Source organism: Elaeis guineensis, chromosome 9 (assembly GCF_000442705.2).
Source record: "Elaeis guineensis isolate ETL-2024a chromosome 9, EG11, whole genome shotgun sequence".
NCBI lineage: Eukaryota > Viridiplantae > Streptophyta > Magnoliopsida > Arecales > Arecaceae > Elaeis > Elaeis guineensis.
In genome coordinates, this window is record NC_026001.2 from 14,362,757 (window position 1) to 14,423,274 (window position 60,518).

The following is a 60,518-nucleotide window of genomic DNA, read 5'->3' on the forward strand; positions in this document are numbered from 1 at the left end:
GACTCGATCGGCATATATATTGAGACTGACAGACTAGTAAGAAATTTCTGAGATTTCTGAGCCAGTGATCTCAGAGCCTCCTGGATGCCATCCATGATACGATCGTGGAGCTTTTTTGAGATCCGTAGCTGTACGATCGATTGGGCTCGTCATCCCAGCCATCACGTCAGGTAATTATATTACTAAATTTTTTTACTTATTTTAAGTTTTCATATTTTGAAACTTCATATATTTAGGTTTGAGTTTGAGAAGGAGATTTAGGGATTGAAAATTCAATCTAACCATCCAATTGATGGACCGGGAGTGTTTATAGCTCCATATCATCGAATGAAATGTATAGAAATAATTTGTTCCAGAATCGAAGGAGTGTATCGAAAGATACGCCTTTGTATCAAAATTTATTAATATTATTTTATTTTTTTGTTACAAGATATTGGAACATCCGGCTCTCATCCGTCAGTTACTAGAAAGGAGCAAGAGGAGGAGGAGGTGGATGACGACGAGGATCGGATCTGATTTATTTTTTTGATATATTATATTTTTTTTGATACTGCTTGTAAAAAAAATTATATAATTTATATTTTTAATATAATATAATTAGTTTTTAATTTTTGATTATCATATTATCTTTGAATTTTAATTATAACACGTATTAGGAATCATAATTCATTATGATTAATTAAAATAAATTTTAAAAAATATTATTATTAATTTTTTTAAAAAAATAAAATTAATTATTAGCAACGGTATTAGCGATGGATAGTACAGTCGCTAATACATATTAGCAATGATAATTCTATCATTAATATTTTTTAAAAAAATTATTTAATTTAAAAATAAAAAAAAATTAGAGATGGTATTATTGGTCGTTAATAATTATTAATGATAGCATTAGCTACAAAAATACCATCGCTAATAATTTTTTAAATTTTTTTTTAAAATTTTAATTTAAAAATTAAAAAATAAATAACGATGGAATTTTTTCGTCACTAAAGCTGTCGTTAATAGTCTTATTAGCGATGGCTAGGATATTTAGCGATCAGAATTTTTCAGATTAGCTGTTACGGTGGAATTAATGATGATGAGATTATTAGCAATAGTAAGTGGACTATTAGGAACGGCAATTAACCGTCGCTAATAGTTTGGATTCTTGTAGTGGGAGAAAGATTTTGAAAGGATTCTCGGTTCAAACGAAATGAAAAGAAAGAATAAATAGTACCATGGGTCCCCTTGTTTAAAAATCCTATCCAGACACAGGTGTCGACTCAATTTAAAAAATAAGTCAACTTCTGAGGGGTCGACTCTAGTAAAATTGGGGTCGACTCCTCATAGAACAGTTCCAAATCAAAGAAATTTGATCAAAATAAATTTACAATCAAGTTAAGGGTCAAGATTGACATCAAAAACAAATTGGGAGATCTAGAATTTATCAATTTGGGATTTTATAATTAAACAACTCAGATCAAGGGTAAAGAAATGGAATCTAGATAATAAGCTCTATGAGTTTAGTTCAACTAGGAAATCTTAAATCCTTAGGGATAAACTCAGGATGCAATGCAAAATATTAAGCACACGATCTTTTATGAATTGATAACTCATTTTCAAAGTTCTTAGTTCATGCAATTTTAGGAAATTTCAATGATTATTTGTGTTATAGAATTGTCAAAAGTTTGATTTGTGATTTATTACACACAAGTAATACATCATCCAATCAAGCTTATTTTAATTTTAGCCTTTTAGGATAATATAATATGGAGGACTAAGAAAACTTACTGAATTAAAAGAAATTATGCTCACAAGGCATTATGCTATGCATAGGATAAAAGGTACAGTGATCAACATATAATCATTGTAAATCAAATCATTGCAAATATTAGAATAAAGTTATTGCAAATCAAATCATTCAAATCATAGAGTGTGATCATTGCAATCATAGATGACTGTGATCATTGCAATCATAGATAAATCATCAAAATCAAGTATTTAAACTAAGTAATTTCAATAATCAAGATGGTATGATGTGAGAATAAATTTAGTCTCTACCAAACATCATCATCCATCCTTTTTCATTCTAAAGCATCCATCCTCAAATATTTTTCTTTCTTCATTTCATTGGATGCTTGATACACCTATAAAATTATTTACTAAACTTTGATGCCCAAGCTATTTTGAATCTATGAGAGTTAGAGCACATGATTCCTCTTGAAACCCAAATTTGTTTGATTAAAATTTAGCCAATTCTTTTAATATCATATTCAAAAATTTTATAGCCAATTTTGTTACATTTGAAGCATTTAATAGAGTGACTTTTAATTGAAGCTTTAGTGAACATATTCTTCACTAATTTTTGTTTTATTAATAGATTATACCTAATTCCAGCTTTATTAAAAATAGCTTTTTGATTATTCAAAATTGATTAAAGCTTTTCAGAACTAAATGTAAACTTTTGAATAATGGGCTTCCATATTTTTATCTCTTTTCTTAATTTTGCATTTTATTCTATAATAAATTGTTCCAATTTTAGAAGCTTCTTTTTTTAATTAAATATTTTTTAAATTTAAGAATATCTTCTTTTTCTAATAAGAGTTTACTCTTTTCATTTGCTAAAAGAAAATTAGATTTTTTAAGCTCTTTATTTTTTAGTCTTAACTTTTTAAATTCATCCATTAAGTCATTAAAGGCCTCAAGCAACTCATCAAAAGTAAATTAAAAAGAATTTTTAGAATTTATCTTATCCTCAATGGTCATGAGGTAAAGATTTGACGCTTTTTCTTCCTCATCAGAGCTTGAAGTGTCACTATCTCCCCAAATCCCTAGCATGGCTCTTTTTTTTTTTTTTGCTCTTTTAGGGTACTTTTTGAGTAAGAGGTAGTCTAGCTTGTAATATCCATGTTTGTTGTACTTATAGCATGTGACATTTCTTCCTCCTTTTTTTTTTATTCAAACATTTCTTTATGAGAAACTTCTTGAATTTTCTTATTAGCAACTCTATGTCATCATCATCTTCACTCTCCTCTTCATCTTCTCCTTCATCTGACTCATCACTTTCTTCAAAGTGTGCAATGGATTTGAAGGCGATAGTTTTCATCTTTGGCTCTTCTTCTTCTTCTTCTTTTTGATACATATTCAACTCATGAGTCATGAGTGAACCAATTAGCTTTTCCAAAGATATCTTGGTAAGGTCTTTAGCTTCTTATATGGCTGCCTTAGCTTTCCATGCCTTTGGCAACCTTCTCAAGACCTTGCAAATAAGTTCATAGTTAGTATATATTTTGCCAAGACCATTTAAATTATCAGTAATTTTAGTAAATCTAAAAAATATATCAAAAATAGACTTATGTTGCTCCATTTTGAACATTTCATATTTATGCACAGGTATATTTATTTTAGACTCCTTAACTTGATTAGTACCCTCATGGATAACTTCTAATCTATCCTAAATTTTCTTAGCAAATGCATATGTAGAAATTCTATTGAATTCATTAGGATCCAATGTATAATATAAAACATTCATAGCTTTAGTATTTAATTTAATCATTTTTATATTATGTTCATCCTAATCCTCTTCGGATTTGAAAATATCATTATCATTTATTTTAATTATGAGTGTGTGTGGACTTTTGATTATAACTCTCTAAAATTGATAATCAAGTACTTGAATGTAAATGTGCATGCATGTTTTTCAAGTATAATTTATTCCATTGAACAAAGGTGGACGATTGGTTAATTGCCCTTCCCTAAGAGATGTACTCATTTGTATTGCCATTTGATCTTAACTCCTTGATTGTTAGATCAAATATAAGTGAGTACCGGGCTCTGATACCAATTTTTGTTCAGAGTAGTAACCCAAGAGGGAGGTGAATTAGATTCTTTAAAACTTTTAACCAAATTAAACTCTAAGCAAGTATGTGCTTCAATTTAAATCTAACTAAAGTGATTGTGAAGTATATGTTATATATAGCAGTGGAATTAAAACAATAAAAGCAAAGTAAGAATCTAAAGCAAGAATTAAAAGCACACACACAAAGCAAACATAAGAAGGTACAACATAAATACAATCAAATTTATAGTGGTTCGGTGCAATCCTGCACCTACATCTACTTTTCAAATTTTTTTTAGAAATTTTACTATAATCAGTCTGATTATAGTGCGTTTATTTTTTCTGTTGGGAATAGTGTCTCAAAGCCAATCGTCAGCCTGTTGACGGTTGTGCTCCTTTTTGTATTAGTACATGAATTATAAATAAATAAAAGTTATTTTGATATTTTTTCATCATAAATGTTTCATCTTCTAATGAACTCCTGTGTTATGGTGAAGTCTTTAGGACTATTTAGACTCGACAAAGGAGGATTTGTCGCTTAGTCCTTAAACATGTTCGCGACCAAATGATACGTTGTTACCAAGGACGACAATGTTTATCGAGCATAGGTCGTTGTGTGCCATATGGGTTGGTTGTCCTCATAACCAAAGAGTGTAGAGACACTGGTATGGCATACAGGTGAGATGTAATGGTATATCTGCACTGAACGTGACCAACTCCGGAGCTATTTCTGTTGTCAAGATTTGCTCCGATGGGATATGGGTATAAATGTCCCTCCGACCTGAGACCGCCATGGTGACTTGCAAGCAACTCACTGTACTTAGGCACTGGACTACCTGAATTTCTAATTCAGTGACGGAAGGTTGCTGGGTGTAGTCAAGTACTTGACTTGTCGGTGTGTGTGTCAAGATGGGATTGACCACTCCAGTTTAGGAGCTGTGTACAGTCATGTTTCAATTTAGCAAAATCTTGACCAGGGTAGTCCTAGTGAGGAGTCACAGGACTAATTGAGTTGAGCACGATTCGGATGATATCATCAGGGTTGACAGTTTAACCCTGAGTCGTCCTAAACACAGGGGTCAAAAGGGATGAATTATACGGTAACCATATTCACGTAGGTTCTGAATGTTGTGATTGTGATTATTTGATCTATCCGATCATCGGATACCATTGCTAGATGGTCACTTCGATTAGTACAGGAATTGGTTCCTGTGCTACCGGTTTAGGTTCGAACCTGTGGGGTCACACACATTAGAGGTTCCTTTCTGATCTGATGGCTGATTATGAGTCTTATCTATCTGGGACTCTATGATTGAGAATTAGGATTCTCTAATCATGAGTTCCACACATTTTGGGTACCGGGGTCAAAATTTTGAATTTCAAATTTTGAATTTGAAATTTGAACTCTTTGATCAGGGTTTCATATCGATGGTCTCTGATGCCTGATTGCCCATTGGATTTGAACTCAATATTTATGAGAGGTTTAATTAGTGATTTAATCACTAATTAACTCAATTTGATTGAGTAATTATTTTTGGATCAAGTCCAATTGAATTGGATTCAGTTTGGATTGACCCGATTAGGTTAAATGTTAACCTAATCGCTAAGGTGGTTTAGTCCCTGATTTGATCAGGGGTTAGATTTAGTTAATTCATGATTTGATTAAGATTTTATTGAGCCTAATTAAGCCTAATTATGTTAGGTTTAATCTGGTCTAATTGTGCTTAACCTATTTTAAACTAGGTTGGCTCAATTTGAATCAAACCACCTTGTTTTAAATTCCCTGCGACACCCAACTTCCTTGCACCCATTTGAATTCACGAGAAGAAACTTCTCATGAAATTTTTCTCACGCAAAATCCTTCCCCACGCCCTCATTTGTGCGCCATATGGATGGATAAAATAATTAGTTAGCCATTCAAATTCAAAGCATGTTTGAATTTGAATGGATAACTTATCACTTACCCTTTCATCCTTATCCATTTTGTGCGCCACATTACTTACACGAGAAAAGGTTTCTCGTGAAACATTTTCTACGCACAAAGAGCCACGCCCCTTCTCTTCTCACGCCCAAAAGGATAGGGATAAGTTGATTTTCGTTTGAATTCAAATTTGATTTGAATTCAAATGTGTAACCTCTTGTCTTTATCCTCTCACGCGGATAAGACACATTCGATGTTGTTTTAAAAAGAGGAGAAAGGTGGGACGTGCGTAAAAGTTTTAAGAGAGAAATTTTGGGGTGTGAGGAAGGCTTCTGCGCAAGGTGAAGGTCCAAAACCTTCCGAGAGAAAAAGAAAGAAAAGAGAGAAAATTGGGCGCAGGGTTTTTGGTGTGTACCCTAGGGTTTTTACCTAGGGTTCGGGAAGTGAGATTGGTGTGCCACGAGTGTCGTGAGTCCACCAAATTTTAGAGAGAGATCCATCAGCCTCTCAAGCAACTATGCAGACGATTCAGAGCATCCGAGAAGTCAGCACATATCGATCGAAGGAGTTCGATCAACATCTGCCATCAAAAGGGTGAAATCACGAACTAGCATTCGTGAGGAGCTGATCAGACGGAAGCTTCGTGTGGACGATCCTCAGAGGCCAGACATTTGTGTGGCTATGACGTGATAATCAGAGCCCCCCGACGGTGATCAGATTGCGGTGATCGACTATCTGCAAAAAGGTGATGTGTTCTGAACACAGTACTGTAAAACGTTTACTGATTCAAATTTAAATTTCAAATTTAAATGCATGCTATTGTATCATATTTAGATCCTAGTGTAAGGTTAATTAATATTAATTAATGAGATTAATTAATAATTCTACTGTAAAATAGTAATTTTGAAAAAGTTTTAAAATTATCATTTTGCCCCTGCACTAAATTTTTGCTTTAAATGGTAGCAGAGCATGGTTCTAGAATATGATATACATATGCATGCGTAGATTAAGGTGTAATCTATAAGTTTAAATTTGAAATTTAAAATTTAAAATTTAAAATTCAAGATTTGAAATTTAAAATTTAAAATTTGTTAGAAGTTTTAAATTTGAAATTCAAAATTTGAAATTTGAAATTTGGTTGAAATCTCAAATTTGAAATTTGAAATTTAAAATCCAAAATTTGAAATTTGAAATTCAAAATTCAAAATTTAAAATTTGAAATTTGGTTGAAATCTCAAATTTGAAATTTGAAATTTGAAATTTGAAATTCAAAATTCAAAATTTAAAATTCAAAGATTGGAAATTCGAAATTTGAAATTTGGTTGAAATCTCAAATTTGAAATTTAAAATTTAAAATTTGAAATTTGAAATTTGAAATTCAAAATTTAAATTTTGAAATTGGTATATTTAGATATACTTGATCCAAGTAGCAAGTAATCTAATTGGGTTGGTTGCCATGGCCGTCCGGTCATAGGAGAAAAGTAGGGTTTAAAGGCCCTCTCTTCCCATTCGATGGGGTCTCCTATGGCGGTAGGGGTGCCGATGCAATTATATCCCATGTCGATGAAGCAGCGAAAGGATTTAATTAAGAAATTTATCATGAATGTGTTAGATTAGATCTAAAAGAAAATTTATGATTTATTTTGAGTTATTTTCTGTTATGAAATGAGTAATAGAATTGCTGTTTATGAAATGTGCTGACCCGTTTGTGAAATGAGTCAACACATTTGGTGAACAGAAAATAAAATCTTTCAAATTTGAAAATTATTTTCAAAATGCCAAACCCTGACCCATCAGCCCAAGTACTTAATTAAAAGAATTAAGTGTTGTCTAGTAGGTCTAGAATTATGAATTAAGACCTAAGACAATTGTATAAACTTGTGGGTTAATGGGTTAGATGAATTAGGTCTATAATTGGGTTAGACCTAAGGTTAGTTTAAAAATGGACTAAATGGAGTAATTGGTCAAATCTAATCAAAAGTTGAATTAGATTAGGTCAAGCATACTCTAGACTCAACTTCAATAGTTGTAGTTGAATGGGTCCATGTCTTTAACTAGACCAAGATGGACTTGATTCATGGCTACGCGGTGGAGCCCTATTTACTAAGTTGATCAAAATTAAAAGTAATGAACCGGTTGGTGTCTAAGGTAAGTTCGGCAGTTTTGACCAATGGTTCTTAAGCGGGAGCTACTCGCATTGATTCGATCATTGATGAGTTAATGGCAAATCCCCACCACTGATCTCACTTACCTGGCCAATCTGGTAAGTTAGATTTTGATTAGATCACTTGGTGATTAGAGCTCACCCATGTCATTAGGTAAATCAGTGTGACTGATTTAGGTGCTCCTAATGCCAGTTTTAATTAAATTCTTTTTTTAATCTGACTTGGTGAAGTCAGTGGGAGGATTGAAATTGGCTGGATGATTTCTTCTCTACTATTCTTTAATAAAATCCTCAAAATTATTAGGTCCTTAAAATGATTAAGTTATAATGATAACTAAGTCATAGCCTCCCATTAAGTGAGTGATAATGAGTCTATTAGTTCAATGATCATTGGAGGCCCAAAGGCCTGGTGCTCATTGGCTAATAGAATTATTATTCATAATATGATAATTTGATTGAGTCTTTCTGATGGTGGTTAGGTTGGTCAGCCAAAGTCGGACCTGATCATTTATTGGTCCGATTCACTAAATTAAGTCATGTTAATGGTTGGACCTAACCAGATCTTTTCAGTGGAGGCCAAAGCCTACTGATTAGATTTTGGGGCAAAATCAATTACTAGAAGTTGTTTAGAGAAACAACTGGTTAAGAACCTACCCATAGATGCACATGGGTTGACCAACCAAAGTTGGGCTCGTGTGTAGTCTGTGTGGATTCTAGTACCCATTAAGGAATTAAAGTAATTCTTCGAATTGGAGGATGAGGCTACCAGTTCGTAAAAATATTGAGAAAAACTTTAGACTAAAATCCAAGTCTTTAGTATTAATTTATGTACTAATAGAGATCTCATTTTGCTTTAAGCAGCTATGGCCACTACCCTATCGCTCCGGTCATTATTAGATAATGACAAGCTCATGGGACCCAATTTCGATAGCTGGTATCGAAAATTGAAAATCATCCTTGAGCATGAGCGGATCCTTTATGTAGTAACGGATCCAGCACCTGAGGAGCCAGCTCCGAATGCTAGTAAGGCGATCCGAGACACTTACTTGAAGTGGCTCAATGATAGCATCATCGTTCGATGTATTATGCTGGCAGCAATGAATGACGAGTTCAGCCGAAGGTTTGAGAATGCCCAGCCACAGGAGATGCTTCAAATGTTGAACGACTCCTTTGGCACGCCTGACGACGTTGAAAGGCACAAAACTAGTTGTGCCATTTTCAATACTCGGATGAGGGATGGGGCCTCAGTCACTGATCATGTACTGTACATGATCGAGATGATTGAGCGCCTAAGCAAATTGGGCTTTCCTCTGCACGAGCAGCTCGATAAGGATGCGATCCTTAATTCTTTGCCCAAGTCCTTCCTCCCATTCTTTTCTCATTTTCGAATGACAAAGCCTGCAGTAAACTACCACAGATTGTTGGGGTTACTGCAGAACTTTGAGAAGGATCACCAACTCCATAAGGAGTTAGTGAATGTAGTGGGAGGGTCTTCTTCTCGTCGTCAACCCTTTGGAAAGGGGAAGAAGAACAAGAAGAAGAAAAATAAGAAGGTGCAATCTCATACTGGGACAGTAGCACGGGGTCAGACCAAGAAGCGCAAGCACGACCAGAGCCAGGCGGAGTGCTTCTTTTGCAAGAAGCACGGGCATTGGAAGAGGAACTATCCTCAATACATTGCCTCCCTGGACCCGAACAGGCCAAAGAAGAAGCAAGGTAATTATATGATAACTCCTTGCAACTTTTCGATTTGTGATACTACTGCCTGGGTATTGGATATCGGAAGCCCTTATCATATTTGTAATTCGATGCAGGGTCTGCAGGACAGTAGGAGATTTGAGAAGGCGAGAGGTTCCTGAATGTTGGAGATGGAAGCAAAGTTCCAGTTCTAGCTTTAGGAATCATGAGTCTTGTAATCAATTCTCGTAATGTAATTCTGAGTGAATGTCACTATTGTCCAAGTTTTTTATTAAATATTATTTCTGTAGGCCTTTTGGCCATGTACGGTTATGATTTTTTAATAAAAAGAAATATTTGTAATATCATTTTGAATGATGTTACAATATTTGTTGGATAATTAAATAATAGAATTTACTTACTATCACAGCCTGTTAATGTGGTTCAAAAATTCGATAAATGCTCTAGAATGGATAATGTGTCAGAAGTCTACCTTTGGCACTGTAGGCTAGGTCATATCAATAAGAACAGGATAAACAGGTTGGCTCAAGAAGGAATTCTTGAAGTTAGTGATTGTGAATCACTTCCAACCTGTGAGTCCTGTCTTCTTGGAAAGATGACCAAGTCACCTTTTACTGGAAAAGGTGAGCGAGCCAGTGAACTCTTAGGTCTGGTACATTCTGATGTATGTGGACCCATGAGCTCAAGTGCAAGAGGTGGATTTTTCTATTTCATAACCTTCACAGACGATCTATCAAGGTATGGGTATGTCTATTTAATGAAGCATAAGTCGGAATCATTTGAAATGTTCAAACTATTCCGAAATGAGGTAGAAAAACAAACTGGGAAGTGTATTAAAACTCTTCGATCTGATCGAGGAGGTGAATACCTTTCCAATGAGTTTCTGATGTATCTAAGGGAGAATGGGATTCTCTCTCAGTGGACTCCTCCTGGAACACCACAGCATAATGGTATGTCTGAAAGGAGGAATCGGACCCTGTTAGACATGGTTCGATCCATGATGGGGTTTGCTGGTCTGCCGATCTCCCTCTGGGGATATGCGCTCGAATCGGCTTGTTACCTTCTAAATAGAGTTCCGAGTAAGTCTGTAGCCAAAACGTCATATGAGATATGGATAGGAAGTAAGCCAGTACTCTCGCACCTTAGGGTTTGGGGGTGTCCGGCTTATGTTAAACGTTTAATTACAGACAAGCTTGGACCTAGGTCTGACAAGTATAATTTTATAGGGTACCCAAAAGAGACCAAAGGGTATTATTTCTACCTTACTGATGAGCAAAAGGTGTTTGTCAGCCTTAAGGCAATCTTTTTAAAAAAGGAGTTCCTTAGTGAAGGAACTGTTGCCTCTAAAGTCGAACTTGACGAAGTTCGACAAGTGGAAAAACCGACACATGTTACTGAACCTGAACCAAATTTGATTAGATCAGATCTGGAGCCCATTGATTATGCACCCTTAAGGCGGTCTGGTAGAGTACCACATCAACCGGACAGATACTATGGTTTCTTGGTCCCGGATGGTGATCCTGTCGAACTTGATGAAAACGATGAGGATCCGATCACCTACATGGATGCAATGCAGAGACCTGACTCTGAGAAATGGCTAGAGGCCATGAAATCCGAAATGGAGTCCATGAAGGTCAACGATGTGTGGACATTGGTTGACCCACCCGAAGGAGTAAAACCCATAGGGTGTAAGTGGGTCTTCAAAAAGAAGAGGGGCGCAGACGGAAAGGTGGAGACCTATAAAGCCCGTCTGGTTGCCAAGGGATATCGTCAACGTTATGGTATAGACTATGACGAGACGTTTTCTCCTGTGGCAATGCTCAAATCTATTCGGATTATGCTTGCGATAGTTGCCCATCTGGACTATGAAATCTGGCAGATGGATGTGAAGACAGCTTTTCTAAACGGAGAGCTGGACGAAGAGGTGTATATGATACAACCTGAAGGGTTCACATCCACAGATGAGTCTAAGGTGTGCAAGCTACAGAGGTCCATTTATGGACTTAAGCAGGCATCTCGGAGTTGGAACATACGTTTTGATAGGACGATCAAAACGTATGGCTTCGTTAAGAACGGAGAAGAGCCCTGCGTTTATAAGTAGGCTAATGGTCCAGTAGTAGTATTTCTTGTATTGTATGTGGATGACATTCTCTTAATCGGGAATAATGTCCCTGCATTACAGGGAATAAAGATTTGGCTATCGTCACAGTTCTCCATGAAGGATCTGGGAGAAGCTTCTTACATCCTAGGGATGAGGATCTATAGGGATAGATCCAAAAAGTTGCTTGGCTTATCCCAGTCCACGTACATTGATACTATGCTGAAAAGGTTCAGTATGAAAAATTTCAAGAAAGGCTATCTACCGATAGGCCATGGAATTTCTCTCTCGAAGAGGGATTGTCCGACAACACCTCAAGAGAGAGAGCGTATGGGTAGGATCCATATGCTTCGACAGTGGGATCTATCATGTACGCCATGACATGTACACGACCAGATGTGGCATACTCACTAGGGGTAGTGAGTAGATACCAATCTGATCTAGGAGAGAATCACTGGAAGGTTGTTAAAACTATCCTGAAGTATTTAAGAAATACTAAGGACCAGTGGCTTATATATGGTGAATCGGACTTGAGACTTATAGGGTTTACAGACTCTAGTTTTCAGTCTGATCGAGATGATAGCAAGAGTGTGTCAGGATTTATTTTTACCCTTAATGGTGGGGCTGTCTGCTGGAAGAGTTTCAAGCAGCACACTGTGGCTGATTCAGTATGCGAGGCGGAGTATATTGCTGTATCAGATGCTGCCAAAGAAGCGGTGTGGCTGAGAAAATTCATCACCGAGCTCGGAGTAGCACCCTCCCTTGTTGGTCCAGTTCTGCTCTACTGCGACAGCTCTGGAGCCATTGCTCAGGCGAAGGAATCAAAGGCACACCAGCGGACGAAGCATATTCTGCGCCGCTACAATCTCATCCGGAAGATCGTGGATCAAGGTGACGTCGACCTTCAGAAGATCGACGGAAAGGAGAACCTGGCCGACCCATTCACTAAAGCCATTGCGGTGAAGGAGTTCAACGACTACAAGTCGAAGATGGGTATTAGATACTGCACCGATAGGCTTTAGGTCAAGTGAGAGATTGTTGGAAATAGTGTCCCAAAGCCAATCGTCAGCCTGTTGACAGTTGTGCTCCTTTTTGTATTAGTACATGAATTATAAATAAATAAAAGTTATTTTGGTATTTTTTCATCACAAATATTTCATCTTCTAATGAACTCCTGTGTTGTGGTGAAGTCCTTAGGACTATTTAGACTTGACAAAGGAGGATTTGTCGCTTAGTCCTTAAACATGTTCGTGACCAAATGATACGTTGTTACCAAGGACGACAATGTTTATCGAGCATAGGTCGTTGTGTGCCATATGGGTTGGTTGTCCTCATAACCAAAGAGTATGGAGACACTGGTATGGCATACAGGTGAGATGTAATGGTACATCTGCACTGAACGTGACCAACTCCGGAGCTATTTCTGCTGTCAAGATTTGCTTCGATGGGATATGGGTATAAATGTCCCTCCGACCTGAGACCACCACGGTGACTTGCAAGCAACTCACTGCACTTAGGCATTGGACTACCTGAATTTCTAATTCAGTGACGGAAGGTTGCTGGGTGTAGTCAAGTACTTGACTTGTCGGTGCGTGTGTCAAGATGGGATTGACCACTCCAGTTTAGGAGCTGTGTACAGTCGTGTTTCAATTTAGCAAAATTTTGGCCAGGGTAGTCCTAGTGAGGAGTCACAGGACTAATTGAGTTGAGCACGATTCGGATGATATCATCAGGGTTGATAGTTTAACCCTGAGTCGTCCTAAATACAGGGGTCAAAAGGGATGAATTATACGGTAACCATATTCACGTAGGTTCTGAATATTGCGATTATGATTATTCGACCTATCCGGTCGTCGGATACCATTGCTAGATGGTCACTTCGATTAGTACAGGAATTGGTTCCTGTGCTACCGGTTTAGGTTCGAACCTGCGGGGTCACACACATTAGAAGTTCCTTTCTGATCTGATGGCTGATTATGAGTCTTATCTATCTGGGACTCTATGATTGAGAATTAGGATTCTCTAATCATGAGTTCCACACATTTTGGGTACCGAGGTCAAAATTTTGAATTTCAAATTTTGAATTTGAAATTTGAACTCTTTGATCAGGGTTTCATATCGATGGTCTCTGATGCCTGATTGCCCATTGGATTTGAACTTAATATTTATGAGAGGTTTAATTAGTGATTTAATCACTAATTAACTCAATTTAATTGAGTAATTATTTTTGGATCAAGTCCAATTGAATTGGATTCAGTTTGGATTGACCCGATTAGGTTAAATGTTGACCTAATCGCTAAGGTGGTTTAGTCTCTGATTTAATCAGGGGTTAGATTTAGTTAATTCATGATTTGATTAAGATTTTATTGAGCCTAATTAAGCCTAATTATGTTGGGTTTAATCTGGTCTAATTGTGCTTAACCTATTTTAAACTAGGTTGGCTCAATTTGAATCAAACCACCTTGTTTTAAATTCCCTGCGACACCCAACTTCCTTGCACTCATTTGAATTCACGAGAAGAAACTTCTCATGAAATTTTTCTCACACAAAACCCTTCCCCACGCCCTCATTTGTGCGCCATATGGATGGATAAAATAATTAGTTAGCCATTCAAATTCAAAGCATGTTTGAATTTGAATGGATAACTTATCACTTGCCCTTTCATCCTTATCCATTTTGTGCACCACATTACTTACATGAGAAAAAGTTTCTCGTGAAACATTTTCCACGCACAAAGAGCCACGCCCCTTCTCTTCTCACGCCCAAAAGGATAGGGATAAGTTGGTTTTCGTTTGAATTCAAATTTGATTTGAATTCAAATGTGTAACCTCTTGTCTTTATCCTCTCACACGGATAAGACACGTTCGACGTTGTTTTAAAAAGAGAAGAAAGGTGGGACGTGCGTAAAAATTTTAGGAGAGAAACTTTGGGGTGTGAGGAAGGCTTCTGCGCAAGGTGAAGGTCCAAAACCTTCCGAGAAAAAAAGAAAGAAAAGAGAGAAAATTGGGCGTAGGGTTTTTGGTGTGTGCCCTAGGGTTTCTACCTAGGGTTCGGGAAGTGAGATTGGTGTGCCACGAGTGTCGTGAGTCCACCAAATTTTAGGGAGAGATCCATCAACCTCTCAAGCAACTGTGCAGACGATCTAGAGCATCTGAGAAGTCAGCACACATCGATCGAAGGAGTTCGATCAACATCTGTCATCAAAAGGGTGAAATCACGAACTAGCATTCGTGAGGAGCTGATCAGACGGGAGCTTCATGTGGATGATCCACAGAGGTCAGACATTTGTGTGGCTATGACGTGATGATCAGAGCCCCCCGACGGTGATCAGATTGCGGTGATCGACTATCCGCAAAAAGATGATGTGTTCTGAACACAGTACTGTAAAACGTTTACTGATTCAAATTTGAATTTCAAATTTAAATGCATGCTGTTGTATCATATTTAGATCCTAGTGTAGGGTTAATTAGTATTAATTAATGAGATTAATTAATAATTCTGCTGTAAAATAGTAATTTTGAAAAAGTTTTACAATTACCATTTTGCCCCTGCAGTAAATTTTCGCTTCATTTTCGAGCTCATAAATAAATTCAGTTAATTTTTTTGGATCACAAACCACAATCTTATATCAATAATTTTTCAAGCTCACTATCAATCCAGTTGATTTTTTGGACTCACCAATTAAAATCTTACACACTTATTTTTTGAAATCATAATTAAATCCAATTGATTTTTTGGACTAACCAACCAAAACCTACATCATCATACGTGCTTGGATGGGCCTTAACCCTAAATTTCTTCTCCTAAAGAAACTGTAAAGAAACAAAAATACAAATATAAGAAATTTCAGCACAAAATAAAAATAGAAAAATAAACTCTTTAGGCACGAAAAAAAGGCTGAATGATTGGCTCTTTTGAAGCTTGATCTCTCTTCTTTGAAGCTTGAGAAGATGCTAGAGATGGTGGTGAAGATTGCTCTTGAATGCTTGCAAAAATCTGTGCATAACTTTTCTCTCTTCTTTTTTTTTTTTGAATGTTCAATGAATCTCTCATAATTTTTAAATGATTCTCTATTTTAATCCCCTAGCCTTCTTATTCTTTTGATTCTTCATCTTTAAATAGGCTTAACAATGGCTGAAGAACGAGTTTGGATAGTTGGAGGGCTTGAACTAGCCGTTGGAGCTAAAATCTAAACATTGGAGAAGTACAAAAAATTAGCTGTTATAGTCTGTCCCATGCTTCGAGTTGACTCAATTTTTTTTAGAGTCGACTCCATTTGACCACAAGTTGACTCGAGTTCCTCATGAGTTGACTCGGCCACAAGATCTAAAAAATTATTCTCTATCTTCTGAGATCGAGTCGGCTTGGATCTTCTTCGAGTTAACTCACCTGCACGCCATCGTCTTTTTAACGTACCAGAGTCGACTCCTTTTGTCTTGGAGTCGACTTCACTAAGTCAAAAACTCAAAATTTCTTTTTTAATTCTTTTGACATAGTGAATTTTGAGGAGATCTTTTTCATGAATTATTTTTTTAATTAGAATATCTAAAAAAAGATCTACATTCATTCTTGAAACACATGGTTAGATCCATAATTACTTAAAGTTTGATAATTATCAAAATCAATCATAGAATCAATAAATGGCTCATCGAAAAAACCCACCAAATCTCACTGATTTCACCGACATTTTGACTGAAGATTGGGGCAATGCTTAGAGGAAGAAGGGAGAGGACTTATAGGTGGGAGTGCTAGGATTCTTGCCAGAGTTTGATCCACCCTAGAATCCCTTTTCTGATCGAATTCGAAAGATACAGACTCCATCAAGAGTCCTCCTCTTTCGCTTCACATGCTCAGTGCATGAGGTTCAATTTTTTTCTTATCTACTTAATAATTTATGTAGGAAAAAAAATAGACCAAGCCTCAATGAATTAGGATGGAGTGTGCATAAGAGGGTGGTGGCCTCTAAGAATTTGACAAGGATTGATCAAGAAAGAGGATGACACGTAGGTTCTCATGATTGTCAGGGAGCTTGCAAGGGAAGGGGAGTTTGATAAAATGGAGAAAAGAAATTATTTTTTGAATGAGATCTGCCATGTTATTTTTGGACCAATTCAACTAAGACATTGTAAGCTTAATAAAGAAAAAAAAACATGATTTTGGTTGATGTGTGGTTCTATTTGGATCATAACCCATCGTGATTTTATTGAGGGGCAGATTCGATTGGGTTGTAACCCATTTTTTTGATGAAAATGGGATCAATCGTGAATGGAATCAATTATGATTTTTGATTGAGACACGAATCCATTTGGATCCATTTACTATAACCCATTTCTTTTTTATCAATAGAAACATAATCAATTGTGATTTTCTATTTGAGGACAAGAGTGAGAAGATGGGAGAGGATTTTTTGTTTGGGACGGCCAGAGCCTATGCGATCGGCGAACAGGACGACAAGAGAAGAAAAAGGAAGGGAAACTCCTCCCATGTTCTCCTTCGTTGGCAAAGAGAGTTCTCTCTAGATCTCCATGCCCGAGCAAAATCCTATCACTTTGATGATGGATAACTCTAGAGGCTCGCTTGCATCGCCAGTGACAAAGGGAGAGTTGGAGGTCGGTGGAGCAGGAGATTATGCCTTGGGGCTCGACCTCCCTAGTTATCAAAGACTAGATGCTCTTCTGTAGTGGGGCAACTCAGACACTAAGCACTTCGTCCATACCATCAACAAAATTTGCTGCTCCATCAAGAGCTCCATCACCATTGACAGTCTCCACTGGTCATTGTTGTCCTTCTCCTCCAAATCCACATCAGTGAACACAATGCAAATCGTGCATCACTCTCTCTCTATTATTATTGATATACAACTTCTCCCCCCCTCTCTCTCTCTCTCTGTTGTGTTGCATTGCCCTCTCACTTTGCCGATTTACAATTGATCTATGGCTTCTTCGAACAAAAAGGGCATGAGGAGATGTTTTATGGGAGAGGAGAAAGAAAGGTGTCATCTTTCTCTAGAACAGTGGAGGAAAAAGGGATTCAAAGAAAAATTGTGATTGATTTCATTCTCTCAATTATTTTTTATTCTTTTCAATGTGTTATGTCCTGATTGAATTGATTCAAAAATGATATGGTAGATCTGACTCAATAGATAATTTTTGGATGGATAGGAAGCCAGAGGCACTGAAGCAGTGGATGCAACATTTTGGATTTTTATGAATATTATTGACAACGGCAGGTGTCAAAAAGAGTGAAAATTGAAAGGTTTTGTTTGCATTTTTAAGGTCGGAGATATATTTGTCGAAATAGTTAAAAGTAAATAAGTCAAAATCTAATTTTTTTCTAAAAAATATATTTGATATTTTAAAAAATAAATATAAAAAATATATTTTGTTATTATATTTTTATATTTTATTTTTTAAATAATTTTTATTATTTTGAAAAAAATAAAAATAAAAAATTTCACTTATATTTTTTTAAAGTGGGTTTTTATCTTTTTCTTGTTCCCTCCATCAAACCTTCCTTCTGCCACCTTGAGGCTCTCACTGTCCTTCAAAATTGCTGGACGTCTCTCTGATTTCTTTTTCCACTGCTTCGTCACAATCCTCTTCAGATTTACTACCTCTTTCATCTATCCATTCGTTCATTCTGAACCTTCATCTTCTGCCATCATCTGTCCTTTTTTTTTTTGTTCTCGGGCATGTATTCATTCCTGGTCTCCGTCCATTCATTCCCGGCATATATCTGTCATTATTGTCTATTCATTTATTTGTTCTCTCTGGAGCAATTGTATTTGTCTGTTTCTGACATCCATTGGTTCAATCAAGCATCCTATCATTTGAGCCACTTGGCTCCCTCTCCCACCCCCCCTCTCTCGATGTTTGCTCGATTTCACGCTCCCAACTTTCATCGTGATCTTCTTTTTGTTATTAAAAAAATTGGAAGAATGGAAAGCAGATTTTCTATTTTAAAAAAAAAAAAATAGAAACTATGTGAAATGCAGAAAAAACCCTCATATTTTTATTATAAGAAACGCCCTTTGTTCCCTTTGAACTGGATCAGATACACCAACCGGAACACAGAGCTTTCAATACATCCACTGAATTGGATACAAAACACGAGACGACGCCTTCAATATATCCACGGCACGCACCATTCCTGCCACAATCTATTAGAAGGAATCGATCCCTGGAGCTCTACAGGAGAAGAGAAATGGCGGTGGGGCTGGAGGGACTGGAGGGCCTGGTCTTGGAGACCATCCTCTCCAAGCTCGAACCCATGGCCGTCACCACCGTCGCCTGCGTCTCTACCAGGCTGAGGGCAGCCGCCTCCGACGACTCCCTCTGGCGCCATTTCTGCGCCCGCGATCTCGGCCTCGACGCGCCCCTCGACCCCGACGGCAATCCTTGCCCCTCCTTCAAGGTATCTCCCTCTCCTTTTCTTCTCTCCGAGCTCGTTTTCGACGGATTCCTCTATCGGCTCCTCGATTGTGTTGTTGATCGCTCCTGATATCTCTCTTTTGAGTAGGTGAGTCTTGATCGCTCCTGATGTCTCTCTTTTAAGTAGGTGAGGAGGGGAATGGGTGGGGATGAAGAGGGATGATGGAGGAACGGCATGGTCGGGTTTCTGGGGGAAGTTAGCGACTTGGGGTTTGAATTTAAGAGAGATAGGATCTTTTTTTTTTTTTTTGAGAAATTTGTGTTTTTGAAGTTAAAATTTGGTTGAGAAGGAGAAAGGGAAAAAGGAAGGGTTTTTTCTTTGGAGAAAATTTGGAAATGGGGATCTAAATCCTAGGCATGGGAAAGAAAGGGGAAAATGTGAGATAAGTTGAGAACTTAGTTTTCATATTTATTTATTTATTTGGAACTGAATGATGCATATAGAGATAAATGTTCTGAATGGCAAGAATTAGCAGGAGGTGCTTTCACTGATTACTGCTTCTTCTTTTTTTTAAATGTTTGTGGATTAATCTAGAAGTACAAAGATGAAAATGAAATCTGCAGGAGGAGATGGAAAAAAAAAAAGACAAAAAAACTACAGTTATAAAGAACAAGAAGGAAAGTTGGATCAGGTTGATTCTGAATATTTGCAGGTAAGGCAACGAAGTTGCTGGAATTCTGAACATTAAACTTCTTGATTTCCCCATAAAGTTTTGAAATTTAAGTGAGTTGCTTTGCTTTTCTCAAATGATAGTTGTGCTTAACCTAATCAAGGATGCTCTCCAAAGACCCGACTTTTCAATCATGCATTTATGGGTGGAAAATATATATATAAAGAGTTCTATGACATACTTAGTGGCCAGAAAGAACAGTTGTGATCCAAAGTGTGTTAAATTTCTTTGATCTTAAAAAATGAGCGCAGACCTTCTGCATGTTGTCATGATGCGTGATAGGCAACAATGAGCAGCATAGCATAACCCATCCAATCCAGCTCAGCCCATCTGTTAACTGTGGAGTTGATTACGATTCTTAAGACTTTTTGATTGTTTCGCCAACATCATTCATGCCCTGAGGACATGGAGCTTGAATAAGACTTCTGAGGAGATAATGTAAACAAAATCTGGTTTCTTTATTCCATTTGCAATGTGGGGTATAACTTTCTTCCTTTCTTTTCTCTTCCAATCATATGCAGGTATCTGATAATTATGTATGTATAACTATTTTGCAGGAGACATATAGGATTTGGTTTCGATCATTTGGTAGATACCCCGTGCCTCTAGTAAAGAGAGCCAAACAATGTTGGGTTTCAATCAAGAGTTGGATGGCTGTAAATTATCCAGAAGCACATGATACTTTGAGGAAAGGTGCATCTGAAGCTAAAATAAAATGGGCAGAGCAATCACTAGGGGTAAAATTACCCATCCCAACAAGGGTTATGTTTCGATTTTGTGATGGTCAACAGACAATGTCTGAAGATCCATTTGAGGGAAAACGTCTGGCCTCTTTGGGGATTATAGGAGGCTATGAGTTTTATGACCATTATGTAAATGTGCATTTGTTACCTCTAAAGCAGATTGTTGCATATACTAAAACATTTTCCAGAATGCTAGGTTTTCCAACCAGGTCAAATTATATTATCTTGGCAGCTTCATATTATTCAGGGAAGTACTTTTTCCTTAATTGTGCCGATGGCCAACTTTATGTTGGCACAAAGAATCTGATGACTGATAGAGAAATGCTGCCATGTGTACCACAAGAATTGATAAACCCAATGCTCAATGCTAGTAATCATATGCCACAAGATGCATTTCTGTTGTGGTTGGAAGAGCATTCCAGGCGTCTACATAGTGGTGTGATTCGCATTCGTGGATCAGATCCATTTCGAAGTATCAGCTTATATCCTGAGCTGCCTCCATTATGTTCTGTTGCAGTGACTAATGGGGTTCAGGTATGAAAAACTCATTTTGTTTCATTGCAGTCTATATTTCTGAATTCTATGGCAATGTTTTTAGAGCATCCTTGATTGTCTTAACATAATATATGATTTCAATGGCACTTGCCTTAAATGATGTTCATGTGAGATCTGTTTCAGTGTTTGCTTGTCAAGTCGTAGGCTGTCTCCTTGCTATATCATAATTTTGTCATTCCTAGCTCAACCCTGCTTCCAATATCCAAACTTGGGCAAAAAAGAAAAAGAAAAGGAAAAGATGGCTAGTGGCTTTTAGGTGCAGTTCAGAGTACTGTTGGGCCATAAACAACTGGGAAAGTTTGATATGAGTCAGCACCAAGTGACACAGAGTGGTTTGCTTGTTTCTCAATGGCAACTACATGCCTAGAACTTTCACTGGCTTGGCTTGGACCTGCACCTACGAACCTGTTATCAGGTTTGTGACATTATGTGATGAAAGGTTGGAAAACTTAAAATTGCCTTTAATAGCTACCCTTATTTAGATTTGCTTCGCAGGGGAAACCTCATGATCCTTTATTACTTGTCTAATCCATTAGATTTTAAGTTGTCTCTTGCATGGAACTGTATTCTTCATAATCCTCAAATAACCAAACCTTTTTCTGTTACCATATGCATTTTTGCCTGATGTCTGAAGGTGCGTGCATCTGCTGTGTTTGTGCCGGAACTGTCTGATCTTAACAGAGAGGAAGAAAAGTGTTATTATTATTCTTACTCAATTCGCATGTCTCTCCTTCCTGAGGGATGCATGCTGGGTGGCGTGTACTTCCCCTCATGCCAGCTTCAGTCACGGCATTGGATTATCCATTGCAACGACGTTGTTGTATCTGATGTGCATGGTGAAGCTGTAATAGGAAAGGTAGGCTTTGCCTTCTTTTATATGTCTTGTATGACATGGCATATAATTTGACAAGATTTTAAGCTTACATACCTTCAGTTTTTGTTGTGAGAGCAAGAAAAGGATCACCTAATGTTCATTTTCAACTTTGTGGCTGCAGTTTCCGCTCCTGTTCCCAGATAAGGAAGAATTTGTCTATGAAAGTTGTGCACCCTTGCCAGGGGCTCCTGGATCTGTTGAGGGCTTTTTTTCATTTGTTCCTGGCAGGTACTTAAATAAGCATATGACTTGTGTTACCAAAAAAAAAATATTACATGTAATGGTTAGAGCTACTGATCCATGTCCTGTAGAAGGACATCTTTGACTATGCCAATGAGCACACCTATTATTTTTTTTTTTAATTGTCAATTTAAATTATTATCTCTGTGTTATGCCAATGATACCTTATCTCCGATGATTATCTATTTCTTTGCCTTTAGGTTAAGGAAGCCTGAAGGGAAGCAATTTGATGTGAAAGTGGCACCTTTCGTTCTTGAAGAACCAGGGTACATCTTCTAATCAGTGAATGCATGGTCTATAATAGCTACTCTGTGCAGACCTCTGTAATATATGACCTTTTTCTTTTGGGGTATTCGTTTGAGTCTGAGTTGTTTATTTGACTATATTGTCTTTTCTTTTTGGGACCCCAATTGTGTTGTTCATGCAAGATACCATTTGAAACATGAAAATTGCATTAGGTATATCCTGGTCGTCCAATCGGGATTAATTGAGACAGATGGGAGACAATGTGACCGCCACGAGTCCAGCATGGCGTTACAGTGTTTATGGGAGTTTTTTTTATCGTAGAAGCTAGGTTTTATGTATATAAACATAATCATCTTGTGCATCTGGACTAAAGCTGGGGATGTTCTGAACTTTTCGTTGTTGTTGTTGGAAATATGTCACTATCAATTGATTCATGAATCTGTGAGTAGGAATGTGTTAATCTGTATTTATGAAGCCTTTCTATTGTAGATTTTTGTGCCTAACAGATGATAAAACCCACCAGAGCCAGCTGAATCAGCTTAATTGTTGATGGTTGCAAATCATGAAACCAGCCCCAGTTGAAACCATAAACATTTCCCTCTCTTAGTGATGATCTTATGAGTTACGGGTCAGTCCTGCATCGCCTATGACATCAGTGGCTGGGTCTTGAAACTAGAGAATTTGTGTGGCCCACAGTGTACTCTTACATTTGGGCATCAATCTTCGAAATATACAATATACTGGATACTTAGTTATGAGGAACAAATAGCAGGTTGGAGTTTCCAATCCGTTACTTTGGAGGTGCTTCCTGTATGGTTGAATGGTCATCCATCTTGTTATCTCTTTGTTCATGGAATGTGGAGGGTGGTGCAAGTTTGATCCTTGACAGCATAGTATTTGATAGCATGTCATCACAATAGCACGTAGAAGTTCTGTTACCTAAATCTTTTTAGCTTATAGTTCAGTGTAGAGCTGCAATTTGTATATATACTTCTTTTCAGGTCTTCATGGCCGGAAAATGGCTATTAACAAAATTATCAACCTCAAACTTATCGCTTATACCTAAGTCTCAACATTATCAACCTTATCACTAACGCTTGAATAAGATTTTTTTTTTTTTTTTTGGATGAAAAAGGGAGGGAGGTCCACCCAAGCTTCATTGTGATGTGATATTTTCATGTAGTAGGCGTTATATTACATGGTTAAGAGGTTAAGTTGTGGGCCCTTTCCATGCTAGAGAGAAGAGAGAGATAAAAAAAACAATACGTCCCACGTTCAGCATAGTGGGAGAGTAAAACATCAGTTACATCATTCTCCTCTCCGGTCAGCGTACTCTTCTTGGTCTTCAGGTGAGCTTCGTCGATGCTACTCTTCCGCTTGTCTTAATAACAGGACATGCCAATCATCCAGCGTAAAAACAAGGTGATTATTTGTGGCGTTGGGGAGGTGAGCTTCGAATTTGAATAATCTCCTGTTCCTCTCTTTCCATAATATCCAGCACACTGTCGCCACGATGCTATCCCACGCTTTCGGTCGTATTTGGTTAGTGAGTGGTAGTCTCTATTCTCTCCTGAGTTGGGAGACTATGCTTGAGATAAACTGGACGTCAAGTTTGTTTCAAATTTCTATGGAAAAACTGCAAGAAGCGAACAGATGGTATGTCGTCTCCTCTTGGGTTGCACAAAGTAGGCAATGAATCTGTGTTTGTACGACATTTCCTCGGATTCTCAGCAGTCAACACTCTATTGTAGAAGAGGAGCCAATTGAATTTACTTTTATAGGGAGTGGTGTTGTCCGGATTATCTTTGAGAACTAAGTACTCCTCCGTGGGAAAGATGATTATAGCAATTTTTCATCACAAAATTTTCTTTTGGTTCCCATTTCTAGATTGTCAGATCAGAGCTGCTCCTCAGATTTACTTCAAGGAGGAGATTCATGAGTTGAGCGAGTCTTGTTTCTCCAAATCAACTCAAGATGTCTCTGAAGAGTGATCTCTTGTCGCCATTGCCACGGAATTCTACTACCGAGATATCCGGTTTCAACGTTAGCAAAAATAAATCTGGGAAACTTCTCTGAGAGAGGAGTCTGCTATCCATTGGTCCTTCCAAAACGAAACTAACCTGCCAATATCCACCTCAAAGTGACAGCTTTGCTTAAATATATCACTTACTTTTAGGGCACACTTCCAAACAGCTGAGGGATATATGCTTCTACTTAAGTCTGAGTTGCTCGGAGGGTTTTTGTTATAGTGTAAGTTTAGCACAAATTTTTGTTAAGATTTTGTTTGGTCTTTATATAGGTGCCACCACATTTTTGCTAAGAGGCATCTGTTGAAAATTTTTAAATTGATGATTCTTAGACCTCCAAAGAATTTGGTCAACAGATATTATCCCAATTAACTAGGCAGTGGGCTCCAAAATAAAGTTTATCACCTCTCCATAAAAACTCTATTCTTTTTTAACCAATTTTGTGGATCACTTCTTAATGTAGGTGTTGTGGGAGTTATCCCACCTCAGTTCAGAAGAAAGCCGATCTGAATTGGAGACTGAGTTCATATAAAGTCGGTCTAAATAAGAGGCTAAGCTCGTAAAGAAGCCGACCTGAACTAGAGGCTGAGTTTATAAGGAAGTCGATCTGAATTGGAGACTGAGTTCATATAAAGTCGGTCTGAATTGGAAGCTGAATGTCGATCTAAATTGGAAGCTTAATACTGATCTGACTCATTTCAGCTCATATAAACACTGATCTGAGCTACTTGAATTGACTTCTGGTGAAGTATTATGATCAGCTCATATTTATATCGATCTGACTCATCTCAGCTTATATAAATACCGATCTGACTTATTTTAGCTCGTATAAATACCGACCTGAAGCAGAGTATTATATATATTCGAGACGTTCAGGATCTCATATAATACTTGATTTCATCCGGTATTTTATCAAGGTGAACTATTACATTGACGGCCACAGTCATCCTATTAAAGTCCACCATGATCTCTACAACTAAGCTACCGCTGGCCATAATATCATATACAGCTGTACTACAACTCATCTTCAACTGGCACATACAGTAAAGTATGACCTTATTTTCAGCTAATACATACAGCTATGCTCTAGCACACTTACAGCTGACCTCTAATAGCCTAAAAAATTCTACAACTGACCTTTAATAGCCTAACAAACTCTTCCAACGGCCTCATCAACCTCTCTATAAATAGAGAGCCAGAAGATTCTCTAGGTAAGTTCTGACTTTCAAGTCCCAAACTCAAACTAGAGCTCAAACTAAAAGAAAACTCTGCCATTAGAACTCTAGCTCCCACAACGTCACAAACTCTCTAGTTCCATACAAATTCTCTTGCTCTCTATTCTACTTTTTTCACTTCTTGTTCTCGAGACTCAAACTGACTTAAGCATCAGAGGATCAAAGATCGAAGAATCTCCAGTAATTTTTGATTTGTTTTACCGGTTTCTTCCAAAGAGACTCGGATCGGATTGTTATAGCCACTCCAGCATGGCTTCATCCAATCTCTCTGTTCGAGGTTTTGAGCCTCGCAGCAATAAATTGATACTAGAGAAAGAATCCTATCCAAAAATTTTATGAAAAAGAATCAGAGAGAACAAAACAACGTACCGTGAAGTAGCAACTAGAGACAGTTCTTCAAGAACCTCTGTCTCAGCACAATGAGCCCTCAATAAAAATTTTCTTTAACATCTCATTTCTTATCTACAATAGGTTAAATCCCTCTGTGTATTCTTATCATGTCATGCCACTTTACTATGCCACCCTTAAAGTTTTAAGTTGTTAACTCATGATATTAATGGAGGCGGTCCCCACGTCCTGTGAGGTGACAACACTCATCAATTCAGAAAATCAAAGGACCAGGCTTGATGCTCGAGAACATGATGAGGGCCGAAAATATCCTTTCTGACCTAAGGCTCTTAAATAGAACTCATAACCTCTTTCATAATAAATTCTCAAGCTTCATCTACTATTCTATTCCTTTCTTGCAGGCAACAGATTCTTGAGTACACAAGCCGAAGAAAAAATAAAAATAAGGATAAGAAAGTTTATCCAAATGAAATATCCGTTTGAGGAAACAAGTTTCGATTTGAGATTTTAAGACAACATACCCTTGAAAGGGAAAGAGATGAAACATCTCACGATGAAATTCATCTAATATATGGGGGATCCAACCTGCCCGTGACGATATCAGATAAAAGTATTTCTTAAACCTCTATTACATTTAATTATTATGATTGGTTTGTTCTTAGTTAATTGACTTAACCTTTAAAGCTATATCATTCTTAATATTTTGAAATTTACTTATTATATTAAGCTACATATGCTTCATGATTGATCCAACCGAGATCAAATAATATTCATATTATAAGGGGACGGCATCTTTAGTCCCACATTAGTTAAGAGGAAAGAAAAAAAAGAGAAAAGAACAAAAAAGAAAAGAAAAGAAAAGAAAAGGAAAGGAAAGATGAAGGGGAGAAGGAAGAAAAATTAGGTCAGCCCCCTCTGCCCAAAATAGCTGGTGGGCCTCCGGCACTCCTATGCACATCCTCGACATTAAATCCCATCGGAACAAGACCTTCGGTACTCCCATGCACGTCCTGAAGGTGGCCTCCACTGAATCGGTGGCCCTCGGATCTCCGGCGCTCTCCTCTCTACATCGCATGCATTCCCGATGTCGGATCTGTTGGATCGATGTCTCCAGTTGTCCTCTCCACCTCTGTGGGCATCTCTGGTGCCAAGGTCTGTCGGATCAACGGCCCTAGTGGTCTTTGGTTCTCCTCCCATCATCGGGATCCCTCACAGATCAATCATCACCAAGGCCTTTCGCACGTCCATGTGCATTCTCGGAGCAAAACCTCACTGGTTCAGTAGTTTTCCGACATCAAAACCTCCACACCGATGGCCTTGCGGCATCAAAACCTTGCAGATCGATAAGTTCCCCGAGCTTCTATCTCTAACGTGCAAAATCGATAGCATCCGATGCTCCTGTGCACTCCCGGCACCAAACCCTGCTGGATCGAGGCCTTCAACGTTCCCACGCACCTCTCGTCACCAAAGCCCCATCAAATCGAAGATTCACCGAGCTCATGCATGCCTTTTAGCATCAAGACCAGTCAGGCTGGTAATCTCCGAGCTCCCATGCACCTTGCCTTCCTCTGGCATCAACATCAATCAGGTCGGTAATTTACCGACGTCAACTCCCTCAGCCCGTCACTAGTACTATGCCTATGCCTCCCAATGCCAAACATCCTGGTCAGTAATTTACCAATGTAAATTCCCTTTGCTCATCACTACGCTGCTCCCATGTGTATCCTAGGCAGTGGTTGTCGCATGAGAATGATCCTCTACAGCATGGATTTCTGAGATCCCCGCCATCAATCATGTTCTAGCCCAGAGGTCGAAGCCATCCATCGGACTGAGTTGACTGAGTTGCCCATCTCTTTCATTATCCCTATATGCATACAACCTTGGACAACACTGAGATACCTCATGCATCTCCAGAGCCCGTGTAGTCCACCCAAGGCTAATGCGCACATCTGACCTCGACCAACTCCGAGGTGACCTGTGGGTGTCTCCAAAGTCCAAAAGTGACGAAGACCATCTTCAACAAACCTCCAAGAAGCGCATTTTCTCCCCTCCTGAAGCTTGCATGTGAATTTGACCTCGGATAAATCTGAGATGGCTTGCACGAGGCCGCATGAATCTGACCTCAGATAAATTCGAGGTGGCCTGCAGGATCATCCTATTCGTGCCCTGCTGCCGACATTATTAAGCCGAGGATGCTGATGTCCGACCCCGTGCTTCTTACGCACTGAGACGGCCTACAAGCATCTCCAAAGCCCAGATCAAAAATTGATCCAAAAAAAAAAGAAAAAAAGGGAGAAAACCTGTTTTTCAACTCAAATTAAAGTGATCCAAAGCACAAATCGAGTCCGAGCCGAACAACAAGCAGTCAAGTAGAACTCGCAAGTTTTTAAAAAATTAAAGTGATCCAAAGCACAAATCAAATTCGAGCCTAGCAACAAGCAGTCAAGTAAAACTCACAAGTTCTCAAACAAAAACTCCTAGTAAAAGACTCTTAAGCTTTCATCTGCTATTCTTTCTTTTTTTCTTCTTACAGGATCAAAAGAGAAAAATAGAGCCAAGTCGAAATTAAAATCACGATTGAACCAAGATCAAAATCAGCCCAACATAAAGCAAAAACAAGTCTGAATTGAGACAAAGCTTAAACCCAAGCTGAAGCAAAGAATAGGAAGGAGTCAAACATAACTCAGAAGCTCTCAAGTAGAATTTATAACCTCCATGGTAATAAACTCTCAAGCTCCATCTACTATTATATTCCTTTTTTGTAGGACAACAAGTTCTTGAGCACATGAGTCAAAACAAAAATAAACAAAGCCATGATGAATGTCAAGTCCAAAGATAAGGTGAAGGCTAAGTTAAGATAAAGATAGCCTGATATCTAACCTCATCAAAAGGCCAACCTCAACTGAAGCCTGATATCTGACCTCATCAAAAGGTCGACCTCAACTAAAGTTTGAGTAAATCTGAGCTCATCAAAAAGCCGACCTCATTAGAAGGATGAAGACTGAGCTCATGAAAAAGCTGACCTCAATAGAAAGATCAACAATGGCTCATTAGGAAGCCTAGCTCATGAAAAAATCGATCTCAATTGAAAAGCTCAACAAAGGCTCATCAGAAGGTAAGACACCCAATCTCTAGATTAGATCTCCTTAAAATCTAATCTCCAGATTGGTAGAGCCCTGAGAGGCACAAATGGAGATAAGATCTCCTCAAAATTCAATCTCCGAATTGGTAGATCCCTGAGAGGCATGAAAATTAGATCTCCTCAAAATTCAATCTTCAAATTGGTATAGTCAAAGAGGCATGAAAATAAGATTTTCTTGAAGTCTGATCTCCAAATCGGTAAAGCTCCGAGAGATCCAAATGGAGATAAGATCTTTCTGAATTCAATCTCCGAATCGACAAAGCTTCGAAAGGTCCAAATAGAGATAAGATCTCTATAAAGTCAATCTCTATACTAGTAGAGCTCCGAGAGGCATAAATGGAGATGAGATCTTCCAAAAATCGATCTGAAGATCGAGGTTATCATTCAGTTCGATCAAATACCGATCTGAGGATCGAGTTTATCGTTCAGTTATATCAAATATCGATCTAAAGTTTGAGATTATCTTTCAGTTCTATAAAATATCGACCTCACAGCCGAGATTATCTTAAAAATTACCAACCTATGGATCGAGGTTATCTTGGAGTTCTACTAGATACCGACCTCAAGGTCGAGATTATATTTCGACTCATATAAATATCGACCTCACGATCGAGGTTATCTTTTCAGCTCTATAAAATATCGATCTCAGGATTGAGATTATATCAATCTCAGGATTGAGGTTATCCTACAAAATATCGATCTATCCATACTTGAAATTCTAAAAATCTTCGAGAGCATTATCAATGAAAAATACTCCAATGAGTTTATTCTTGCACATTATCTTTCAATCTATAAAAATTCAATCTCTAGATCGGTAGAGCTCTGAGGGGCACAAATGAAGATAAAATCTCTCCAAATCTAATCTCTGGATTGGTAGAGCCCCGAGAGGTACAAACGAAGATCAGATCTCCCAAATATTGATCTACGAATCGATATTATCTTTTAGCTCATATAAATACCGACCTCAGGATTGAAGTTATTTTGATATTCTATCAAATGTAGATCTCTAGATCAAAGTTATTTTGAAATTCTATTATTGATCTCCAGATCGAAGGTATCTTGAAATTCTATTATTGATCTCCATATTGAAGTCATCTTGAAATTTTATTATCAATCTCCAGATCGAGGTTATTTTGAAGTTTTATTAAATATTGATTTTTAGATCAAGGATATCTTTCGATCTACTCAAGGTTACGAACAGTTTGCTTGAAAAATTAAATGGTTCAAATTCACCATCTCAAACAGGCTGAGAACTCATTTTTTGGGCTACTTCTTTTGTCAAAATAAATTTTTGGGACTCAGAAGTGAGAGGTAAGTGTTGTGGGGTTTATCCCACCTTAGCTCAAAAAAAAACCAACTTGAATTGAAGGCTGAGTTCATATAAAGTCAATCTGAATAAGAGACTGAGCTCATAAGAAAATTGATCTGAACCAAAGACTGAGCTCATAAGAAAGTTGACCTGAATTGGAGGCTGAGTTCATATAAAGCTGGTTTGAATTAGAAGCCGACTTGAATTGAAAGTTGAATACTGATCTAACTCATTTCAGCTTATATAAACACCGACCTGAGCTACCCAAATTGATTTCTAGTGAAGTATTATGATCAGCTCATATATATACTAATCTGACTCATCTCAGCTCATATAAATATCAACCTAACTCATTTCGGCTCATATAAATATTAACCTGAAGCAGAGTATTACATATATCTGAGACGTTTAGGATCTCATATGATATTTGATTTCATCCTAGTATTTTATCGAGATAAACTATTATATTGACGATCACAGTCATCCTGTTAAAATTCACCATGATCTCTACAACTAAGTACAACTAGCCATGATCTCACATACAGCTGTACTATAACTCATCCCCAACTGACATATATAACTAAGTATGACCTCATTTTCAGTTAATACATACAACTATGCTCTAACTCACTTATAGCTAGCCTCCAACAACCTAACAAACTCTACAGCTGGCCTCTAACGGCCTAACAAACTCTTCCAACGACCTCATCAGCCTCTCTATAAATAAAGGGTCAGGAGATCCTTCAGATAAGTTCTGATTTTCAAATCCCAAGCTCAAACTAGAGCTCAAACTAGAGGAAGACTCTGCAGCTGGGACTCTAGCTCCCATAAAGTCATAAATCTTTTAATTTTATACAAATCCTCCTGCTCTCTATTCTACTTTTTTCATCTTCTATTCTCAAGGCTCAAACTAACTTAAGTATCGGAGGGTCAAAGGCCGAAGGATTCTTATCGATTTTTGACTTATTTTGTAGATTTCTTCAAAGAAGACTTGGATCGGATCACTACAGCCACTCTAACATGGCTTCATCCAATCTTTCTGTCTAAGATTTTGAGTCTCACAGTAACAGCAGGATAAAGGAGGACATCCAGTAAGTTGAAATAGTGCTTAGCACAATGTTAATCAAAGTCAGCCTTCCCCCCATTGATAGCATCTTTTCCTTCCAAGATTGTAGTTTTTTGTCGATTCTATCAATTATGAATGCGCAATCGGATCCTTTGGACTTAGAACCATGATGCAGGAAGCTAAGATATTTTGTTGGAAATGTTGAAGTGAAGCATCCAAGTATATATTTTTGCGAATGCATGGCAATATATCTCATGTATTCTAACACTGATTAGAGAGCTCTTTTCGAAGTTAATCTTCAAACCAATGATGAGCTCATAAGCGTAAAGGATAAACTTAACATTAGAGGTATGTACCTTGGATGCATCGCAGAGGATGAGGGTATCATCTACATATTAGATGCCGTGATGTTGCCTAAGGTTTGTGGAGGGCCAATCCCAACAATAAGGTCGTTTCTAGCCGCAATTATAAGAATGTGATCAAATATATCCAATATCAAAAAATAAAAAGGAGAGGAGAGAGGGGTCTCTTTGTTTGAGTTTTCTTCTAGCCTTTATTCAATTAGGCGATTTGCCATTGATTATCAGAGTAACTTTACTTATTTGAAGTATACTTTTGACCCATGAGCATTGTTTGGATCCAAAGCCTCTCTTCTTGAGCAAGAAAAAAATCTCATTTTATATTATCAAATACTTTCTCAAAATCTAACTTAAATAGTAGACCCCTTTGCTTGGGTTTCTTCCGGTAAGAGACTAGCTCCATTGTCAAAGCAAAGCTATTGATAATTTGTCCCTCTTAGATGAAGGTTGATTGGGAATCTATGATAAAAAAGCCAATGTGTTGTGAGAGCCTTTTGGTATAGGTTTTTGTAAAGATCTTCAATATTCTATTTATTTAGTTGATCGGTCTAAAATCTCTGACTGTTCTACATTTGTCTCTTTGAAAACAAAATAATGTGGGTATAGTTGAGTCTATCAAAATCAGTGGTATTTGAATATATTGCATTAAAGAGCCTACATACATTATCTTATACACCAATAAGATTATAGTCAAGAAAAACATTACATAACTTTAGAGTAGTCTTTGTGCAAAAAGGATTTAGATATGAACGGATATCTTAATCATCTTAGTGGGAGCCAATATCATGATGAACCGAAAAATCATTGTGACAATACTTGCTCTAAGAAATGTGAGAGGGTTTTTATGGTGAGATCACAAACAAGATGCTTGTAGATATTTTCTAGTATTCTAGAGAGATGATTAAGATCTTATTCTATCAAGAGACTTTCTTACTTGCTCTGAGAGACTGATCTTTGCATAGGCTTCTTACTTGCTTTAGGAGACTAGGAGATAGATATACTAAATATGAGGGTGACTACAAACAAGAGAATGGTTTTGAGATTCGAACTATATGGGTATAGAAGCTATTCAAGAAAATTAAAACTAATGTAGATAATATGTACCAAAGATATTGGTAGCGAAGGGAGGGGAGATAACCATCGGCCCCCATATATTTTCGTCATATCACCCATCCATATTGCCCTCTAAATTAAAATGAAGTCCATTGTATTTATGCATTGAAATCAAGGATTTTCTATGACACCTTTGAGTTAAGATGTCTACAATTAGACTTTGATAAAATGTTGTTTGTCAAGGTATCACAATATTGTCATTGATGATCAATATTCCTCAATGGTTAATGTAGCACTTTTAATATCATATCTGAACTATGCCCTGGTTAAATATGTTCTAATGCTCACTGTTTTGAATTTTTTTTTTTTTTTTGTAATTTTGCTTCACTTCTACTAATAAAGATAGTGGCCATCTTTTAGCCTCTTTTTCATCTCCAAAAAAAAAAAATCATATCTGAAACTATTTGAAATCTAAACTAATATTTTTATAGAGATGACTAGACTCAAAAAAGCTTGAGAAATAGGAGAAGAGATCATAAAACTTTTCTTTTTGTGTGGGAGAGAGAGGGGGGACATCTGCCTATGCTGATTATCTAGTTTCATACTTTTGAAGATATACCACTCAAGAATCAAATACAAAAGCTTTAGTTACTAAATGAAGGGGTATAACTATTAAAAAAAAGATGCTTTGTACTTCATAGAAAACTACGTGCAAGACAAAGGTGGGATAATATGATAAATAGAGTATCATCGTAGGTGGACATGAAGCGATCAATTGATCCTAATAGCTTGAGTATGTCTTCAGGTTGCCTCAAGTATAAACCCAATCATGCATAGTCCAAAGTTAATTGAGCCAAGCTTGAGCTTGATTTTTAAGCTGGAAGCAAATTTCAAGACAATCCTAAGAACCCATATAATGAGATTCGAAATAAAATGGATACAAAACAAGGACACAAACACATATAATGTTGAATCAGATCCAATAGCCAACATTTGAATATATAATTCAAGTTTAAAGATTCAATTACCATATAATTTGAATTATTTTAATCAAATTTTTTATTTGAAACCAAACTACACTTCCAGGCAAAACTAAGCTTGAAATGAGCCTAGTAGAAGTTTCAGATGATGTTGGCTCAATTTGATTATTAAGCTGATCAAAAATAAGATCGTATCTTGCTTAACTAACAGTTAGGCTTGATTAAGATCAATCAATTAATAATGACCCAAGCTTGATGTCAAATTCAGGTTCAAAATTGATTTCAAGCAAAAGTCGGACCATGATCGGTCAAGTTGGACTCGTTTACAATTTAGTTACGTTGAAATCTCCATATCTATAAACTATGAATTCATCCTGATCAACTTTTAATAGTCAAAAGACATAACTGCTTTAATTACTATGACATCATGATAAATTATTATTTAATAAAATATTAAATTCTTATAAAAAAACCACTTCAATACTATAGTATAATAGCTATTATAGCTGTTGTAATAGAAAATACAATAAATTTCGATGTGAATGTGTTATTATTAATTACTATAATATCAAAATAAATTATTATTTTAAAATATTTAATATTTAAAATAATTAATATGTTTTAAATATCATATTTAATAGTTATTGTAGTCTTTATAATAATAATAACAACAACACCCAACGTGGAAAGCTTTTCATGGATTAGATGCCTCTAAATACATTCATTTATTATATTATATGATTCATAAAATTCTTGATAAGCATGTGCTTAATCTTTATCCTTTTAATCTTGTGTCCATCTGATAACTATAAAAATATAACTAATAAAATTTAAATATAACAGTACTATAACCATTATAATGATCATTGTAATAATTTTCATATTCTGCTTTTATCTTATATACATAATAATTAAAAAAAAAAAAGATAGCAACCGTTGTAACATGCTATTCAATATTTTAATAATTTATTATAATATTAATAATGACCTTTATATTTACTTGTATCTTGTTTTACATAAAATCTTACTTTTTAAATTTATTTTTACCAATTTTTTTCAAAAATATAAATAAAAAATAATATATTATCTAAAATAAAAGAATAAAAATAAAATATTAAAATAATTATTATCAGTGGGAATGACAATGGACAGGATATGCGTAAAATTTGTTTCATTTAAAATTTATTAAAATTTATTTTAAATTTAATTAAAAATTTAGCTAATAAATTATTATTTTAGTAATTCTTTTAAGATAGGTTTTATATAAAATTATTATCCCAACTCTCTGCACTTCAGAACCTATAATTTCTTACGATCCCGCGAGCTATAAATCTCCATCCTTAGAAGCTTCTCGCTCCTGTGGTTGGTTCCTGCGTGGGGCTTCCTCATGCTTTTCTCTAATCCCTTTCGCCAACTCCGCCTTCCAGGACTTCTCTTTTTCTCTCCGATTCGATAAAAACCCTTCAAGGCAATGTTCGATTCCTCCAAAATGGCGGTCTTTTGGGTGCTCTGGCAGCCCGGATCTCTGCATTTCTAGGGTTTCAGCCCTATTCTCTGTATTCCCTGGGAAAAATTCCGCTTTTGGAACTCAGCATCGACCGGAGACGACTTGTTTCGACCGATCTTTGCTGCATTTCTTTCCTTCTTGGATTTCGGAGATTGGAGGTTAGTGTCAACAAATCCGTGTACTTCTACCGCTTTGATTGGTGTCTTTCTGTAGCTGAGAAGTCTTTTTGTGAGGGTTGTTGAGGTTTTCTCGGTCGTGTTCTGTGAGAGAAGCCCTTGATCGTTGATCTTGAGGGTTTTAGGTTATCTCAGATCTGCCATTGCTAGGGTTTTGTAGTGCGAGTTCTCTGATTTTTCTTGCTTATCTATCGGGGGTTAATTTATTTGTGCTGCTTAAAGTTGGAAGATTTGTAGTTATGGAGAAGGATAAATCCCCAGTCCATGGAGGTGTTGGTGGCAGTGGTTGTGGTTTACCACCTCCATCATCTCGGTATACGGCCTTTGCCTCACCATCCAGCGGCTTCCCTGTTAAATGCGAGGCCTCATCTTCTTCTTCGGTTACTGGGGACGCTTCCAAGTTTGGCCATTTTAGTCCGGCAGTGGTGCCGGAGACCGGGCAGTTCAGTCATGATATAAGCGGAATGCCAGATTACCCACCAAGAAATGCTGGTCACCGAAGGGCTCAATCTGAGATTTTGAGCCTCCCCGATGATATTAGCTTCGACAGCGACCTTGGGGTTGTAGGCTCTGGTGAAGGCCCATCGCTGTCTGATGAGACTGAGGAAGATCCGCTCTCTATGTACCTTGATATGGACAAGTTCACCTCATCTTCTGCGATTTCTGGATTGGATTTGCTGGGGAGTGAGACTTCAGTGACTGCAGCAGCGCCTGCTCCTACTTTTCCTCCTCAGACTGAAAATTCAGCCGCAGCTTCTAATGAGAGGCCAAGGGTGAGGCACCAACATAGCCAATCTATGGATGGATCTACTTCAATCAAGCCGGAGATGCTGGCATCAGGCTCGGAAGGACCATCTTTAGCAGAAACAAAGAAAGCCATGTCAGCTGCAAAGCTTGCTGATCTTGCACTGGTTGATCCAAAGCGAGCAAAAAGGTTTGGTTTTTAAGAAAGAATTTGCTTCAAGATGTTTGCTTGGATAGATATTGTTAATTATTTTACTTGTCCTTTTAGGATAGCAGAATCAATTGTATCAAAAGAATTTATTATTATGCATTTTACCATGCAAATAGGTTGATTGCCATTCTTATTCAGCACAGGATAGCAAGAAGAAAAACTGGAGTTCTCAGAGACGAGAATAATTTTAGATTAAATGGAGTTCTCAAAGAAGAGAATAATTTCAGATGTCAGGATATATCTATACCTAGGTTAGGAAGTTGCTAAACAAAAAAGGATAATGTAGCATATACTTGAATTCAATCTTATTAGGATTCATAATCCATTGAGTAAACTATAAAAACAATTTTTCCATATCTAAAACCTCTAGGAACAAGACAGGTTAAGTATGAAGATTATAAGTCCTTGTGCATGACTTTTGGACAACTTCTCTCTGGGGACCTGAGTTAGCACTTTCTATGATTTATGGTTTTTTTAATTAAAGACTGAAAGATAAATGAACAGAAAAAATTAAGTTATATTCAGTTAATGTAATCTGTAGGTTTTTCATGACTCGAAAGTGTATTATTAGGGATTTAAGATTACCTTCATGCCTAGCTTGATTGAGGATTTATAAGTACTTGCTCCTAGGAGGTGGATTGTCTTAGACTAGATCATCAAGGGCTTAAATGCCTTGACCTTAATTTCTATGAAGTTTTATTGTACAATAGGAGGGGAGGGACCAGATATCTTCAAATAAGATGAGTAAAACTGAAAATATTTCTTTTAGGGATTTGATGAGGGGCAATAGCAAAAGCTCTACTTTTACCCACTTCGAGGGTATTGATGGTGAGGGAAAAGTTTTTTGAAGGAAGTTAAACGAGGATGTGATATAAAAAGCTTTTGAAATGATGCACAGAAAGCTCTGAGCCCAACAGGTTTCCACTGCTTTCATACCAAAGTTTCAGCACATATGAGAAAGATGACTCTAGAGATTTATTTTGCAATTTATTTGGGAATAGTTTACTTTTTGTTGTCCTCCTCCCCAAGTTAATGAATTTGTGGTCTTATGTTAATAGGTCCACTAGTTAATTATAATATATAAAATCTTGAGTTAAGTGCTAGCAGGATGAAGCAAGCAAAGTTCGGAAACATTTTTTTTTTGGGAACCAAAGTGCATTTCTATTGAGGTGAGCACATAGAAAACACTATTCTTACGATCTATAAGTTCAATGATCCATGTAGATTTATTTCATTTTATTTTTTTACGGGCAAGGGGGGATTGATTGGGTGAAAACTGTTTTCTTTGATAGGTGGAAGAAGGGCTTATGGGAATGTCAATTTGGAGTTCTTATAACTGGCTTGAATAGAATGAGCTTGATAAAGGTGGATTGAATGGAATATTAAGATGAAGATATCTGCATTTTAAAAGGTGGCCACAATATGCAGCTGGCCAAGGGACTGCATAGTGCATACATGGGTACATATGCAGTTACTCTTTTTTAATTATTTAAGAATAAACAAAATATTTTAAACAGAACAGAAACAGCAAAAATGAAAGTGATTTTTTGATAAGCAATAACAATATTAATAACGATAACATCTAACAGTTACCTCCTCCACTTAGTACTTGATACCAAATAGCAATAGTTATGATGTAATTAACATTAGTAGCATTGTTAAGACCTATATGAGTCCTACATGAAATCAACATCAAATGTAATCGACAACTGAACCTGATTCATCTGCAGGGACTGTATGTGGCCCTAGAATGCTAATTGGGTTGCATATGTAGTTGTACTAAGTGGCTGCATATGCAGCCACATGCACCACATTTTAAAACATTTTAAAACATGGGAAGAAATGCAACAAGTATATTGTACCCTAAAGGTTTATTTGCTTCTTAAAGACTATTGTCTCTTTTTCTTCAATTTGATTGAGGTGATTATCAGAATTTTTTCTTTGAATATACACTTCTTTCTTTGGACACATGTATGACTAACCTTAAGACATCCTGTATTTCCTTGCTTATGACTTATAATATCTCACCCAAGCCTTTTCCCATCAAATGCAGAGTCATTGTTTAATGCGACTTTAAGTTGAGAAGGGTTGCAAAATTGTAGATCTGGTTTGGCCCTATTCTGATAGCAATATGTTCATTCTATATATTTGTAATTTTGCACTGAGCCACTGATGCATCCTGTGTCAACAATCCTGTTGGATCTTAACAATATTTCTTCTAAATCTGACAGCAAAGTAATCAACATCCAAGTACTTAAGATATCCATCCAGTCACTTCTTTCAGCTTGTTTCTTTAAAATGTCTTATAGAAAAGACCTAATTTCATAGAGTAGTCATGTGAGAGCTTTCATACTTGGCTTCTCATTGGAAATTACAAAATGGAGCACTAAAATCCAGCAATGTCAAAAAGTTATATTATATTTACCCTTTAATGTAGTCTTTCTGCCAGCATTGCTTAGTCTCCATGCTGATGTTTCAACTTCTCAGTAAAATCTAGGATGATTTCTTTTTTTTTTTTTTTGGGCCTAAGCCAGCATTTCTTAAACAGAAGCAATGTAGTCTATAGCATATAAGTTTCCACATATGCTAACTATTGGCTTGCACTCACCATCACGCCAAATATTAGAAAGATGTATTCTCTGCATTTCCAGTTTTGTTTTTGGCCTTCTTTGTGCTCAAACAGAGCTGGGTGACTTCAGTAGTCTCACTCCAATTTCTGAGAATTTCATTGTATAAATAGAAGTGAAGAAATCGAAGATAAATCCAGATATGCGGCTTATGACTACAATATGTTATTTGTGCAAGTTAATTGCTCGTATAATCTTCAGATATATCCATTTCTATCTTCATGACATTATTTTACAATTCCATTTTTTTTTTTTTACATGGTCTTATATAACAATTACTCTGGTGGAATATGATAGGATCTGGGCGAATAGGCAGTCAGCTGCTAGGTCAAAAGAAAGAAAGATGCGCTACATTGCAGAGCTTGAGCGGAAAGTGCAAACCCTGCAGACAGAAGCTACAACATTATCAGCTCAGTTAACCATGTTACAGGTATTTTTATCCGACAAAGCATATAAATTGGGAGTTAGTAAGTCAGAAGGGTTCCTCTCTGTGAGTGCACATGCCATATTTATACTTTCTTTTTTTCTTTTCAGTGATGCATGATAAGAAGTTTGGTTAGCATAGCTCATAAGATGTTTTAATTGTAGGCCCCTGCATATCGGAGCCTTCATACCCACATGAGGTCACAAACTAACTTTTTCTGCAAAGCTCATGTTTTGATTCACTTCATATTTATAAGTATGCAAACAGCTAAAATTTGTATTCTGTGTTATAAAGGGTTTTCTCTGAAATTATTAGTATGGATTCCTGATTTAGGTATTCCATCCTGCAATCAAGCTTTCAGGAAAAACTATGATGCTAGTTATTACTGAGAATTTGTTTCTTTCTATTTTTAAGTGGTGGTACTCAACTTTTACATTGAAATATATGTTCTTCATGCTGAGGAACCTGTATTATAAAGCGATAGGAAAAACTAATATGGAAACAGCTAGCGTAAAATGCAGATACTTAGGAGATAGACAATATACCATCCTCGACATTTTTCCAGTTCTACTTCTAAGCACGTTGTCTTGTAAGGATCCCATTTGTTAACGTTCTATGTAAAAACAAAAGGACAATGCTATGGTAATAATTCAAGAAAAGGGAGAAAACTATAATAGTGATAACATGATGTTTGGAGTAAAGCATGTACTAGTAGTAAATCTGAATTGACATACACACATGCATGAAAGGACAAAGCTATGATAGTGATTAAGAAAAAGGACAAAGCTATGATACTGATGACATGATGTTGGAGTCAAACATGCATTGGTAGTAAATCTGAATTTGCATGCACACACACCAGAAAAGAAAAAGAAGGATGAAGCTATGATACTGATAATATGATGTTGGAATAGCATGTACTAGTAGTAAATCTGACCTTATCTGGTTTCCTGACAAAGTTCCTTCGCCCTAGTGATAATATTTCAGTAGTCTTCGATTTTTATTAGCTTCCTATGGAGGATATGAACATGGAATGGTTACAAGGGCTGACTAGTCATTCATTCAATCGTTCATGTTGCCTAATCATGACAGAGAGACACTACTGGACTGACTGCTGAAAATAATGAGTTGAAGCTCCGCCTTCAGACCATGGAGCAGCAGGTTCACCTGCAAGATGGTAAGTTCCCAGCCTTATGACCTTAAACATTGTGCATATCTTCAGATTATCTCCTTATTAGGTTTCCTTTTTTCTTTTTTCTTTACTTGCTAGAGTTCTTTCATCAAGTTTAGTATTCATACCATGTTGCCTTTTTTATGTATCATTTGTGATATGTTGTAGTGGTCCATGAAGACAATATCTGATGGCAGCAGCAAAGACAGCCAAAGGAAAAAATGTTGTCCAGATTTAGATCTTTCTATGATTTATCAGCTTCATTACCTAATCTGATTTGTTGAAAGTTTAAGAATTTGATCAAACTGGGAATGTGGCTTTCATGCCCTACAGATAATTTGTCATTTGCTGAACGACTTCTTTTTTTTTTTTTTAATGCTTGGCGTAGCATTAAATGATGCTCTCAAAGAGGAGGTTCAGCGATTGAAAATTGCAACTGGACAGGCAATTAATGGCGGACAGATGATGAACTTTGGACCATCTTTTGGAGCCACTCAGCAATACTATCACCACAATCAGGCAATGCAGTCACTTTTGGCTGCCCAGCAACTTCAGCAACTCCAAATCCACACACAGCATCAACAACAGATGCACCTGCAACAACACCAGCCTCAAGTTCAACAGCAACAGCAGCAGTCACACACCGAGCTGAAAATGAAAGGAGTGATGACCTCTCAAAGAGAGAGCGCTTCAGATAACAGCACTTCCCAGAAATGAATGATCAGAGGGAATATGGGATCAATATATGTTTATATTCTGTTTCAAATATTAGACTTGCTTATTATGTATCAGACATGTCAGGAACCCGCATGGTCCAATTATTATATCCAGCAGTTTGGTTAGTTGGAGTTGAATATTCTAGTATCTATTGCAAATGGTTTTCGGAAAAGTGCTTGGATGATGATCTTTCTGCAATCCTTTTGCTTGCTTTTTTTCATCATGCTTCTGTTAGATAATGCCAGCTTGATAGTAATGGCATACTGTTAATACAACACTAAAATACTTCTTGAATTAGATTCAATAAATGCGGTGATTGCATAGACACAATGCTTGTGACTAGAGCTGCAGCCAATGTTTGTGACTCATTGCAGGATATCAAGTGCCCGGTCACCATTCAGATTCTATTTTGGGGTGAGACCATTCAGATTCAATGTTTGATCTGGTGCTTTTGTGGCTCGGGCTCAATAATTTCACTTGCCATGTTACAAGGTAAATAGTGGTGCTGGTTTTGCATGTCTCAAATGTAGGTAATTATAACATTTGCATGCAGAAATCACTGGTTTGCTTTTGGGCTCGGCCGGAGGGGCCAATTGTGTTTAGCTACCTCATTCTTGTCGGCTTTCTATAGTGTTTTGCTGCTGATGTGGATGAATATAGACGGGTAGCTTATGAACTGAAAGTCCCATCTCTAATTAAAGTCATCCATGATTTATGTAATAGACGTTGGTTCGAGCCAACGATGGAATACTGATTGAATTAACTCATCTCCACAGTTTGTCAAATGGCCGCTAAGGTCGCACATCTATACCTAACGATCCATCAGTTTTCATATAAGCGAAATTTTTTGATCCATCGGTTTTCATATAAGTGAAATTATCTGTGCATCATAAATAGTATAAAAAATTCAATGTGAAATATACCATCTCATCCGATTAATTTACATAATCATTATTTTTTAACGCATTTAATGTTCACATATCGATTTTTTTATTTAAAAATTTTATATGACGAAAATATATTTTTTTTGAACAAATTATCACACACATTCTATATCTATTTTATATCCATAACATAACATCCAATATCCATAATATGCATAGAATATCATAATTTTTTCTAAAGAATAAAAACGTTTGCGTCATTCAAAATTTTCAAATAAAAAAATTAACCTTCAAATATTAAATACGCATTAAAAAATGATTGAACAAAAATACTCTTCTCATATTATGATATTTTAAACTATATTATGACATTCTGAATTATACTACACCATAATAATAATTTTTTAAAAAAAAATATTATTTTTATCATATAATTTTAAAATATAAAAATTAATTTAAAAATATTAAATATATATTAAAAAATAATGACTACGTAGGCTGATCAGACAAAATGATACACTCTATACTAAATTTTCTACACCTGTCTGAGGTGGGCGAAGAATTCCTCTTTCATATAATTGCTTAGCTGGATCTCCTTGGCCTTGAGATATCTGAGCCCTATCGTTCTAGATGGTCTGGAAAGCATCTAATGAGTCAAAGATTATGAGCATTATGTAGTCCCGATCAGGTGGGATTTCAAAGCCTGGAGCAGTGTTAAAGGCTCGGCCATGGTGTCTCTTTGTCGCTTATTTGAGATGTCATCCAAGCCTAAGACCAGACTTTTAATGCCCTGTGAAGGAATGCATGAAAACGAAAAATGGAATAGAACGAAAAACAATGAACCAGTCCACTACATATTATATCACCTCCAAAGAGAAATTAGATATCAATTTTCCCCGAAGGTACACTCATCATCTAAGGGTATGAAACTCTCATGTGGATCCAACAGTAGCAATGACACGTCCCCTCAGCACAAGAATGTCATGATGCCCTATTGCATGGCAGCTTCTTGGAAAGTCTACATAACGTAACTTTTCATGAACAGGGAATACAAGACAAATCAGTTTTCATCTAGCTGCTGTTCCAAGCTCAAACTGCTGGGCGCTTACATGGTCACAACCCCTGCCTTGGTCAAAGCCTGAAAGCTTGTGAGATTAAGTTCATTAGTATAACAAAGAAACCTCAAGCATGCAACCGAACGTCCATCAGAACAATGGAAAGCTAACAATAGAACTTTGGCTATTTTTCAGAACATGGGGAGTCCATGATAATAATAGACAATACAAAACTAATGGAACATCTCAGGCAAAATTTCTTGTGATACTGCAAAATCTTGGTTTCTATATCAGCTGCGGATCACAAAAGTAAAAACCATCATGAGCCAGAACTCATTTTATGAGGAAATTTTGGCCATTCTGAAATGCATTAAATCTTGGTCTAACTTGATCCCAGATTTCTGGTTATATCATATGAGTCATGACAAAGCAATATCTAATAAAATTAAATAAAGATTAAATGAATGATGCACGGATAAATGGCTAACCTATCATCTTCTTCTGACAGCAGCATTTGGTGCCCGCTGTGCAACCGCTTGCTGCCCTTGCGATGCAGGCTGCCCAGCAGTCGGTTCCTCAGCCATGTTCATGGCTTGCGTGATGGCATTCATGACAATGAGACCCAGAGGGATTAGATACATCCACTGAAAATTAAAACAAAAATGAAGGAAGCAAACAGTTAGGGTTCTAACATATCAGTAGAAATTTTAAAAACCCAACTATTCTGCTGAAGAAATATTAGTCAAAGAAGATCAACCCCGCAGGCAGACAGGCTTAGGTATCAGAAGAATGTGTGTTTGATTACTCACATATTTAGCCCAAAACGACTTTTCAGGTGGTTTTACGCCTTCACCAAGTCCACTCTCCCCTGCAAGCAATTCTTCAGCAAATGTTGGAGTTCTGCAAGTGGGCACAACAGTTTGTTAAAATTCTAATGAAGTAATTTGCATCTTCCTGGTCCATGGATCAAGTGAAAAGAAACAACATATAATGGTTTTGCAAGACAGATAAACTTGATGCGATGTCATGCGAAAAATGTTTTTACATTAAAAATGGAGAGGGAAAAAAAAGGAGGAAACAGAAAGTATGATAAGGCCATTTTCAAGAGCCAAATGACAGGGTTGAAATCCTATCAACACGTGCATAATTTGCATTCAAAAATATCCGGTTTTACCTCGGTGCTTCTTCGCTGTTCTTCAGAAGTGTGTATGAGTTGAATGACCATTTTGCTGGCTGAAATCAATGTGAGAAGAGTGATAACATTTATCATACATTTCAAAAGGGAAAAGAAAAAGAAAAAGTTATACCACATCTTCCTACGCTTATATTTTAGTCTAATATCCTCATTGGTCAATTTCACGAGCTATCCCTTCCATTTCATGATAAAATCACACAACAAGAAAGGAAAAAAATTAATTTATTTTTCACACATGCAAACATGTGCCATGGAAATCCAAAGTTTGACCTTCAAATAAAAGTCGAAAGGACATCCCAAAGCCAGAATCTAGTATAAATAGAGTAACTTAAAGAAACAACCCCTTGCTCAAAATGCTAGAGAATTAATATATACTAGCAATTTTTTGCTGGAAAATGACATCTCAGAAACGATGAAAAGGAATATAAAACAAATCAAAAAAATAAAAAAGAATTGCCCCAAAACAGCTCCTTATTAACCTTTAGAAAAACGAATATGGATCAAGTAGATCAAAGAACCTAAGGTCATTCTTTTTCTAATGAAAATCATCATTTTAAAGATAGAGATATTACTCGACAGGCTACAATGACAACTAAGGGTCCATGATGGCAATGATGCAACATTGAAGTCCAGCTATTAATAAGACGATAAGCTGCAGAATGTGAGTGACAAAGATGGCAACAAGTGAAAAGACAATACAAGTTATAAAGACATACAATTTAAAAGGGGAAGACACGGAAGAGGATATTGACATGGTGGCTAGTGGAGAAGGTGAAATATCTCAAGAACATAAGCATATTTTTTAATTAGTGAACATAGGCAATGTGCCCATGGCTCAACCTTTGTGCCTAAATGTGCCAGCCCTGAATGTGATGTTTGTATCTGTTGCGGTCAAGGGCCAAAACATCTGAATTCCCAAAACAAAGAGTATAGAAAAGATGGCTAAGAGTATAGAAGAGATGGCTAAGTGCCAAATGCAGATAAATAAATGCTACCAAATGGATCCCAATGAAGCCAATCACTCAGAAATGCAGGGAATGAGAATATGAATCCATGTTGGTGCATGAGCCCATTCTATGATATAATCACTAATCTTGCTGAAGCGCATTTCGGTGTAGAGAGATGGCTGTGAAATTTTTCTAGCAGATGAGGGTGCCAACAGTTGGTGAAAGTACTAGGTGTTGGTATCAAGGAGCTGCGATCCAGTCCCACACCTCCCTGATATTTGGCCAGATTTCCTCTGATCCTAGTTCTTAAAGAGAAATTCTTCTGGCAAATTGCTGGATTGTTTAACGATCCTATTGAAAATCACATCCAGTATTAATTGATCATGTGTTAGGAGTAGCAAGCCTTTCTGTTACGTCCAACTAGAATTTTCATAAGATTCACAGTTTGGAAAGAGAACCTTGATCCCGATAAGAATCTACACAAAGACCAAAATAAACAACCAAGGTGAAGAGGAGATCAGGAGAGTAAACACAGGTAAGCACCCCATGATTAGGTGTTTGGGATTTTAATGCTACTAGGGTTTAGCACAACTTTTAAAAGAAATAACAAAATAAAAGGGCTGGAAAGTCAAATAAAGTAGTTCCCAAACATGATGTAAATACAAGAGAGTAATATATGCAGGTCGCAATAAAGGCTGTGCGCAATATCTATAATGTAAGGAGAAGGCCATGTGAAGTAAAATGGATCTGCAGACAGCTTTTGACACCCCATAAAGAGGTCAAGCATCGCTAATAACAATGCCCAAGCAATTACCACCGTAAGATAAATCTTAACCATGATGAATTCGAGGTCAAGCATAACTAATAACAAGCCCAAGGAATTACCGCCACAAGTGAAGTCTTACAAATGATGCATCCAAGCATTAGTATGCAACCATCCAAAATCTTTCATGGGTGGATGGGCCTTTAGCTTCCTGGTCCAACTACAGCAAGATTCGAAAACATAGTTTTGGTTTGAACTACGTTTGTGAAGTTTCAATTTCAGTAGTCTCAGCAGGTTTGAAAGTTTTGTTCCAAACCTCAAAGTTTTGATCAAAAAAATCAAGAAAGAATTCAATCAAAAATAAATAAATAATATAGGTATAGGTTCTTTAGTTGTGTAGTTTTGATATTTTCAGGCAGAAGTTAGTATTGCATATAAATGAAATCCATTAAATATGTTGATAATTTGTATTGTGAATTTATGTTTTTTACTTCTTAGATGCCGCTCCACCTGATTTTTCCAACATTTTGGGTTTTGATACCCCAACCGCATGCACTAGATGGTTATAATCTTGTGGTGGGGTAAACCTGCAAAAATCTCCAAACATTAATTGTTCAAAAATTCATTATATTAGCAATTCAAAAGCTTTTTAGTGCCTTGTGCATTTCGATATTTTTATTCACATTTAGTACAATTCACAAGATATTAAAGATAGGATTTATCTCGTTTATGAGGTTAATTAACTATCAGATATATGTAGTTATAGAGTGCAATAAGTATTTTATGTAAAAAAAAGTTATTCTTACAAAATGTCTTGCATCTACTTGTTCTTTAATCTTTATGAGGTATTATGATAACTAGTAAGAGCCTTTCCAGAGGTCTTAACTCGTCAAGGATTATGTTTATTATCACTCTATCTATTTCAATTCTACAAAAGAAAGAAAAATAGCTGAAATTTAATACTTAATGGTCTATGTAAAAGAAAACCCTAAATCTTCTAGGACAATGAAATATTTTGGGACTGCTCGACCTCCAGGAATTAAAGCTTTTTGGTAGAAAGAAGCAATTGGCCAAATACCAATTAAAGATTTTACTAGAATCAGGTAATGGTGTTGGAGGGAAACTGTCTATTGTGTTTAAATTAGATGAACTTGTGTTTGGGTGACAAAATATAGTGATCTTATTTTGCGTAACATACAGTAAAAAGTGGAATGAGGATCCTGGTCTAGTGTAACGGCAAGTTTGAGACCATGGATCAAGTCTTTGGGAACTACCGAAGCATCAATTTGAAGAGTTCCATGGAGAATACAAAAAAAAGAACAGATATTAGGAGAAGGTTTGCGGTACCGTATGTACCATACTATACCGAGCACACCATACCATACCAGGCCTGTCATACCATACTGATACCAAATCAGTACATTGTATTGTACCATACCGACACATAGTATGCTGAATCTTACTATTTCCATATTGCCTAGTGACACTATAATAGGATGATATGAGTACAGCATCCGACACCGGTATAGGATCCGATATCGAGATAGCGAACCTTGAGAAAAGTTATGAGATATTAAAGAACTGCACTGGTTACATAGGAGGATGATGATTGCTAGAGGAAAAATAGAGCAAGATCAGATCATGAAATGCAATAACGGGATTAGAGTTTGAAAGTATTATGATCTTCACATGGCATCCCTTGAGGTTCAACACCAATCCAGCTAAACTGGTGCCTATTAAACTTGGGCAATATTGTTCGGTGATTGTACTAAGAAGCTTCTTCATAGCCGTTACTGTTACAAAAAAGAAAGGTTTAAATTTTTTGACAGGTTGCACAAACATAGCGAGCTCCAGTGTAACTAACAAAGGTCTCATCCCATTTCTTTACCCAAAAAAAAAAAACAAAAATCATGTAACTAGTTTTCTGGATTGATAAAAAATACGCGGAGAACAGAAAATCTAGTTCTCAGTAGCATCATGACTTGGTTGTTAAAAATAGGAGGCTAATGTTTAGGGAGCTTTAGAGTCCTCCATGCTCTGAAAACTCCTCTAACCAACCATGGCAACATTGACAACCCCCAATAGTGATTTCCCCTTGAGCAATTAACTATACAGTTCAGATTAAGTAAATACTAACAACTATTAGAAGGCATAATATATTCAGAGAGGGGTTGATCATAACTTACATAATTTAGCAAACGTGGGTACTGGCAAGCACCAGCAGAACCATAGTTCACTGCCAAAATATTCACACCATACTGTGAAAGAAACACAAATATTAAGAATTTAACAAGAAAGCAATAACATCAGAAAATGTGCAGTTTAGTTTAGAATTCTGTTATGAAACAATGTTTAAAGTCATTGGTGATCAATACTTTATCAACAGAAAACAGATTGCACTACTAAGAGGACTACTCCTGAACTATACTCACTGAATTCTTTAATCAAATTGTGCTGACTGTCAAAATAGATGCCAGAAAGAATATGTTTGACTTATAGATTTTCCTCAAAAACACACAAGCTCCAGCCAAACTTCCTTTCTCATATGCTTCCCAGATGCCTCTAAAACCTTTCCACTTTTTCCATACTAGGGCCCCCAATCATTCATCTCAAAACCTTCACTTATCAACCCAGAGTTCCAGTTTTACTGCAAAACCATCCGATAAGGGTTTGTTTGGCTGCAGGGAAAGCTATGGAAACGGAAATGGAAATTAGGAATTTCCATGAATTGGAATTTTTTTTCAGAGATGTACAATTGACTATAAAAGATTTTTCAATGTTCTGTTGGAAGAAACAAATAGAAGGCTGGCTTTATAAGGAAAACAAGTTTTCCAAACAGTTTGTCCCAGGACCAAAGAGACCATAATTGAAAAGAGGTATATATTGCAGACAGGGTAATCGAGCAATACTGTCATTAGGATTTTGAAGGCTAACTTCCAGAAGAAATTGGAGATTCGTTCATTTAGAATGTCTACACCAAGGTTTGCCATACAAAACCATACCTATCATAACATATTGTATCAATAAGGTATTGGTATGGTACCAAGGTTTGATTCAATATATGAGTTGAACCAGTCCATACCAGTCTAAACTGAATGGAACCATCCAATGCTACCCAGTACTCGCACAAAATCAGGGTATGTACCATACCTTACAGACTTGTATCAGCCAGTTTTGGCCAATACTATGATAAAAAGTGAGAAAATGGACCAAAAGCTATTCAGTACTACATGCGTATGTATCATATATTGACCACACCATACCGAACAGGTAACATACCAATACAATGCTCAGTATCAAGATTGCAGATCTTGGTCTGCACTACTGCCTTGGATTTAATGTAATTTAGTTCAACTGCTACATGTCAGGAAAAATGAGATATAGTTATCAAGTAGAAAATATACATCTATAAGACTTTTCCAGAAAATGTAATAGTATCATAAAAAACTGATAAAACATTAAAGCAATTAAAAATTCATATGTGGAAGATCACATCGAACATATTTGGGTGGTCAAAAGTCACATGTTAGGGATTACCATGTGAATTACAAAATGCTCATCCAAAGTCTCACGGGGAATACACCTCTGAAATGAAAAAGTACACCAATTAGGGCAACATATAGATATTGTGCTAGAATGGTTGAATTGAAAATAGTTGAATTTACAGCTTCCATCATACAAAAGGCATGCAAGGTCACATGGACCACAATATAATCCATTCAATTGATATGTTATTCTGCTCAGTATATCATAAGATTCATAATAACGTCCGTAGCATATCTAATTTTCAGACAAAAAAGCAAAAATACCAAAGTCATCTTTTGTACAAATTCAACTATAATATAGGACTTGAAACTTTGTGTTATATATTTGTAGTTAGAATTGGATCCATTGAAAATCATATATCCCATTCATCATCCTAAATGCAGTTTGCTGGTTCATTTAAACTCTCTGCTTATAGTGGATCTCCCAAGATTTGAATCTGGTTAAAAATTATGTAGTTGTTCCCCCTTTGCTTTGTTGGGAGAACAATTTAAACTCCTGACTTTGGTCCACTTAATTAGGGAGCACACTGGGCAAGATCAACTCGATCGATCAAATGGGTGTGTAGGACAACATAGCAACACAAGGTCACTTGAATTCAGTCAATGTGGGGTAAATGTCTCAATTAACAACAGTTCACTATTTCTTGTCAAAGCAAAGACCAAGCATCGGCAAGATGTAAGTTCAAAAGACAATTAAAAAGCAAGAAGCAAAGGAGGCAGAGATAGCATTCTCCATTTGCATTGATTTGAAGCACAAGATTCAAATAAACCTCCTTATTTGTCAAACAAGCTGCACATCCACTCCTATCACGATCAAGATGTTACTCAAATTTCATGCACAAGCAAGCTAGGCATACACTCTATCCACAGGACGTGAACCACACCCTAGAGGAAAAGATTGTTGTCCAACATTGAGAATGCCACTCAAACCCTTGCTACCTTGTGCACTAGCAAACTAGAAATTGATGGCACCTATAGGACAAGCCACCGAAATGATACAAGGTCAATTATCTACATTAGGGGTGCAATCAAGCCGAGTCGAGTAGCTGGAAGCTCAACTCGACTCAAAATACTCGGGCCCAAAACTCGAATTGAGATCGATCGAGCCTTAATATCCCAAACTCGAACTCGGCTCAATGAAAAATAGACAAAACTCGAGATCGACTCGACGAACACCAATCGAGCCATACTCGAGCTCGAAATTGAGCCTTAGTCTAGTAATAATATATATTTTAATATATATTATAAATAAAAATATTATTATTAAATATATATAAAAATTTGAATAGGCTCGCAAGCTTTCGACCTGAGTATCTCGCTACTCAAACTCGACTCGAAAAACTATTCGAACTCCTCAAGCTCAATAATAATCGAGTCAAGTCGAGCTCGAGTAGCTCGCGAGTGGCTTGACTCGTTTGCACCCTTAATCCACATCGAGAAATATGTTGACCCTAAATCATCCGGGGCTAGTGCAAGCTTATATCCTCATTACAAGCATGTCTAAAACTAGCCCAACCTAAACACCCTATAGCAAGGTAGACAATCCACTCCTGAGAGATCTCTACCCTAAGAAAAAACATGACTAGCATCTTACTATCAAATATTCTGGAAAGACAGAGCAAATGAAGCCTTCTTTGTCCTCTTATGGTGAAAGAAGAGGCATCTTTCTGCCAAAACAAGTTTTCTTTGGGCGATTCTCTCCATAAGTCACTTTTGATAGTGGTTGCTTTGGCTCCCTTTTAGTGGTTGCTCCATGAACAACTCCTTTATGACACTTGACTTCAGAAAAATCTATCCACCACACAGCCTCTTGTAAAACAGACAAGTGGCCAATTATGATATCTTTGACTATTATAAATAAATAATTCGACGGATCTTGGTCGATACACCATGGCTCACCAATGATAACAATAGATTGACATGTGTTAAATTTGGGTATAAATAATAGTTAAAAAAGTTAGGTTTTGTGCGAATCTACTTATGAACTGGTCTTCCAAGTGTCATCACAAGCCTTTGCTTGTCCAATAATACCTTAGCTAGTTCAACAACAATAGAGCATTGATATCACAAAATGAGGCAAACATAAAAAATTTCTGGAGACCTCAAATAGTTGCCCGGTGGTATTAACAGCCTTTTTGATCCATCTAAACCTTTCACTTCTTCTGCCTCCTCAATTCAGCTAAAACAAAAGAGATTGCATTCTTCACCATATCCAGATATGAGCACCATGAAGACAATGGAAGCCTTAGCTGTTTACAGAAAATAAAATTTTCTACAATCAAGTATGACTTTAATGTTTTATTCTCCATTTTCCCCTACTCTTGCCAGATACACTCTTCATAACAAGCCCTCTTATGAAAACAGATTGAGACCTTCCTATGCTATTAGAAGGGTGGAAAGACCAACAAGTATGCCTATTCTGAATATTAACAACAAATAAGCAGCTTTTCTTACTTGCAAGTAATTATTCCATCATCAAAAGTAATCTATTTTATGGCTTAGATATGTGTAAAAAAACAAACAACCATGGACGACATAGAAATACAAGACAAGGCGGACTCTATGCATACAAGCAAACAGAATGATGAATGAGCATGATGCTTGCATCCATGTTATCCATAGCATCAGCATGTAAACAATGGAATGAGACTAATTAAACATGTCAACTTACAGCTCTGACAGATGAAAGAACATAATCTTTTCCTGGAGGACTTAATACATTAGAGGGTACTCGAATCCTATAAAAGTCATCATCTTTCAGTAGCCTCTGCAAGAAACAATGCAATCAGGTTAGGTACTTTTTCTTGCGAGCGTGAAATAAAAACCCACAACATGAGAGCGGGTGGAGAAAAATTACTTCAAATACTGCCTTCTCTGCTTCTGTAAGAGCATTCCTTGAAAAGCGAAGCTTGGTAAGAGTCTGTCAAAAAATTTAAAAAGACAGAGAAAGGAAAATCAACACATTGCCCGAAATACATGTTTTCTTTTCTTTTCTTTCCTTTCCTTTCCTTTCGTTCTGCTTCTTTGATACTTGACAACTTGATGAATTAAAAAAAAAAAAATAGAGGTTAACTAATATGTTCTAAAAGGATACAAATTTTGAATTGATAGAGCACTCATAAAACTAATTATCTTGACCCTGTAGAACTAATGCCAATAGACTGCGTTAAAAAAATAGAAGGCAAAAAAGTTTTTTATTTGGGAACTTTAAGCAGCAATTTATTCTGTAAAATACAATTTAAACTGAAAAATAGAACTTAACAAACGACGATCTGGAAAGTTAGCAAAGGTACAAAGTTGCAGTAGTAGAAATACAACATAAAAATAATTATCTAAAATTGATTCAAAGAAACAATTAAAAAACTAAAAGAAGTTTTTTTTTTGGACAAGAGAATTATTCTATAACTTACAATTAACTCCAACTATATGCAAATCATGACTAGCTTCGGAGTTCAAACATAAAAGATCGCACAAAGAGGAACCAAATCCAACAAGATCATAACAGAATCAGCTGAATTAGCCCAGAGCAAACCAGAAACAAGTCAAAGATCAGAATTTCCAAGAAGAAAGGGGGCAAATAGAACACGGACCTGCCTGCCGTGGCTCCAGGACTTGAGCCGGGCGGTGAAGGTCCCCGCGGGGGAGAAATCGGAGTCGCCGAAGGCATGCTCGAGCACGAACTGGACCGACTTGGAATCCGAGGAGGAAACGGAGGAAGAGAAATCAGGATTGGGCCTCCGCCGGGGCGGGGGACGGGTAGGGCTTGGGTGGTCAAGATCGGGGGAGCGGGGGGCTCCTTCGAGGCCGAACTCCTCGTCGTCTTGGAGGAGCTCGTCGGATTGGAAGGCCGAGGAGAAGGAGAAGAAGAGGAGAAGGAGAAGAAGAAGGAAGGGGAGGAGGGATGTGGGGCGAAGAGATCTCATCTCCGGCGACCCGAGAAGTGCGAAGAGAGCGAGAGCGGGTCTCTTCTTTGGGAGCAGCCGTATAAAGAGGCGACGGCGAGATCGAAGACTTCGAACCTGATAGACGGAAAGGACTCGCCGATCAGGCCGTCCATTTTGTCACCTAGTGCACACATAAATTTATTAAATAAAAAGCATCGGTGAAATAGATGGGTTTAGATGGAATGCAAAATGTAAAAATAAAAATAAAAACATAATTTACTGGCAGTGTGAGTGGCTCGAGAGCCGGTGGTGATGATTTTATCATGCACGATCCTAATTTCGGACCTTTGGATAGCATCGGAGTTGCGAGTGACATGCGCTGGTATATCACTTATGAGGTTGCAGCTATAAATGAAAAAATTGATGATGGAGAGTTACTCGACTGAGATTATTGGTTGGCTACGATTATCATTTACGAAGATGCTAGATTAATAGTGAACACAAGAGGAGTTATATGGACTGAGATGATCAAAATATTTTAAATATTTTAAATATTTTTTTATTTTTTTAATTGTATTCGTATTCGTAATGTATGAGTGCTTTGTTATATTTTTAAAAAATATAATTTATAATATTCATCTAATTTTTTAAAAATTTATGAATAATTTATATATATTTTTATGAAAATTTTTTTATAAATAAATTTACTGATCGGTAATTATATTGCGCACCGATGCTACAAAGGGCTCAAAAAGAGTGAGAAACCTATCCATATGGGAAATATAAAGATAAGAGATAAATCAATTAAGAATGATGTTTGGCTTAGATTTTTTTTAGATATTTCTATAAAATTAAATTGAAAATTCTATAAGGACTGCAGCTGATTTGCTCAATACAAATCTTCAAACTATAGATGCATGTTATATCTAATACTAATTTTGAGCCTGCACGTTGCACGCAGGTTCTAGATCATATAATAGATCATTTTAAAAAAATTTATGTATAAAAAGTAAAATAATATCCATCCAAATTCCTGATGTCCATTTATATTCTCAACTACGTATATAAGTGAGCTTTTATGGTAAAAGGATAATAATATCAGGCTTTAAGAATATCATTTAAATCATAGAAGTAGATTTTAATAATATCGTGCTTTAATCAATGTTTTAATAATTGTTAAGCAGAAAAATCTAGACATGTAGCATACTGCAGGTTGATTTTGATCCAAACGACATGCATAGGTGATAATGTGCTGCTTACATAAATAACCTCGATGGCTAATCCATCTTCTCTCAATTTTTGTTTTCATATATATATAATAAATTACAGAATATGATGTCTGCTTTAGCCCATATCAACTTAATTTCTTCCGATCCATTTTTGTATAATGGAAAAAAATCTAGAGCATGTTTGGATATTCTTATAAAATTGAGCTAAAAATCCTATAAAATCATGTCTATAGGCCCATTAATTTGTATTATCCAATGGGTTGTCCAAACCTAATGTAGATTTTAGTCCATAGGTTGTAGGAAGAAAAATGTATATGAACATTTTTTTTTCTCTCCCGTGAATTTAGACTAAAAAGAGCTTGATTGATAAGATCATGCTTAAATAGATGTCTCAATCTATATATTTTATAGGATTTTTACTTTTCAATCAAATTGCATAGAAAAAGCCTAATAGAGCCGTACTGAGATCTTCTCACCTTTCTGTAAGATTCAAGTAGCCCATTCTAAAAAAAGTTATATGAATAATATGAAATGGATCTTATTTGGCCCATATTTTTATAAATCCTATTGGATTACATATGATCATCCAAACAAGCTCTTAAAGAATGAAATTACCTCCAAGAAGCCTGCAACCAAGAATGTTTGATGCAGTAAAAAGAGAGGACAACAGGTATTGATAAATTATAGGCTAAAAAAATAAGAATAAGGTTAAAGAAAGAATAATTAGAATTTTAAAAAAATCTCAAAAATCTGAAACTTATTGATGAAAAAAATGACAAAAGATGCTATGTTACAACACTTAAATATTAAGATTATAAATATTTTTTTTAATTTCAATCCTAAATTAACTACTTTAAATCTTAGCCATTGAAAACTATAAAAAAAAAAAGTCCTTAGCTATAGTATCCATGAAAAATAATAACACTATAGCAATCCATGAATAGTAACTCGCTATAGTAAAATAATAATTAAAATAAATAATCTATTTAATGTTTAACTTTAAACTCCTGTATCATTCTCCTCGGCTTAAAAAACTTGACTTTGACGAGAAATCTTTCAAAGTTTTAACATACATTTCTGGATCAATCTTCTTCAACTTATATTAATCAATCCAAATATTCTCATTAGTTGGTTTACCCAACCACTTCACCAAAATCTTCTATATTGGTTTTATATTCGAGACTTCGTTTCTTTGGCATCCAAAACATCTTCAATAACCTCAACTGAACCCTTAAGATACTGCTGAATCAAATCTGAAACTTCAGCCACTTCCCCATCAAAATCCTCAAATGGATACAAATACAAAACATTAAACATTGGACTGATTTGCAGATCTGATAGCAACTCAATTAAATAAGCATTTGAGCTTTTTTTTTTTCAATACTTTGAAAGGTCCAAATTTTCTTAACTTGAGCTGATGATAAGTACCTTTAGGAAACCTCTCTTACCTCAAATGCATAAGGACCAAATCTCTTTCCTCAAATTTTTTGACATGATGATGTTGATTGGCTGCATTTACATAAGTCTCATTATCGATTTTTAGTGCAGCTTTTACCTCATGAACTTATTGAATATAATTTATAAATGCCTCTCCATCATCACTAACTCTTGCTAAACTAAATCAAGTATATATCGAGGTTTGAGTCCATAAGCAGCTTCAAATGGTGTCTTTTTGATTATTTTATTAACTGAATTGCTATAAGCAAATTCAGCTTGAGGAATAATCAAGTCCCAACTCTTAGTATGATTTCTTACAAGGCATCTCCATATATTTTCCAAACTCAGATTACCAGCTTCAATTTGTCCATCTGTTTGTAGATGATAAGTGCTGAAATATTTTGGTTAAGTTCCCATCTTCCTCTACAAAATCCTCCAAAAGTATCCCATAAATTTGACATCACAATCAGAAACAATGAAAAAAGGAATACCTTGCAGTCTCACCATCCTTTTGAAAAACAAATCAGTAATGTGTGTAGCATTTAAACTTTTGAAATAAGGAATGAAATACGCCATCTTCAAGAAATGATCCACCACAACAAAAATAGAATCATATCCCTTGGATGTCTTTAGAAGTCTCAAGATAAAATCTATGCTCAAGTGAATCCAAGAAGCTTCCAGTATAGATAAAAAAGTGTACAACCTCATATTTTAAGAATTATCTTTACCGAATTGACAAGCAAAATATTTTTTTACTATCCTGTCCATATTCTGAAATATTCTTGATTAAAAATATCAACTAACCACCATTGCCATAGTCTTATCTCTACCAAAATGACCTCTTAAACCATTATCATGGAGTTTTCTAATAATTTGCTCTCTCAAAGATCCCTTTGGAATGCACAGTTGATTGCCTTTAAAAAGATATCCTTTATATAAGTGGTAAGGTAAAGTATGAAGTCTTGCTGGCCTCTTTAAATTAATAATTATTTTATAAAAATATGGATCAGTTTGATACTGATTTTTCAGCTCTTCAAAATTAATGACTTGAGTACTCATCACCATTAGTAGGATAGATCGCCTACTAAGTACATTTGTCATAATATTGGACTCCCTTGTCCTATAGTTAAATAAAAAATTGAATTCATCAAGATAAGAACTCCACTTGAAATGCCATTCATTAAGCTTATTTTTAGAACTTAAAAATCTCAATGCTTGATGATCGAAATGAATCACAAATTTTCGATAAACCAAATAATGCTCCCAATGTTGAACAATCATCGCCAAAGCATAAAACTCCAAATCATAGATCGAATAATACCTTTTGGCATCAGATAATTTCTTATTGAAAAATTTTATAGGCTTTCCATCTTGACTAAGAACTGCTCTAATTCTAATATGAGATGTATCACACTCCACAATAAATAACTTCTCAAAATCTGGTAATGCAAAAATTGATGCTCCAGTCATCATAGTTTTGATGTATTCAAAGACCTTTTGGGTTGCCTTTAACTATTCAAAATTGTCTTTCTTCAAGTATTCAGTCATAGCACTCATAATGAAGCTAAAATTCTTGATGAAGCTTAGAACATTTTTAAGGATTTGTGGTATAGGCCACTCCCTTATCGCATTCATCTTCTCTGAATTAGATTTAATATCTTCAACCGAAATAATAAACTTTAGGAACACCACTTCATGGCACATTAAACAGCACTTCTTTAAGTTTATAAAAAACTACTCATGTTGGAGTACCTTCAAAACTTGCCGTAAATGAACTAAGTGTTATTCCACATCTAGACTGTAGATTAGGATATCATCAAAGTAAACAACAATGATAAATTTATTTAAAAAAAATTTTAGTACCTCAGTCATAACTCGCATGGATGTGCTCGATGCTTTGAAGAGACCAAATGGCATCACCAAGCACTCGTGTAAGCCATCCGGTGTTTTGAATGCCTTTTTCTATTTATCACCAATCTTTAATCTAATTTGGTGGCATCTACTTTTCAAGTCAATCTTCGTATATACTATAGAACTAGCTAATTGATCATGCATATTGCTGAAGCAAGGAGTGGGAAATCTATATTTAATAGTGATTTTGTTAATAGTATGATTATCCACACACATCCTCCAAGACCCATCCTTTTTCGATGCAAGCAAGGCTGGACAAGCACATGGACTTTTGCTTTCACACACTAAACCCTTAACTAACAACTCCTCAACTTATCTTTGCATCTCAGCATGTTGCTTAGACGATATTTTATAAATTGGGAGGTTTGGTAAAGAGGCACCAGGAACCACATCGATGGCATGTTGAATGCCCCTTATCTATGGCAAACCTTATGGTAAGTCACCTCTAATCAGATCTGAAAACTCTTCTAACAGTTGCTGAATTTTTTATGATTGTTGAAGAGATTTTACCATATGGTCACTTTCTATTATTTTACTTATTAAGATATACACTGTACTTGCTTCTTGACATTTCAATTCAAATTTTTTAGTAGATAAACAGTTACCAACCTTGCTGGCTTTTGAAGAATTAGTTGTTTCTTTTGTTTCCTCCTTTAACAGATGCAAAGTATACTTCTTGTTACTTCTATAAAAGGAATAAATATTTAGCTTAATACGATGCTCCATGTCATAATCATATAACCAAGGCCTTTCTATAAAGATATGGCCAATGTTCATAGGCATAATATCACATGATGCTTCATCATCTAAACTACCTTTCATCATAAACTACCAAGCATCGAGAAGTAATTGGTATATCATTATCTTTCTTGAGCCAACGAATCTTGTAGGGATAGAGATATTTTTCAATGAATAGTTTTAATTTTTTTACAGCATCTTTCGAAATAATATTCTCTATGTACCTCCATTAATAACTAAATTACACATCTTACCACTACAAAGAATGCGTATTCAAAAAATGCTCCGTCACCTCCAATCTTCTTTTTTTCCTTATTCATGGTTATCATCGCTCTCCGAACCACCAACAATTTCTCTTGAACAAGATAGGCATCTACTTCGTCACCTTTTTCAATATAATCATCATAAACTAGCTCTAGCTCATCATATTCATCATCTTCTGGCTTTGCTAGGTTCACTCGTCGCTTGGGATATGCATAAAAATTATGACCCTTTTCTCCACAAGTGAAGCATTAATTTTGTGAGCTACTGTTTTCTTTTAAAATAGTAAGGGCAGAATTATTTTATCCACCATAATGCATTACAATCTTCTCCTTATTACTTTAGCCAAAAGTATTTGAGCCTCCTCCACTTGGCTGATTATTTGCATAGATCTCTTGACTAGTTCACTTAGTAGTTTCTCACTTTTAATACTTTGAACAGACCTCAAATCCTTTTGCATTGCATCACTAAATCTTTCGCCTAAGGGTTTCCTTGCACCATATCTCCACACTCATTTTTTCACTAACTAAGCATGCTGCTAAGAATCTTTAAGACTAAACAAACGAACAACCCCCATCTCATCTCTAATAGATTGGTTTAATCTAATAATATAACAAAAAGTTACATGTTCATTAGTTTCAGCCAACCGTATGAGAATTAACAAGCTGTAGAACTCCGAAGTATATTCTTCAACTGTCATACTTCGTTGCTTCAAGGAATGAAACTTCTCATGCAACTCTATCGTACAATCGACCGACAAAAATTGTTTCTGCAGCTTCATTTTCATGTATTCTCAAGTGCTGACTTTTGATTTATCCTATCGCGCACGTTGCTTTTCAACTCTTTTCCATCATTGAAGTGCAGTACCCTTCAATTTAAGCTTCACAAATAGCACCTTTCTATTTTCAGCCATAGGTTTTCAATCAAAATAATTCTCCAAACTAGCTTCCTAATCTAAATAATCTTCGACGTGTATTTTTTCATAGAAAATCAACAATTTCAATCTTGATTCTATCGTGGTTTAGATTTAGGACATGAATCAATCACTTCTCCAATCAACCTCGCACCGCGTTACCTACGACTCCAGCATCATGAATGAGATTGTCAAAATAT

General features: G+C 36.3%; 3 protein-coding genes across 7 annotated transcripts; 2 read left to right on the top strand and 1 right to left on the bottom strand.

The window, feature by feature from the left end:
• Nucleotides 1-18,825: 18,825 nt before the first annotated feature.
• LOC105051479 (F-box protein SKIP16) lies at nt 18,826-22,849 on the top strand. Of its 4 annotated transcripts, XM_073243121.1 has the most exons (6): nt 18,984-19,114; nt 19,667-19,784; nt 20,360-21,079; nt 21,735-21,956; nt 22,096-22,202; nt 22,415-22,849. In XM_073243121.1, the coding sequence occupies exons 2-6, from the start codon at nt 19,677-19,679 to the stop codon at nt 22,491-22,493; spliced, it is 1,236 nt and encodes a 411-aa protein (XP_073099222.1). In that variant the 5' UTR covers nt 18,984-19,114; nt 19,667-19,676; the 3' UTR covers nt 22,494-22,849. The 4 variants fall into 4 exon arrangements, 3 of the variants coding, with proteins under 3 accessions (XP_073099223.1, XP_010930254.1, XP_073099222.1); XM_010931952.3 differs by lacking the exon at nt 19,667-19,784 and having other exon boundaries at nt 18,840-19,114; XR_012134250.1 differs by lacking the exons at nt 19,667-19,784; nt 22,096-22,202; nt 22,415-22,849 and adding an exon at nt 21,224-21,515 and having other exon boundaries at nt 18,826-19,114; nt 21,735-21,873.
• Nucleotides 22,850-35,275: 12,426 nt separating this feature from the next.
• LOC105051478 (probable transcription factor PosF21) lies at nt 35,276-41,693 on the top strand. Its single transcript, XM_010931951.3, has 4 exons — nt 35,276-36,596; nt 39,542-39,674; nt 40,761-40,845; nt 41,228-41,693. Exons 1-4 carry the CDS (start codon nt 35,902-35,904, stop codon nt 41,554-41,556), a joined length of 1,242 nt encoding a protein of 413 aa, XP_010930253.1. The 5' UTR covers nt 35,276-35,901; the 3' UTR covers nt 41,557-41,693.
• A 1,572-nt stretch (nt 41,694-43,265) lies between these two features.
• On the bottom strand, nt 43,266-53,961 carry LOC105051477 (uncharacterized). 2 transcript variants are annotated; one of them, XM_010931949.4, is made up of 9 exons: nt 53,536-53,959; nt 52,803-52,865; nt 52,617-52,712; nt 49,938-49,985; nt 48,587-48,658; nt 44,670-44,728; nt 44,305-44,395; nt 43,984-44,139; nt 43,266-43,578 (listed from the first exon to the last, which is right to left on the bottom strand). In XM_010931949.4, exons 1-8 carry the CDS (start codon nt 53,866-53,868, stop codon nt 43,987-43,989), a joined length of 915 nt encoding a protein of 304 aa, XP_010930251.1. In that variant the 5' UTR covers nt 53,869-53,959; the 3' UTR covers nt 43,266-43,578; nt 43,984-43,986. The 2 variants fall into 2 exon arrangements, with proteins under 2 accessions (XP_010930251.1, XP_010930252.1); XM_010931950.4 differs by having other exon boundaries at nt 43,379-43,585; nt 53,536-53,961.
• Nucleotides 53,962-60,518: the final 6,557 nt, after the last annotated feature.

Bases quoted from the DNA above. Each gene is read 5' to 3' on its own strand.
- LOC105051479 (XM_010931952.3), top strand. From the start codon at position 18,905: ATGGCGGTGGGGCTGGAGGGACTGGAGGGCCTGGTCTTGGAGACCATC. The intron at 21,957-22,095 runs GTAGGCTTTGCC...TTGTGGCTGCAG, and splicing joins GTGAAGCTGTAATAGGAAAG to TTTCCGCTCCTGTTCCCAGA. The intron at 22,203-22,414 runs GTACTTAAATAA...CTTTGCCTTTAG, and splicing joins TTTTCATTTGTTCCTGGCAG to GTTAAGGAAGCCTGAAGGGA.
- LOC105051478 (XM_010931951.3), top strand. From the start codon at position 35,902: ATGGAGAAGGATAAATCCCCAGTCCATGGAGGTGTTGGTGGCAGTGGT. The intron at 36,597-39,541 runs GTTTGGTTTTTA...GGAATATGATAG, and splicing joins GATCCAAAGCGAGCAAAAAG to GATCTGGGCGAATAGGCAGT. The intron at 39,675-40,760 runs GTATTTTTATCC...TAATCATGACAG, and splicing joins CTCAGTTAACCATGTTACAG to AGAGACACTACTGGACTGAC.
- LOC105051477 (XM_010931949.4), bottom strand. From the start codon at position 53,868: ATGAGATCTCTTCGCCCCACATCCCTCCTCCCCTTCCTTCTTCTTCTC. The intron at 44,396-44,669 runs GTAAAACCGGAT...GCCCACTTGCAG, and splicing joins AACAGCGAAGAAGCACCGAG to AACTCCAACATTTGCTGAAG. The intron at 44,140-44,304 runs GTGAGTAATCAA...TTTAATTTTCAG, and splicing joins AGTCGTTTTGGGCTAAATAT to TGGATGTATCTAATCCCTCT.